Consider the following 56,583-nt stretch of genomic DNA (forward strand, 5'->3'; position numbering starts at 1 on the left):
CATAACTTCATTAGCGAAATATTTCGCGACAATTATGAAATCTCTAAGAATTTGGAGATTATTTACTCTCGTTTCAACAGCAAATTAAATGAGTTTAATATTATATTACTCATTAAACCTATCTGAAGAATACATATATGAACGTATATCTTCATAAAGATTGTAATTCTTTTGTACAAACTGTTAATTGTGAAAATATTTTAACGGGTAGGTAATACCTGAGAAATATTTAGATTTCACATTAATATGTTACACCGTACATTCTACAAATTCTGATTCAATAATCAGTAACTATACATCCACAAGATATATGTATCCGTTCACTAAAAAGAACAACCATCTTCATACAAATTCAATTATCTATTCTAATTTTGACATATCAGAATCCAAGTAAAGCTTTAGCAGGTGTTATCCTTCTAAAAAAATCACTACATTCATGAATTATATTCATTCGTATTCTATGATGAATTATCACATCAAACCACCGAAATTATCGTTCATTTCTTTTGAAATCAACAACGCCTATTCATCAACCATTAGATCCGTTGACGATTACAATCAGCGTTTAATCATCTAAAAACGAAATTTCTTGAAACCATCTTGGATTGATAACCAATGATTCAAATATGGCTGCATTAAATGCAGAGGAAACAGCAAAATTGTAGATGGTCTCAATGGCCAAAAGTTTTATAATAAAGAATGGTACGTTAGAAACGCTCAAAAGAAAATTTGGAACTGAAAAACGGATTGAGCTAACCATGGAGGAGACCAAGGACAAATACAGGGACCAAACCCTATATTCAAAGAATCCAGGTAATTCTGGATCCGATGAATTCTTTAGAGAATATCTTGCTCCGAAGTCATGTTAAAAGCTTGCGGAAAATTTTTCTTCATCAACTTTCGAACTTAGAAATTCCAAAATATCATCATAAATATCCTCTAAATTTCTGATGATATCATCATAACGATTCTTATCCGCAATTAATTATCTCTTTGCGATATCTTTATCACATCATAAAGGAAACTGTATTAGTTTCTATATTCTGTAAAATTCAAGTTTAAATTATGAATGATTTGAAGAAGTGTTGGGAATTGAAGCATGAGTTAGTATAATATAATGACGTCAGGCCAACGTGATTATATTACAGTAAGTCATGCTAAATTTTTAATGGAAGATGATGATTCATAGACTGTATAAATCACCATTCGCCATGTTACACGACTCTTACATTCTATTTAACCTCTAAACATATCAAGAAAATATTTTTCTTGATGATTCGGTCTTTTCCGAATATTCTGGTAATTTGACAAATCAAATCGTGCTATTACCTTTCCTTTCTACTTTATAAATTATGATCATTCGAAACTTCATACCTACGAGTTCTGGACCATTATTCGCTTGACTTGAAGTCGGAAAGAAGAAACAAAAGCATAAAGCTCCGACATATAAGGGAAAATATAAAGCCCGATAACAATACGGAAATTACAAACCGTGTATATCAATGCGTATAGCAACATAAAGACACGGGAAAATTAAAAACACTATAACCCCAAGGTAATTGTAGAAGTAAACAGATTCCTCTGGGGGTAAATGAAAAAGAAGAATGACAGAAACGATAGTCAGAAAAATATCCAGGATAAGAACTGGATGGAGCATTTTCACAATCTTTGGAAGTATGAATCGAGAAAGAAAGTATAGAAGTGGTGAAGATAATGAAACAGAAGAAGCTAATTTATAGCAAAATTCTAGACACAACAATCAAGGCAATTTTAATTTCCTTAATTACCGGAGAATCAAATCTTATACAGATTATAAAGATTTCCTTTAAATCCCCTGAATTTCGGAAATCACCTTTAATTATGTCAAAAGTTAAGGCAAACTGATATTTCATTATTTCAAACTTTTAAGATAACTTCATTTATACTCTTCCTATAATCGAATCGTTTTATCCATATTACCCAATATTGATAAAACAATATTTTCAACTCATATTCATCATTCTTGTTGTAAAGTGTAACGACCCGTCAAAATCGCTATTGACGCGGCACGTTAATCATTGATTCCACAGTGAGGTTTTGACCTCTATATGATACGTTTTGATAAAATATTGCATTCATTAAAATAAGTGACTTTCTAAACATAGAAAGTTATAAACATGTGGGCAAGTGCTTAGGTATAAGCAAAACCCCGAAATACATAAGTCTTTAATTTACGGGTTGACATCACAGTCCAATTATTTATTACACAACGCAGTTTTATTTTGAATGCAATAAACTTTGTACAAAGCATGAGAGACTCCATGCAGGCAACAAGCACATCACAGCGGAAGCATTCTAAGGACCTGAGAATAAAACATGCTAAAAAGTCAACACGAATGTTGGTGAGTTATAGGTTTAATTGCTCGAGTCATAAACATATATAAAGATAGACCACAAGATTTCATCAAAAGTTTATCAATAGATTCTACGTAACAGAGCACCCTGGTAACTAAACTTAACGCTATAGTGATAATTACCCCATTCGTTTTAATACGCGCAAACCAACGTGTCTTAAACTCAAATAACATACGTCCGTTTAAAAGGCTAGCGCTCTAGCTCGGACGGGGATGTCAAGCCCTATGGATCCATATACAATTATTCGCGCCCACCAGTCCATATCCTATGTACTGGCAGCTACTAGTTACCAAAGCTAAGGGATTTTCGGTTTAACTCAGTGTAGAATTTTGTATGTACTTGTGTCTTATTGCGTTTAAAATAAATTGCATGTATTCTCAGCCCAAAAATATTTAAAGTATTTAAAAAGGGAGACTATAACTCACAGTTCAATATTGCGATTCAATATTGTAGGCAAATTGCGTAGACGTAATGATGGTAGATGACTGTATGGTTGGCCTTGGATTCAAGAATAATACCCCGAATAATACCTAATATTTCCTTAGCTTAAAGCGGTTTGAAACCCGAATTAAAACACCCTCGTATATACCTTATTATTATTAAACTTAAATTTAAAATTATAATTATAATATAAATATAAATATTAAGTTAAATATGAAAAACATCGTCGAACAAACTGCGTATTTATATTACTTTTCGATTTACTGTAGCTCATGCGATCGCATGAGTTTTCAGTGTTTTTGCCATGCGATCGCATGGCCGCCTTTTCTGTTTCTGTTTGCTAGTTCGTCGACATCAAATAGTATTTACTGTAGCAAATAGTGTTTTACTGTAGCAAATAGTGTTTAATGTAGCAAATAGTGTTTACTGTAGCAAATAGTGTTTTACTGTAGCAAATCACTGTAGCAAAGTCGTTTTCACTGTAGCACTGTAGCAAAATACGGTTTCACTGTAGCAAATAGTGTTTTACTGTAGCAAATAGTGTTTTACTGTAGGAAAGTCGTTTTTACTTGTACATCTTATAATATATATATATATATATATATATATATATATATATATATATATATATATATATATATATATATATATATACATACATATATGTATATTTACATAATATTAAATCATAAAGAGAATTGGTTTAAATTAGTCGAAATTTTTCGGGTCATCACATAAAGAATGACAATCTCTATCAAATTTCACGACTATGATTTTTATGAACTCCTCTCTATTTTGTCTACCCTAGTGTGGTGGCATAAGCGCTCAAGGTTTAAATGAGCTCGATATTATTCATAACACATTTTATTTATCCAATTTACTGAAATGACTTGTATAACATCATCATTTTGAATGATCTCCGCATTAATAATAAAATGCACTTCGTAGAAGAACTTGTAGAAATTATGGTTTGTATGATTTTAATTCTTGAAACAGAACAATATTCTATCCGTTGGAATTCACGCAAGGCCCCGAGCATACCTGGGAACGTGAAAACCAAATAAAACGTAAATATCCTCGTCTATGTACGAACAACACCGATTAATGGCAACAACTAAATTTCGGGACGAAATTTCTTTTAACGGGTAAGTACTATAACAACCCTCATATTTCCATACCTGAATTGACTAATTTGACTATAGGGTTGTTATCCATACGTAATATATAATTAAATTTGACATTGATCAAATATTTATTTTTAGTCGACACTTTTTGTTAACTAAAGTTTACACTAATTATATAAAATAACTTTAGTTAATATTAATATTAATGCGTATTATATTTAAAACTATATGAAACATAATTATTAATTAAATGATAAGTTATTTTAATCATTATATATATATTTTTAGCTTATAAAAAAAAGAGATTTTTTTTATAAATTAAATAATGAGCCCATGAATTTTGACTAAATATTTTCAAAAACAAAAACTTATTAAAAACATTTTTAACATGTTTTTATTTTTTGTCAAAATTGACACCTTTATTTTATTTATATTTTTTATTTTCACCAACCATTTTTTTCCTATAAATACCCACTTCCATTTCATAAAAACTTGTATTAAATCTTTGGAAAAACTCTCTCACAAACTTGGGAAAGTACTTGAGGTATTTTCTATATTTTTTATCGAATTACTTTTATTTTTTTGTATATTCTTTAAAAATTCGAATTTAATATATATAAATTATTTTTACATGTTATAATTAGTATTATAAGTATTATGATGTATAAAAATTATTTTGATAATTTATGGAATATTATTTATAATTAAATACGAATTATGTAGTATTTAAACATAAAAACAATATAAAATTTGTAATAAAATATTAAACAGTAATAAAAATAATTATAATTTTTTTTTTGAGATTATTATACTTTTATAAAAAATTGAAAATTATAAAAACTAAATAAATGGGATGATTAGTATTTAAAAAGAATTTACTTTTGCATTATTCTAAACCGAGAGAAATAATAAAGAAAATACAAAATAAATACAAACGTGTATTAAATATTTTTATAAAATTTTTATATGATTAGTAGCATCACTAGATACTTTAAAAAAATATAAAAATTAATTTTAAATTATTTTTCCTATTTATTTAATTATAGGCCGATTACAATGGTTAAATAATTAGAAAACATTAAATAAATAATATTTTGATATAAAATTTGATTTAATAATTTTTATAACATTTTTACATAATATAGAACCTGTAAAAAATATAAAATTATTTATTTAGATCGATTTAATAATTATTACCTAATTAAATTTGATTAATATAAACAGAGTATATATATAAAGAAAAGTGAGAAATAAATACAAAAACTTGATAAAATTATTTTTATAAAATATCCTACTGAATTTTATAATTAACTAAGTTTATAAAAATTATAAAAATTATAAAAATAATATTTAATGAATTAATATTCGAATTAACATATATTAGTATGATTTTCGATTAACATAAGTATATTACATATACTAAATTAATATTATTATTATAACTTACGGTTAATAACTAAGTATACTATATAATAAAGTATAATGCTTATAATGTAAGTTAATAACAATACATTATTAATAAACACTTATTTTATAACTATACTAATTTAATAATAATAACTTATAGTATATAATATAATCAAATTGTTAATACATTAATAAATATAATATAACATATATAATAACATATAAACCTAAAGTGAAGGTTAATCAAAGATAATGTACAATTCATGTGAACTTCATCGCTACTCACGGTCGTAAGTGAATGATGTCTAGGTTGTCATTTATGGGTAAGCTTGTGGATCTCGAATGCCATGACTTAGATTCTGGTCAAGAGTCCTGGGCCCCCGGTTACATCTGGTCATTCCTGACTTATTTGATAGCAACGAAGTTTGAGTAAAGTTATACAACGTCTTGCTAAAGATTAACCCGAACTTTCTAAAATTGAAAAATTGCTATAAGTGGAAACTTTCCATAAATAGTAACCTTCCGAAAATGGAAATTCTTTAGTGAACCATTATTATCAATATAGTACTATATACTATTGTCTGTTAGGCAATGTCTGATCATACGTTCTATCTCTAGGTTGAGATCTCGGTCACGTCCTTCTGTTCAATTCTTTCGTGGAATACTCTTTTGTGCTACTAAGGTGAACTTCATAGCCCCACTTTTTACTATTTCATAACTGTTTTACAACTTTGGGGTGAGACACATGCTTGCTTTTAAACTGTTTTACGCTTAGACACAAGTACTCAACTGTTAACTATGCTGTCTTGCTTTGATTCATGCTAAATCCCTACAGTAATATCGTTAATTGCTACGTATAAATGCAAACTTAATTATTGTGAGTAGGCCTATTGAGAGTAACGTCTCTAACCATTCTACCGTTGGTCTTTGGTTACATAATAATGATTCCACGACACTGACAGTACAAGGTGTCATAGGGTAAACTTGTTTAGTAGCGATATTACAAAATGCAGCAACACTTTTAGATTGATATTTCTATATCAATCAACTTTAAACTAAATCTTGTGGTCTAAAACTTTGGATATTATTTATAAACCTGTGAATTTCACTCAACCTTTTTGGTTGACACTTTAAGCATGTTTTGTCTCAGGTGATGATTGAGCTAGCTGTTTGCAACTTTGTGATGATAGATTTGATGCTTGCATGGAGTCCACATCGCATATTATATTTTAGTTCATAAACATTTATTTTACGTTTTAATAATAATGTAAACATGTATTACTGCTTCCGCTGTTTTATTAACAAAGGTTTTATTTAAAAAGTCTCATATAGAGTCGTTCTCGTTTATACAACTATGTTATGATATGATTGGTCACAATTACCTCTGGTCCATTTTGGGGGGTGTGACACTTATGAACTGAAAAATAAGCTCCAGCTAGTTTACCAAACATTTATAAAAAATAATAAGCTCCAGCTATCAGCTTCAAAAATAAGCTCCAGCTCATAAGCTCCAGCTCCAGCTCCAGCTACTTTCGTCCAAACACACCCTTAAGAGAGAAGTTGGTTACAGACACCCTACCCTTTGAAAAGCTATATGGGGTGTGTTTGGCGCGTAGCTTATTGAAGCTTATGGGAGCTTGAGCTTATGATTTTAATAAGCTCCAAGTCATAAGCTTCGTTTGGTAGACAAAAAAAAGTAGAGTTTATGAAAATCATAAGCTCTGAAAAAATAAGCTACTTGTAGTAGCTTATGAAAAAAAGTAGAGCTTATGAACTGAAAAATAAGCTCCAGTTAATTTACCAAACATTTATAAAAAATAATAAGCTCCAACTATCACCTTCAAAAATAAGCTTCAGCTCCAGCTCCAGCTCCAGCTATAAGCTCCAGCTCCAGCTACTTTCGTCCAAACACACCCATGGAGTGTATATCATGATAGCTATACATACAAGTGTAGGAAGATTCCCTTTATTTCAATACAAAATACAAATATAAATTCATGTATATATAGATAACAAACAACTTAAAGGATCAACCTACAGTTAAAAGTGGGTTCAAAACCACCTTACTTTTTTTTCACTTTCTTGATTCATTTATTTTTTAAATGTTTAGTTAACCAAGTTCGGATAACTAATCGTGAACTATTTTTTAAACGTTCAATTAATCGACCATTTAACCGATAAAAACACCCCGCAACGAAGCGTGAATTTTTTTATCCTCGTATATATACTAATTTACGTAATAATGGAGAAACATGATTGGTGGAACCAAATCCCTCAAAATTGAAGTACAATTCAACTTCTAAGCAAGTATTAATATTATTTTACCATGGTCCAATATCTTTTATTATCATTACTATGAGTTTATTATAATAAATACTATAAAATTGTTGAACAACAAAATTTGCAGGGATCAAAAATAAAATAGTGGTTATGAAAGCTCGAATAATGGCTACGCAATTTCAAAATAGTGATTATGAAATCTCGAATAATGGCTACACAATTTCAAATAATGGTTATATAATTTCAAATAATGACTATCCAATTTCGATAATGGTTTTGAAATTTTGAATAATGGTTACACAATTTCAAATAATGGCTATGTAATTTATTTTACATTTTACTTAAAAATATTTTTTTATCCACGTATCGTTTTACTAAAATAATTAAACATTTCTGCCGCATCGCACGTACGTCTTTACTAGTTTCACTACTAAACACAGAATTGGTCTTCACTTATCAAGGTTAGATGGAAGATGTGATTGACAGTAACAGATAACCTATACCACAATATGACTAAAACGACATGTGATATCATTGTTTCTTATGATTTTGACTCCATTAAAAGACTGGCTTGAGGATGTAGTCCAACTTCTTTAAGTGTAGAAGAGAGTTTGTCTTGACCATAAAGAACACGAGGAAAATTGGTGACAAGAGTGTAACTTTCCATTTCTAAGCAACATCCTGAAGAATCGACAAAGTCATATAAAGATTAAATTGTTGAAGTACAATGGAACATTCTTCCCTTTCGCTCTCCATATTCCATGGTTCCCACTTTCTGTAAAATATTTCTGATAATTTTAACATACCCCAACTACTTTGGAATTGAAAATTTAACTTATTATGTATAGAATAGTATCAATGAATTATGTTGATTTTAAACCCAGACAATTTCACAAACTTAGCATGTGCAATTCAGGGGTTTCTAAAGCAACAGAAAACATAATACAAATACTAAATAGAGGTAACTACAACCATTTACTGATGTGAGTTTATTGATTTGTTGATATCAAAAGGGGTCAAACGGGATTTTTCAAACATTAGCCAAAGAGGAATGTTTCAAACAGGTTGGATGACACAAATCATTTTTAATGAACACTGGTCCACGGTCACAAATCCAACCCGTTTTGAGCTACATTGGTGCATAATAAGTCCCTAGTTATATCAATCGACGCGTGTTGGATCAAGTATAAACATCCGTAGGGATACAGAGTGGATCCGTACGGTTACATGTGCAACCGCACGGATCCGTCGTGCAACCGTACGGACAGGGCCCAACTGAGTATAAAAGGAACCCTAATGTCTTTCATTTAGGATTAATCACCTTAATCACTTCATGTTAGTTTCCAGCAGATTTCTCTCCATCCAAACTGATCCCAAAACCCACAAGTCGAATTAACGACTCTAGGCATCGATCTAATCCGATCAATTCGATCTGGTTTGACTAAATCGATACCCGAAAGTTCCAATTCGCTAGAAACCTCGATCCGAAGATCCTAATAGATCCAACAAGCTATAAGCTAACTTGCCCATCTCACCAACTCTACATTTCTGTTATGATGTTAACATGTACAAGTGTACAACACTATATTTATGCATGCCACTATTAAAACATTTTGAATATAAACAGATGTCATTTTATCACTAGAATATATACTAGCATTTTTTTTTAAATAATTAGGGTCAAACTGTGCGACAGTTTTGATTGTGTAAAAATCACTTGCTTTTTTTTCCTTTAGAAACACAAGTTAAATAAAATACTGAAGTTTTAAGACAATCTGGTTAATCATTGACTGGTTTATAACAAAACTAGACCCATGATATGCAATTATGCATATGTTCATATGTATTTTTTTCTTAAAGCAACAAATAATAATTGTAATTAGCGGTTACGAAGTACATGAGGATAATGTCTTAGGAGTAAGATATAACTTAGAGTTAAAACTACACCGAATTCTACCTACAACTCAGATTCAATTGCATCATCGATAATAGTGATTACAACTTATTTGAAGCATCAGCAAAATAAATGACATTAAGATCATTAATCATTAGCTAATATTAGTGAATGTTTGAAATACCTGAGTTACATCAGGCCCCTTGTCTGGTTCTGGGCCCAAAGACAAAGACTTTTCCTCTCGCAGTTTAATTTCTCTCTCACGGGCTTCTTCTTCTTCCTTTTGCTTCCTTTCAGCTTTATCAGCTTCTCTTTGTAGTCTTTCATCTTCTTCCTTCCTCTGGCGCTCCTTAACCTGACTCGCCACAAACAAGTTAGACAATTAAAGAATCGAAGCATATAGCATTAACTCACCATGAACAAACAGGCCTTTTAACCCAAATTAGTTTGAGCAAGCTAAAGCCATGTTTGATATTAACTTAATGAGCTTAATAGAATTGAAATTAATATTGATATAGAGAGTCATTATGGGGTGTTTGTCCCGTGTAGAGGTTTAAAGATTCCTCAGAGGACTTACAGGGAACACTTGCTTGTCATGGGCAACATTAGTAACAAATGGGAGCACGCTGACCGTTTACCGGCTGCTCGTCTGCTCGTCTAGGGGAAAGAGGTATGTATTAATATCTTACTTTCGATCATGCCATGTATTCCTCTAAAAAATTGTTTTGCTGCAGGGTTGTCTCTTACTGACATCCTAAAAGCTGGAAGCCTAGACGGCGTGACATTTGTAAGTAAGTTTTGTGCTGATTGTCATGACCAACGCAGATATCTATACTACGCATGAGCTTGGTCGAGATGTTTATACGATTATTACCGGACCAACATATTTTTAGCCGGACCCTCCGCACATTATCCATAAGGTTCTTTGAGGGAGGTCTAAAATATAATCCAAGAACTTTATGACAATGCTTTTGCAATATATTCAGATTAACAAGGACAGTACACGATGAATTATAGAATGTGACTTTTATTCGTGGCTTGTACTAATAAGAAAGATACACATACATGATTTTTGTCCATATTGTTGTTCGTCGGATGGGCGATCAGTCCATCTGGGAACATATGGTTCATAATATTTTTTTAAATTGACTGCATGCCAACGACGTGGCAAGGCTTCTCCGTCTAATGATGGTTGAGTACTAATGGTGATCGGTAGCTGATGGAAGACGAATTTTATTTGTTTTTTTGTGAAAACCGAGACCCATCACATATCAGTAGCTAATAGTTGTATAAATGACCAATTTAAATGGTTTTTGTTTCACAACTCAACAACCACAACTCTCATCTTCGATACTGATATCGGTGAAAAAGTCGTGTTTTTATCCTCGATAATATGCCACAAAATAATAAAGTTTCGAACTTTATCGAAGAAATAAGCATTTATTCGCTTTATTTTGTAGACTAAGTGATTACAAAGGCAATGCAAGAAGAAATCGAAGAAATCAGGCTTAAAAAAAAGAATCTAGAGCGAAAATGGTGAAACGATCTCGGAAGCAGAAAAGACAGAGCCACACGGCCATGCCACAAGGCCTGCCATGGGCCATACGGCCTGGCAGCCCGGCCTGCCAGTGTGCACGGCCTAGGCATACGGCCTTGGCACAAGGCCTGCCAGTGCCCCCCAGACGGCGGGTCTGAAGATGCATATTTAAGAAGCTTTGAGCCTCCATTTTCAACACACCCCAAACACTCAATTTTACACTTCAACAACATTTCAGTGAATAAGTTTAGCTTTTTAGTTAGTAGTTAGTCTAGCTTTTATTTCGGAAGACACTCCAGAGTCACTGTGATCTCGGGCAAATTTTTGTACGCTATGCTTTTCAGGTTTCTATCCGAAACGCTTTTTTTATTTGAACATGTATTGTTATCATTTATGTTTGAATATGCGTTCCGATATTACCATGCTAGCTTAAATTAATCTGTATGTTACCATGATAGAAGTTTAGGTTGGCGTAATTATTTTAATATAGTACAGTTACTGTTGTTATGCTGAATATGTAACCCCGATAAGTTTGTATGCTAGAATCTTAAGGATTGACCAACCTAAGTTGTGATCGAGACTTGTCCACCCATATGAACTAAGCTACTTCATAGGATCAAGACCCTCAGTTAAACTATATGTGAAGCACCTATGAACTCGGTATGTCGGTGTTCCCGATAGGCATCCAATGCGCTTTTAGGACACAAAACTTAGGAATTGAGACATGAATGACCTAGTATACTTGATAACTGTTCCGAGGAGACCACTTAGGACCTATTATGACTTAAATAGTGTCTCAACTGTATGATTCAATCTATTGCATGTTTCTTGTTTAATTGTTGCCTAGAATTGTTCATGCTATACGTTGTAAGTATCTTGTAGGTTCTTATCTGCTTTATTATCAGCTTAACACTGTAATGCAGTATAATGATTAGAATAGTTTGATCTTTGTAGTATGATGATAAGGTTGTTAGTTTTCCTAAACGTTTTGTCAACTTAACTCGACGGACTTCTTCCGTTTGTGATTGTGTTCAATCAACTTAACACGTTATTCAGTTTCCTAACTGATAACGAGAGTTAAGATTAGAACTTCACTCCTTAACAGAACCTAGTGCTTTATTAAGGATAACCTCCGAGTTTTAGACGCTCTAATTGTGCAATCCCAGTGACATACTTGTCTACAACTCTGAGAGTCTATAGACAAGTAGGCTTGTACGATTGGCTCATTCGATTACATCTACACTACCTAATTAGAGACTTAACTAAAACATAATTACCTTCCCTAAGTTAAGCCTATATCTTGGTTAACATTTCTCTGATCTGCATACTCCGGATATCCCTCCACCACCTTTACTTTTCCGCATTTAGGACCATTAACTTCAAAACCAACTACTATCTTCCTATCCAGTTGATCAAGCATAGAATCAAATGTATCGGGTCCGGTCTATACTTGACATCAATAAAGGGGGATTTGTGGTCAATTGAGTTTAACTCTCCGGTCCGGAGTACCATGATTAACCCCTTACGAATGAGGATCTCAGCAGGGGTGGTTAAATATAGACCCACCATCGACGGGTCACCTGGTTTGTAATGGGTGCTGGGTTGTAGGGTTTATGTTCATAGAACGTTACCTGTAGATCAAGGGTGTCTAATGAGGTGCTATGAGTCCGGTAGCGCGGGTAGGATTGCGCTAGGTAATAAGCGCTATTGCTAAGAATAGTATATGTGTGAATGTAGAGTGGATGTCCAGCCCCTTTTGCTGTGGATTGAATCCATTATTTATAGGGTAAGCCTTTTTGTCTTCTATCGCCACATAATAGAGCTAAAAGGATCGTGGCCTGCCAATAGTACATCCTTGTGTGAGCTGACCTGACAAAAGTAAAAAGTGTTGTCGGACCTGACTCTTGTCTGACAGGTGTCCTCTGCCAGCTACAGCACCGCCTGACACGCATATGTAACCTTGGCGCTAGTATAGGACCTGCGCCAGGTTCGTGACTTGAGCGTTTATTTCCTTCAGCGCGTAAAATGCATGGCTCATATGGTGATGCTGTTTGATGCACTACACGAGGAAATCGGGTATGCGTATCATTACCAGTTAATATAATCAAATACAATTATACCCTTGATTTTCAATTCGTTAAAAAACGCGACCCTATGTCAACTTACACTTTCTACCTTAAGAAGTTAATGTGCATATACACTTTTTTATTTTCATAACATTTTTGTGTCCAGTAATCAAGCTTCAGATTTGGAGCTTAATCTGTTGATACTTTTTTTGGACATCAGTTTGGGATCACCCACGTGGACTTAACCACCCACGTGTTCATCTCCCGTAGTTGCATAACCCACCCCCAACTACTGCTCTGGAGAAAACCCGGACCAATCCGAGGCATGGCCGGTAAAACCCCCTCCCCGCAGCCCCAACACTAAGCGAAAGGCAACCTGGGTGGATACTTCAGGTCAGAGATAACATTGAGTGCAATGTTGTAGCCCAACGGAGTCGAACTCCTGACCTCTCGCTAAGAGAAGCAGATCACTACAAGTTGAGCTACAACTCAATGTTTAATCAGTTGGTACTTGAACCCAGAAATCTCAAATAGGAACAGAATTTGGAAATTGATTTCGGTTGAAACTGAAATATCCATATGGCCAACGTTCTGCGACTGTTGGAAGGCAGGACGAGGAATTCAGTACGTTAATACAATAGGGACGAGGAATGCAAAAAAAATTGAGAAAAAAGACGAGGAGTGATTTTGAGGTATACCACGCGGACGAGGAGCGTAATTATGTCTTTTTCTTATAATGTGTAGGTATTGGCTAACTAACTGGCATACTACTATCCGCCAAAAACATGTGATAACAAGACCGGTTTAGAACCGGTCAAAATGACTATTTCACAATTGGACATGTGTGAGTGGTTCAATAACACGTCTAAATAGCTTAATAAACACGTATACTTTGACATTTTTTGTAGTATCCACTCAGAATTAAAAAGTGGTGAGATTACAGTAACAGGACAACTACTTTGAATCACTTTCCAAATATATATGTTAGGTGATTTTTTTTAGTATAAGTGGGATATCAATATGGCCTTCTATGAACTGTGTTTGAGAACAATAAGATTTAGAGTGCCTTTTTATCTTGTTTTGTCTGTATGGCCGGTCAAACCATATATAGGCCTTAGAATAAAAAATTGTGGTGCATTTTCTTTAATCAATTATTGTGGTGTTCTAATTTTGATTATACTCATTGTTTTTTTTTTCAATCCAAAGTGTTTAATCAAGTAGCTCGACACCTTCAACTTGTCTAAACATCAATATAGGTCAAGCATTGGGATGCCCGTGGTACTTGTTAACTTTATAGGGAGAAACATGGAAAAACATGTATTGTATCATTAACCATATAAAGCAAATCAAAACGATATAACTAGGATCCATGTACAGCACAAATCAAAACGATAATTATCAATCCGTGGTACTTGTTAACTTCCTATTTGTTGTTTCAATGCTACCTTCCTCTGGCCTTTTGTACCCTATTTCAACACTAAAAAAATAGAAATTCAAACATGTACAAACTAAGACGAAGAACGTATGAATTGAATTAGAAGATATGAATATAAAACCTTTCATCCATTCTTTTTCTTCATATCCTTCTATTGATCACCATATAAAAGATTTAACAATAAATCAACAATGTAATTTGAAATACTCCGATAAACGAGCTACGTACTTGATAGTTATGTAAATAAAAATATATCTAACCTTAAAAAAGACACAATGGCTAGACATCTTTTTTGCTTCTGCATAAGAAGATTCATTTGCCCGTAGAATTATACTACATGTTTTTTTGTTTACAACTCTCTGTTCTTCACTATATTGTATGTTGCCTTCTAGTAGCTTCTTAGCGTATTTGGACATCGTCTCTCAACTTCCAATCATAAAAATCCAATCCTGTCCCGAATCATTGTTGGCTCTTCTTTCTCATAAAGTATATCGTGAATAAAAGTCCGAATAGGGAAATAACGCGCACATTCGAATGTAAAGAAAAAAATCGCCTGATACGCACTTTTAGTATCATCCTTGATTGAGCGACAATGTCTCAGACTGTCCACGGCAGGCTTTGGACCGCTAGCCGAAAAATTAATTCCACCCATACTTGTGTATTGAATGTCGTAGTGAAGTTCCTTGAAATGCACTCCTTTGTAAATCTCCGTTAACAAAGTACGCCACTCTTGAGCTTTAAAATTACCATATTCGTTGGAGAATCCCAGTACGTAGAAATCGTGAATCTACACATACAATCATACCAATTGTTTTCCATTATTTTTATAACCAATTCCATTAATTTTTCACGATTTTCTTGTGGATAAAGTCTTTGATTTAAAATTTTTAACCAATACAACTCAATAAACTAGTAGAATCTTATTACAAGCTCCAAGTCATTGTGACTCATGCCTGAGTCTTACTTTTATATTTCATGGCCGGACCATTTTTTGTCCTTCTTGTAGTGATTTGCGCACAAAAGAGATTACATATTATATGTACTATATATTTAAATTTAAATAAAAAAATTCACAGAACTTTTATAATCGCATGAATATTCTAAATAATTGAAACACTAGACCAATCTAATAGATTCGCATAATAGAATCAACACTAGACTAACCTAGTGTTCAGAACATTTAGAATATTCACGAGATTATAAAAGTTATGTGAATTTCTTTTTTAATTAGGTTTAAATATATAGTACGTATAATATGTAATCGGTTTTATGCGCAGATCACTACAAGAAAGACAACAAATGGTCTAGTCACGAAATATAGAAATAAGACTCCACATGAGTCATAGTAATCAGATTCTACTGGTTTATTGAGTTGTATCGGTAAGAAATTTTAAATCAACGAGTTTATCCACAAGAAAAACGTGAAAAACTAATGGAATTGATTTTTGAAAATACTGGAAAACAATTGGTACGATCATATGTGCAAGTTCATGATTTGTACGTGTTGGGATTCTCCAACGAATATGGTAATTTTAAAGCTAAAGAGTGTGGTACTTTGTTAACGGAAATTTACAAAGGAGTGCATTTCAATGAACTTCACTACATCGTTCAATACACAAATATGGGTGAAATTAATTCTTCGGCTAGCGGTCTAAGGGCTGTCGTGGACAGTTTAAGACATTGTCGCTCAATCAAGGATGATACTAAATGTGCGTATCAGGCGATTCTTTTCTTTACATCCGAATGTGCGCATTTTTCCCTATTCAGACTTTCATTCACGATATAATTAATGAGAAAGAAGAGCCAACAATGATTCGGATCCGGATTAGATTTTTGTGATTGCAAGTTGGTAGACGATTTCCAAATACGCTAAGAAGCTACCACAAGGCAGCAGACTGTTAGGTTTTGGGACCCAAACAAGACAAGTGATTGATCACAATCATTAAACCCACGAACGACAAACGAATTAAAACTACAACATAAAGTAAACGACGCAAGGATTTAACGTGGTTATATCCCAACTCCAAACACGGAGAAGGGTTTACTCCACGGGCGCAAACCAGAGAATTTTTCTTATTAATTTGTGCACACTTTACAGGTTATAATAGGGTTGTATTTATAGACAAAACGATAAAAGGAAACTAAATCTTTCGACTTGGCCTGCAAGCTGACGAATGTTCCAGAATGTTCCTTCACTTGCTTCGTTTAAATCTTCAACACTCAACAAATCTCCCACTTTGAAGATCTTGAACGAACCCATACCAGATTACCTGTCTCGACTTCGTTAAACCTACCCATATATACCGCCAAGAAAGCTTCTTGGGACACGCACATTCTAACCAACAAGTTAGTAGCTTTCGGTAATGAGTATTTCAACTACACTCGTCAAAACGTAATCTTCACCTGTCAATTGTGTTAATCACCCACAACAACTCTACATCACCCGATTATGGAACTCCATTTGAACACCGCCGAATAAACACCCGGGACACGCCGCACTTCCACGCCAAGGGAAGGAAGACTTTCGACACTCAAATACCTGAGTAATAATCTGATTTTCGTTACTAGCTTGGGTCATCTCTCGATTTCTGCGCCACCATTGAAGTGTGCGAGACTTCAATCACAGGATTTTAAACAGGAGACAAAACCGTCTCAACTCATCACTCTAGACACGCCAACCCTGTCACTGACATGTCAATGATCACCCTCATATAGAATTTCCGTTTATCACTGATTTTCCTTCCCAGCAATCAGAAAAAATCTGACAAACACCCTCGTAGACTATTCATCAAGGCTCCAGTGAGAACGCAGTCACAACCTCGAAATATACACTTTCAACTTTCCGCTTTCACGCTGGTACACTGATCCTCATAGCTATGAATTTCACGAACCCATCTTCTCAATCTTAAGCACGCTCCCACTGAACGAGTAAAAAATAAACTGCGGCTACCCGAGAAGAATCTGTTTCGTACCACCCGATCAGTTGCAAATTTCTTTACCATTGGAGAAGAATCTGTTTCGTACCACCCTAATATCTAAAACCTCACATACGCTCGAAAAACACGATAATTGTTATATATTACTTCTTCGAGCGTTTTCCCGCCAAGTTAAAAACATTTATGACAAAGTGTCTTTATTAAATGTTCATATTTTCATCCACTCTATAATGTTCGTGAACAAAGTTTTTTCAAAAAACGAAAAAAAAAAATAGTTTTTGCTCCCCCCGCTTCACCCGATTGGTTACTTTCCCCTTGATCCTACCACTATATAGGGGAAGGATCAATGGGGAAGTAACCAATCGGGGGGAAGCGGGGGGAAGCAATTTTTTTTTTTTCATTTTTTTGGAATTTTTTTTTCCGGCATCAAGATCACACGAAAATATGAACATTTAGAAGAGACACTTCGTGATGAATGTTTATTTAGGCGGGAAAACGATCGACAAAAATAACATTCAAGATAATATTGTTCGTGAAGAATATGAACGTTTTTTTTTCATGTTTTGTGAAGTAAAATTTAGCCCGATTTAGAGTTTAGGGTTTAGGGTTTAGGGTTTGGTGTAAACCCAAAACACCAAACCCTAAACCCTAAACTCTAAACCGTTCGTGTTAAAAACTCAATCCAAATCCTAAATCTAAACCCTAAATCTAAACCCTAAACCCTAATATCTAAACCCTATAAACCCTAATATCTAAACCCTAATATCTAAACCCCAATAGCTAAAACCTCAACATACGCTCGAAAAACACGATAATTGTTGTATATTACTTCTTCGAGCGTTTTCCCGCCAAATAAAAATATTTATCACAAACTGTCTCTACTAAATGTTCATATTTTCATCCCATCTATAATATTCGTGAACAAAGTTTTTTCAAAAAACGAAAAAAAAAAAAGTTTTTGCTTCCCCCGATTGGTTACTTCCCTCTTGATCCTACCACTATATATATATATATATATATATATATATATATATATATATATTCTTAAACAGTTAACACACATATTTAATAGCATGGGAGAAAGACGAGAGAGTTTGAAATACCTGAGTTACATCGGGCCCTTCTCTGGTTCTGGGCCCAAAGACAAAGACTTTTGCTCCTGCTGTTTGATTAATGCAGCTTCTATTTCAGCAGCTTCTTCTTCTTCATTTTGCTTACTTTAAATGATTGGCCCAGCAGCCCTCTATTTTACATCAAATAGGACTGAAAGTAAAGCGCTCGAGCAATCAAAACTGATGTTCTTGCAAATGAAATTACAACAATAGAAGTAAAGAGGGGATCCCTTATCATTTAATAAGCTCATCAGGTTAGTGATGTTCATAACAGATTGTAAACAAGATGTGTTGAGCTAAAACAAAAAATACCACAAAAATAGAATGTATAACTAACTTCCTTAGTTTTAGGAAGAAAATTTGGAAAATAAGGATAGGAATCCACCACTTTAATATATGACTTAGAAAATGAAGATTTAGAGTAAATAAAGTTGAACTCCATAAATTCATATTCATCAAATCTGCCATTCTACATTACCAGCAGCCTCTTTTTATAGAGAAGTCAAGTTCTAGACCCTTCTACTCCATAGATTTTATAAAAAAATAAAAAAACTAGAAACTACAAGAGGTTGTAGGAAATGTTAAGAGGTTGTTACATGGTACAACCAATAGTACATCATATAGGAATCAAATCAGTTGGGACATGGGACCACTTTTGTTACATTCTTATCTCATCCTGATTTGTCCCCATCTTTCTTCATACTTAATTGGCTAGATTATATGTTCCATTTCCAACAAAAATAACTTAATTAGAACTACTACCAATTAACGGACTCTTTCCCAAATTAACTATGGGGACTCCACCATTCCCAACCCGAGCTATAGACAAGTATGATAAAAAAAAAAAAAAACCAAAACACAAGCAAAATACCTTTATAAGAGAAACTAGACGTATTCGAGCCCAATACTAATACACTCTTCATGAAATGAGAGACAAACAAAGACATCTAATGATAAAAGAGATCATTAGTTGAACCATGTGAAATAACGAACATCGAGTGGAATGGGCCCTGAATCAGAAAGCCTAACTTCCTTTGACTGAACTTGTGCTTTGTCAGAAGGTTTAATTAGGTGGCTACATATAAAATGTTGATTAAACAAAAACCCTGCAAACTACAAGTCTAAAATCATACAAAGGAATGAACATACTACCTTCCTGAACAATTAGTCACCACTAAACTCAATTGTTGTCCAAACAAATCTACATGCCAATCCGATGAAGATGTTACATATTATTATGTGTTACATATTACAAACAAGCCTTTTAACGCAAACTAGTTTGAGCAGGCTATAAATTAGGGGTGGCATGAAAACAGATTCATGGTTATCGATGGTAATTCCGAATTGGATTGAAAAGAGATACTGATTGTCCATGTATATTACAGTTTCCCTAAAAACTAATACGTCAATCATGCTTATCATAATTCTGATAATGATTAAAACTTTTTAAACGGTTTAGGAGGTTTTATGCATCAGAGAAAACTTCGGCAACGTATGAGTTATGCACTGTTCCGTATAGAATATGTTATTACCTAACATATATGCATTAAGCAGATAAACAAGGCACCAATTGTTTAAGTTACCTTAGTCAACTTACAAACGGAAATGCCAATTTACATAACCAAATGTAACAGCTAACAGGATATAAAGTGCATATATATAACGAACACTGGGTTGGGATATATGTAGTCACAAGTCTAGAGAGAGATAAATTGTTATATACCTGCTGAAGCAAAGCAATCCTCTGATTAGTAACTGCCATAACAACTGCACAAAAAGGAAACCTAGAAGTTTTCAAACTATTACTCATCTTAAACCTTCACTAGTCCAAATACTCCCACCTTAAGCAACAAAATTCTCATTCACAAACTCGGATAAAACCTCAGAACACAAACTCTCTTCACAAAACTCCGGTGTATCTTGATGATCTGGCGAATGCAGGTACACAAACAACTTAAACTCACTTCCAACACGAAATCCATAGCTTACGTCACTGCATTCGACACCGAAACTAATGACGCGGATGATGATCTTTCGGAGAGTGAAACCGATCATACTAAACGAATACGATAACACACCGCCAACGAGCCATAAACCGAGTCCTGCAGCACCGGTAACTAACCCTAGGCTAGCCGAAGCGATTGAAAATGGTAACGTGATGAGCTTCCATGCTAAACCTGGTGGACCGGCACCGTCGGTAGCTATTAAGCCTGATTGCGTTTCGAATTGTTCGACGGTTGTGCCGGTGACTGTTTCGGAGTGATCGGAATGTGAAGTTGAGGACCTGTAATTGCTTGAAATTGAGCTACTTTATCACCGTATGTATTTCGGTACATATCTGTATGTATGTTGGATACTTTAACTCAATTTAGCAAAGACTGACTGATTGATTGATAGAGAAATTGTGGACTTGGGGTTTGAGAAGTGAAGTTAAAGAAGGGGGATTTTACTACAGAAACTTCTGAACATACGCGTATACCAAATCTATATTAATCTTTTAACAAAATTATCAACTTGACACGTGCTACTTTGTTAGAGGTCCTCACTCCAATTTATCTACATTTTAATTTAACAAAGTGAAGTGAAGTGAAGTGAAGTGAAGTGAAGGGGGATTGTGAATTTTTTTCCCTTGAATAAATGACACTGGATTTAGAACCTAGGTTTTAATTTATTGGTCATCAAGAGGGAAGAAATGACGGCTTATCGGCAATCGAGAGAGAAAATATGTTCGTGAAGACTTTCGCGACTTTTGATAATACTATTACACGTTTGTTCGGGGAGAGCGGGTCGGGTGATTGATACGCTAATGTGTTATCTTACAAGATTGAGAATCGGTCTGGGAAGAATTTTTCGAAAGAGACTGTTAATGAAAAATTGAAAAGGGCGAGACCTCGAGGTTGATTGTTTCGGTCCTTCTTTCTTCGCTTGATTTCTTCCTTGGATTTTCATTTTATTCTCGGTGTTTGTTTGTTTAGTTTGTTTGTAGCTTTTCGGAATGCTCGAGATGCTTGTTTATAGCTTGTTTTTGTTTAGATGTTTGCTATCTAGATAGTGGCGGAACTTGAACTCAAATACAGATAGGGCGGGTGCAAAAACTTTAATAAATTTTTTCATTGACAGCTAGACAAACACTAATAAAAACCTCATTTTTTAGTAAAAAGAGATTTTTTTTACTGTAATTTTATTTTGAAATTCGGATGGGGTGGATGTTTGCATTGTCTATACAATGCTACGCCCTTGTATTTAGGTGCGAGCTTCCTCGTTTTTTTCCCCATGTCCTTTTGTATTTCCTTTTAGGACGTTTTCTTTTAAAAAAAGATCTCGTTTTTATATGAGTATTCGGTTTTTCAACAACAACAAAAAACATGTAAGGTTTTTCTATTCGGGTTATAGGGAGATATATGATATACTTTTACTCGAATTAAACGATAGATGATGATAACACGGAATTTTTTACTTTTACTCACATATATGCGATATGAATCATGCGATAACTAAGGATAGTAGGTATACACAATCTAATCGAGTATACCATAACATTTCACTTTTCTTGAACACGTCAAATTGCTATTACAAAAATAGAATTAGAATCTACAAAGATATAAGTTTTATTTTTCGGGTTAGAAGAGATGTATTACATATTTTTACTCAGGTGTATGCGATATAAAACTAGACGATAGATAGCTAGGGTAGTATGGGATTTTTTTATAGTTTTACTCAGTATAAGCGATATTGAATCAAATGATTAACTAAGAGTACTAGATAAACGCAATCTTCGTGATTCCCGTGTAATGGGTTGGGCCTCCTTGGCCCGTTTCGTGCTTATAATATTTCTGGCCTTTCGAAAAAAGAAAAAAAAAACACGCAATCTAATGGGATTATCACCAAAATACCCTTTTTTTTTAAGCTTGTTGACTGACAGCCCTAAAAGAAAAAAGTTTGACAATTTGCCCTTGCAAGGCGCAAGACACCTTGCGTCTTTGCGACCTTGCGTCTTTGCGATCTTGCGACCATGCGACCTTGCGTTACTGACAAACGCAACAAAGAGACTTGCGTCCTTGCGTATTGCGTCTTGCGTCTTGCGACTTGCACCTTTGCGCCTTGCGTCTTATCCAGATAAGATTTTCATGATTTCGTGGATAAGATTTTGTACGATTTTTGTACTATTACGGATAACTTTTTCAATTCATATAAGGTATTACCAGCTCTATTTTCACTTCATTTCCACAATTTCAACATAAATCATATAATTTCAAGCGTCATTAAGGTAACTTTCTTTATTTTAAATAATGAGTTTTAGTGATAATGAAACCTTTGTTATTCATATATGTTGTGGTGGTTCTTTTCAATTTATTAATAACTTACCTATGTATTTGCCTCTAGATTGTTTTAGAACACGATTAAAACTCCCAGTTGCTCCCCAAAAACTAATTACTCGAAGAATATTGTTAAAAAATGTTCTTAGAAAAATTAATTTGCCACCTAATGCTCCTGTTTCAATGAGATATGTTGTCGATAATCTTGTTTTTGATATTACTGATGATTATGAAGACTTTCGTGATTTTCTACAACATGCAATATCAAATGCTCCTATTAATATTTACATTGTCGACAAAGTTACAATGCATCAACTCCCAGAAAACTTACAGTCAGTGCAAATCCTACCAATACACAATGTCCATCAAAACCTACCAACACACGATGTCCAACAAAACCTACCAACAAACGAGGAGAGCACAAACCTTCAGACACCCAATTTGGAAGAAGCACGACCTGAAGTACCACCTCCAAACACAGAAGAGTTTGATTTCTTCAACTATGGAGTTGAGAACGTATGTAAAATTAAAAAAACAGATCACCCTTTTGAATCAGTTGTCGCGTCTAGTGCTTCGGAGGAAGAAAATGACAGAGAAGATCAAGATGAAGATGAAAATGAAGAAGAGGAAGAAAAAAAGGATGTATTCTGGAATATGCCACTTTTATTGAGTGAGCATGACCAAGAGACTGAATCTACGAGCCAAATAACAACCAGTTATAGAGTATCCGATTTGATTAAAGTTCGACAAACTTTTTTAAACAAGGATGATTTTGTAAACCATCTATACACAAAATGTCTTGAAGAAAACTTCCAAATTAAGCCTGTAAAGTCTGACAAATCTCGATTCACTGCTAAATGCATGTTGCCAAATTGTGAGTGGAAATGTAGTGCATACAAAATACGCCACACTGACAACTTCATCGTAAAGAAATTGCATGACGTACACACATGCTCACGTACCCAAATTATGGGAAATAATAAACATGCTTCCAAAAAGGTGTTAGGAAGTATTCTGATGGAATCGTTCAAAGCTGCAAATCGAGACTATAATCCAAAAGATATACGTGATGATGTTGGCAACCGTTTTCGGGTGAGCATTTCTTACAATCAAGCATGGAGAGCCAAGTGTCATGCAATAGAGATGCTTCGTGGCAGTATGGATGACTCGTTCCGAATGCTTCCCATTTATCTTCATAACATTAAGATTCATAACCCAGGAAGCATGACAAATGTGGTGACTGACAATGAAAATAGATTCGTGATGTGTTACATGTCCTTTGGCGCAGTTGTAAGTATCACTCATCCTACAATTGTTTTATCTTAAACTAATAGCAATCTCATTTGATTTGTTTGCGTGCAGATTCGATCATTTGTCCAAAATGTTCGCCCTATTATCATCGTTGATGGTGCACATTTGAAAGCTGGATACTTGGGTACAAATTTAGTCGTTGTTGCAATGGATGCCAATAACGGAATTTTGCCATTGGCTTATGGAATTGGTGAAGGCGAGACAAACGAGGTTTGGTCATGGTTTTTTGGCAATCTAAGAGATCATTTAGAAAGTTGTGGTATGAGTAATCGTATGTCAGAGATTACCTTTATTTCTGATCGTGCTCCTTCAATAGCACATGGTATTTCAAATGTGTTTCCTGAAGCCTTTCACTCTTTTTGCGCACGTCATCTATTCATGAACATAAAAACGATGTCCAACAAATTCAAATATTTTGAATGGCACTATTGGAAAATGGTTAAGGCTTATCGTTTGTCAGATTTTCAAGATCATGTTAGTGTATTTCAACGAAGATTAAAAGCGTCTCACAAGTATCTAAATGACGTTGGTTTCAACAAATGGTCCAGAAGTCATGCTGGTCATGTTAGGTATGCATACCTTACTAGCAACAGTGTAGAGTCTATTAACGCTCTATCCAAACATGCTCGCAAACTACCAGTTTGCATGTTATTGGAATTTTTTCGCGCTTCTATACAGGATTGGTTTTTCAAACATCACAACAAAGCAGTTAGTCTCACTTCAACGGTTACTCCATATGTTGAACGTAAATTAGGTAAGAGGACGAACAAATCAAGAAGATGGCAAGCATTTCCATCGACAAACAATCTAATAGAGGTGCGTGATGGAAGGAAAAACGGCCTCGTTAATCTAGAAGATAGAACATGTACATGTGGGCAATGGCAATTATCAGGCATACCTTGCGGACATGTATTGGCAGCAGCACGACTCTTCGGAGTGGAAGATGTTACATGTTATGTATCACATTGGTTCTTGTCTCAAACTTATATAAATACATATTCCGAACACATCCTTCCTTTGCCCCATCGATCCGAATGGTCCGATCCAGGGCCCAAGATCTTGAAAATCGTAAAGCCCCCAATTCAAAAGAAAAGAGCACCTGGACGCCCAAAAAGTACCGATCGGATTCCATCTCAAGGTGAAGAAACTGAAAAGAAAGTAAGAACATGTACTCGTTGCAAGCAAGCAGGTCATAACCGAACAACATGTAGCGCTTCTTATGACCTAACCGGTGAATCTACTTCTCAGAGGGTTAAAAAAACAGCCTCAAAATCAAAGTCAAAGTCGAAAGAGAAAGTCGAACCTTCGCAAGCTTATCAGTCTCAATTTTATCAAACGTACGATTTAGACCAGAATTAGGGGACCAGAATTAGTTGCTTGTTTATCAGTCTCAGTTTGTTGTTTATCAGTCTCAGTTAGTTGTTTAAATATGTGTCATAAATTGACCTACATAGAGACGCAAGAACGCAAGAAAAATCTTGCGTATGTCATCAAACACACGCAAATACGCAAACAATAACTTGCGTCTGTCTTTAAAAAAGACGCAACTTTTCAAACAATACCTTGCGTATGTCATGAAACATACGCAAGCACGCAAACATCAACTTGCGTATATCTTTTAAATACGCAAGAACGCAAACAAAACCTTGCGTTCCTTCAAACATACGCAAGAACGCAAACAAAACCTTGCGTAAGCCATTTAAAGAGACGCAAGGACGCAAACAACACCTTGCTTCTGTCAAAAAACCAGAAGCAAGGACGCAAAAAAGTCCTTGCGTCTGTCCCAGATTATTTACATACAAAAATTACATGTTTTACCTAAAAACTGTATAATAATTACATCTACAAGTTAACTAATTAACAACCTTTGGGTCCTCTGGGTCCTCTGGTGGTGGTTCCTGTGTATCAAAGCGTGCACGGAAGAATGTTCTTGCCATTCGAATTCTATAGTCCTTAGCAGCCTTTTTAGGGTCTCCAATGTTGTCAATCTGATCCCAACCAAAAACTATCCTCTCCATATGAAGGCAGACCCAAACACCACAATCACCATGACCACCACTCTGCATTGGCACATACGGTGCATCCTCGATCATCAACTCTACATCTTCTCTGTTCTCATAATAGTCAACAATTTGTGAGTCCTGCTTCTTGTTAAAGTAATCAATAGCCTTCAAATATAACGGCAAGTTGTCTGATAAGTTTTTGAAGACAGCCTCGAGTTGACCTTTTTTCAAACAACCCTTTAAACTATCATAGACTAATACTCTCTGTTCATCTAAGTTCAAAGTGAGTAATATAAAATGTTCAGGATCTGAAAAATGTACTGGAATCAAAATCTGCAACAAAAGAAACATAAAAAGTCAAGAAGGCAGGACGCAAGGTTGACCTTGCGAGACACGCAAGGACGCAAGGTAGACCTTGCGTCAGGAGCAAGGACGCAAGGTCTACCTTGCGGGTGGACGCATGGACGCAAATTTTACTTTGCGTCCATAATGAAGACGCAAGGTTAATCTTGCGAGGGTCGCAAGGACGCAAGAGAGTGTTTGCGAACGGACGCAAGGGCGCAAGATTTGTCTTGCGCCTATTACAGTTTACTCAAAATGTATAGTTTATATAAAAAAAAAAGGACTAACCTTATCACATTCAGCCCAGGATGGATAAAGGTCATCACTACCATCCCCAAGACCAATCAAATACATATAATCTGGGGGATTGAATTTAATGATCCCCTCTGCTTCAGGATTAGATGTATCCCCCTTCTCCTCCTCATTTTGAGTGTCATCATCATAAAAGGACTTGAATTTCTCCAGTTGATTGAGGAAACCCAATGGCATAATCGTCCATCGAGAACTACATGTATAATCTGCAATCGGAAACTGAGGACTCGAGGACATCTGGCTAGCTCGGGGCAGAAACCTCTGCCGAAATCTCAACAGGAAGGTAGCCCATCCATCAATATGCTATAATCAGATCAAGTTGATTATGAATGTTATAAAGCTAAAAACAAAACAAAACAAAACATGCATAAGTTTATAATTATTAACAAACTTACTATGTTTTCCAAATAACCAGAAAATGCAATTCCCAATAAACGTTTCCAAAACTCAGTATCAAGGAAGAGGAAGGTTTCATTTTGGAAAATGAACATGCAACGCGTATCTTGCTTATTGAGGATTAGTGATTTCAAATCTTTTGCTGGCCCCACATGCTTCCTTTGATCTCTCCATGCACTTGGTGGTGGTGGTTGCAAAGTTCCTTGATCGTTTATAAATTTATCAACCATTGACCAAATTTCCTCCTCACCAACCCAATCCTTTTCCTTCCTTTTTCTCTTCCTTTCCTTTTTCTGAAAAAAAAAACAATTAGTAATAAAGACGCAAAGACGCAAGAATTGTCTTGCGTCGGTGTAATGCAAACGCAAAGACGCAAGAATTGTCTTGCGTCGGTGTAATGCAAACGCAAATACGCAATACAGTTCTTGCGTCCATCAGTGAAGTATACGCAAAGACGCAAGGTAATCCTTGCGTCCAACAATGAAGAAGACGCAAAGACGCAAGGTGATCCTTGCGTCATTCACTAACATCATGCTGGTCTGCTTGTTTTTCTGCTTCATTAACCAATGGCAAATCAACTCCTTGCTCAATCTCCTCAGACACCAGAGCCACGTTCTCATCTTGTTTATCAACAGCTTTTTCAGCCCCTTTTTCAGTAGGCTTTTCAGTTTCCATTGGCAACACATTCTCAGCTTCTTTAGTCCCTTGATGAGAAACTTTCAGCCTTTTTACTCTAGAAGCTACTTCGTCAGACAACTGTATATAATATATGAGTCAGCAAACATACGCAAGGACGCAAGATATATCTTGCGTATACCAAGACGCAAAACGCAAGGTCTTATAAACATCAGGCGCAAGGACGCAAGGAAAACCTTGCGCCTGGTGAATGTTATAGATATACCTTCTCCAATGGTTTTCTGTAGCCCGGTGTTGTGAAAGGGGAATTTAAAAAATGAGTGGGCCTTCTTTCTCTTTTCCCACGTCTAACAACCCTCGGAGATGTATCATTGTCAGAGAAAGATCGAGGATCCACATATGCATCCTCGTTATCAGCATACTATAATGAACAAAACGCAAAAAAAAAAAAAAAAAAAAAGTAGCCATACGCAAGGTCGCAAGTAAGTCCTTGCGTCTGAGTTAGGGACGCAAGTACAACCTGCGCCTAAATTACAAAAAGACGCAAGGACGCAAGATGGTACTTGCGTCTGATATAACTTCAGGCGCAAGGACGCAAGTAAAACCTTGCGCCATCATAACAGGCAAGACGCAAGGTCGCAAAAAAAACTTGCGCCAATTTACCTGATGTTCCTGGTGTTCCTGTTCTTTCAAACGTTTTTCATGATCATCAAGCTTCTTTTTACAATCAGCCAACTCCTTTTCTTGATCATCCACCCTCTTAGTCAACATATTAACCATACGCAACAATTCCTGCAATTTGTTGCCTTTTTGTGTTGGATGAGGGTCCAAGGTCTGCTCTGACTCCTCCTGCAATAATTCCTTCAAACTGCCACCCAACTCCTCTTCAACTTGATTATCATCTTGTGTATTTTTCTCGTCTTCAACAACATCTCCTTGAAAGTAAGAGGAACTCTGGATCCACCATTGACAACCTCTCTCTGTCTCAGATGGGTGCAGGGAACGAAAAGGTCTTTTTCTCTTCGGACAATCATCCTGAAATGAAGTTATATTAGTAAAAACAAAAGGACGCAAGGACGCAAAAGTAATTTTGCGTCTAGACGCAAGAACGCAAAGATCATCTTGCGATTAGACGCAAGGACGCAAGAGTAAACTTGCGATACACGCAAGGACGCAAGCATGATTCTTGCGCCTGTAACAAGTATAACCCACGGTTCACACGCAAGGACGCAAGGATATCCTTGCGACACACGCAAGGACGCAAGGTGTATCTTGCGTCCTCATGCGACACATAAAACTGCTCTGTTAAAACAGAAACTGCTGTATATACACTATATAAAAAGCTCTTGGAGATATTAACTAACCATTATATGTAGAAGTTTTAGGTAGTCAGACACTGTAAAGGTTTCAGCAGATGAACGCTTCCAAAATAATGCTCTTGGTACTCCATCCTTATCAGTTTTGGTTGCAAAACTCTTAATGGTACGACGGTATGCCTCGAGGATCCAAATCTTAAATGCCCACATAAAACCAGCCAATGTGTAAGCCTTTCCACCCCCACTCTCTAATTGGCATTCTCGAACCTCAAAACCTTCGCTCACCGCTGAGTAAGTAGCATCCCAAATACGAGACCCCCATGGGTACACGTTCACCTTATTGAAATCTTCAACCAACCATAGAAACTGTTTACTAACCACATGTTGCCCCTGCTTCCCCATAAACGCTCTCTCTACGATCAAAATTATAGCTAGTCGAACAATATCATCGTCACTAACCTTGGGAACCTTTACATCACCTTGTTTTTTGATAAGGATGTTTTGTATATCACTAACCAAAATGTTGCTGGCATCGGGACGTTCTGGAAAACAACGTCGTCTAATGGGTGCGGTCTTAGATTCATAATTTCGAGGGATGTAATGTGCCATGTCCGTCTGGCTACCAAACATAAAGCCGGTGACTAAACAAAATTCACGCCGACCAAATCTAATCATAAAATTAGGAGAAAAATGAAACCATATATCTTGTTGCTCTTCAGGGTACTTACTAGCATCTAATTTTTCTGAACGCTCACATTTCCGTTGGAGCATGGCATGTACTAGGCCAGGATCATTACCCGTGTATGAAAGATCTAACCAGGGACCAAAGCATGTACTTCTAAATAATTTTTCTTGTCTCTCAGTCAACATTTTCTTGACCTGAGGAATCACGGTCAACATATTCTTCATGGTCAATTTACATTCCACATAGCCCTGTAAAAGTCAGAAGAACAACAGAAGAAAATCACATAGACGCAAGCAAGCAAGACAGAGATTGCGTACAAGGCCGCAAGGACGCAAGGTTAACCTTGCGTAACAGATGTGCAAGACGCAAGGATGCAAGGTTAACCTTGCGTAACTTATGATCAAGACGCAAGGACGCAAGGGTTACCTTGCGTGCACATGCAAAGGTAAAATTATAGCAAACGTAAGGTCGCAAATATCACCTTGCGTACATTGTGAGGCATACGCAAGGACGCAAGGATTGTCTTGCGTCTACATAGCAACAGAGTTACACAACTTGAATCTAGCAAAAATTCCTGGGTATCGTACGCAATCTCAATAATATACAATCAAAAACACAAAATACAAACAAATTTCGTTGACACATTTTTTCGAACAGTTGGCGTGCAAAGAGTGCAAAAACTTTGTTTTAGCACATAAATCTAAACACTATGAAGTAGATCGAATAATATAACATAGATCTAAGAAATCTAACCTGTTCTTGAGACATAGTGAACGATGATGGTGATTCGATGATGTTGGTGGCGTAGAAGCTCGCTTGTACTCGGGAAGATCGAAGATGGAAGGATGAAGAAGATCTAGTAACGATGAAGATGTGAGGAGGATGACGTGAGGATGATGATGAAGATTTTGCGAGTGATTTGCGAGTGTTTGGATCTTGCGAATGACGAGCGAAAGGGCACCAGAGAGGAGTTTGCGTATGTGTGTGGAAACAGTGAACGCAAACTGATCATTTAACTAGTTCTTTTACAGCTACACGCAAGGTCGCAACGTCGCAAAGACGCAAAGACGCAAGGTCGCAAGGTCGCAAGGACGCAAGCTGTCTTGCGCCTTGCGAGGGCAAATTGTCAAACTTTTTTTTTTAGGGCTGTCAGTCAACAAGCTTAAAAAAAAGGGCATTTTGGTGATAATCCCAATCTAATCGAGTATGCTGTACCTTAACATTTCACCTTTTTTAACCACTTCAAGTTGTTGCTATTACAGAAATAGAATATATGGGCCAAGGAATTAGGTCAAGCAGATCAGCAGAAATGTTCATTGACTCAATTCACAATATGATGTCTTTAATTAGAAATTTAACAACAACAAAACCAATACTACATGTGTGTTGTATGAGCGAGGTGAGATGTCAACAATCCTTCCTCTATCTTTGAATAAAGAGAAGTTGTTTCTCCACTGAGAGTGATACACTACAAGAAGTAGAAAAGTCCTCTCTCTCTCTCTCTCTCTCTCTCTCTCTCTCTCGGAAAATTGCTTCCGAATTAACCTCCGGTAGAAAATTTTTTAAAATAAAATAAAATATAAAAAATAAAACATGAGATGCCATGAAAATGGTAGGATCAAATTTTCATGGGTTTTAAATCCTGCACATTCAATTTAGGCTTTAAGTGACGGTCATGTCATCAATAAATCGATGCTTGTTGTTGACTAAATTTCGTTTTACTTATATTAGACTAACAGATAGATTAGACCGTGGTGTGCACATAACCACAAAACACCAAACGACAAAGTTGTGATATACTTGTTGTAAATCAGTGACTAAATGCTCCCCACATTATTAATAACAAACTAATTCTCTGATTAAAGAAAACGGAGTACAATCTAATGTCATAAGTGTCGAACAAGAATTCTTAAAAGATAGAACCATAAGAATATAAGATAAAAACTCTAGGACAAGTATATATATACACCATACAACCTGTTATTTTGACACAAACAAGCACACTGTGCACTAACATAATGGCTCACATGACCTCTTCGATTATAACCTTCCCCTTATTTGCCCCATATAAACCATCGCCGCATTCTTTTCGGCCATCACCAAATCCGCCAATGATGACCAAGCCTCTGGTGGGTGTTCATGCACCCAACACATCAAATTATAAATTTTTCTCTCACAAAACTTTAACTTCCCTTTCATTTCCATCTTTTTCACATTGTGGTCCTTTTCCATCTTCACTTCTTTTAACCCTGCTTTCATCATCCTGTACAGATCACAAAGCCCGCAAATCAAAGCATCACTTCACTTCTTTTTCTTCATATGCTTCTCTTGATCATCATCTAAAAGATTTAAGAATAAACGTACTTAACAATTATGTAAATAAAAATAATTCTTAACCTTCAAAAGGCACACAATGGCTAGACATCTTTTTGCTTCCGCATAAGAAGATTCATTTGCCTGTAGAATTATACTATATGTTTCTTTGTTTACAACTCTTTGTTCTTCTTCACTATATTGTCTGCTGCCTTCTGGTAGCTTCTTAGCGTATTGGGACATCGTCTCCCAACTTCCAATCACAAAAATCTAATCCTGAGCCCGAATCATTGTTGGCTCTTCTTTCTCATTAAGCATATCGTGAATGAAAGTCTTGAATAGGGAAAAAAACACCCACATTCGGATGTAAAGAAAAGAATCGCCTGATACGCACTTTTAGTATCATCCTTGATTGAGCGACAATGTCTAAGACTGTCCACGGCAACCCTTAGAACGCTAGCCGAAAAATTAATTCCACCCATAGTTGTGTATAGAACATCGTAGTGAAGTTCGCTGAAATGTACTCCTTTGTAAATCTCCGTCAGCAAAGAACCACACTCTTGAGCTTTAAAATTACCATATTCGTTAGAGAATCCCAGCACGTACAAATTGTGAATCTGCACATACAATTGTACCAATTGTTTTCCATTATTTTTTAAAAACCAATTCCATTAGTTTTTCATGTGGATAAAATCTTTGATTTAAAATTTCTAACCAATACAACTCAATAGAATCTTATTACAAGCTCCAAGTCATTGTGACTTATGTCGAGTCTTACTTCTATATTTCGTGGTCGGACCATTTTTTGTCTTCCTTGTATTGATCTGCGCACAAAACAAATTACATATTATATGTACTATATATTTAAATCGCATGAATATTCTAAATGTTCTGAACACTAGATTAGTCTAGTGTTGATTCTTGCAAATTTATTAGATTAGTCTAGTGTTCCGATTATTTTGAATATTCATGCGATTATAAAAAAAAAATTCACAAATCTTTTATAATCGCATGAATATTCAAAATAATCGGAACACTAGACTAATCTAATAAATTTGCAAGAATCAACACTAGACTAATCTAGTGTTCAGAACATTTAGAATATTCATGCGATTTAAATATATAGTACATATAATATGTAATATGTTTTGTGGGCAGATCACTACAAGAAAGACAAAAAATTGATCCGGCCACAAAATACAAAAGTAACTCGACATGAGTCACAATGACTTGGAGCTTTTAATAAGATTCTACTGATTTATTGAGTTGTATCGATTAGAAATTTTTAATCAAAGACTTTATCCACAAGAAAAACGTGAAAAACAAATGGAATTGGTTTTTGAAAAACTGGAAAACAATTAGTACGATTGTATGTGAAGATTCACGATTTGTACGTGTTGGGATTCTCCAACGAATATGCTAATTTTAAAGCTCAAGAGTGTGGTACTTTGTTAACGGAGATTTACAAATGAGTGCATATCAACGAATTTCATTACGACGCTCAATACACAAATAAGGGGGGAATTAATTTTTCGGCTAGCGGTCTAAGGGCTGCCGTAAAAAGTCTGAGACATTGCCGCTCAATCAAGAATGATACTAAAAGTGTGTATCAAGCTATTCTTTTCTTTACATCCGAATTTGCGCATTTTTTCCATATTAGTTTCGTTGGCGATATACTTAATGAGAAAAAAAAAGCCAACAATGATTCGGGATCATGATTGGGTTTTTGTGATTGGAAGTTGGGAGACGATGTCCAAATACGAGAACAGAGTTTTGTAAACAAAGAAACATATAGTATAATTCTACAGGCAAATAAATCTCTTATGCAGAAGCAAAAAGATGTCTAACCATTGTCTGCCTTTTTGAAGGTTACAATTATTTTTATTTACATAATAGTTAAGTACGTAGCTCGTTTATCGAAGTATTTCTAATTGCATTGTTGATTTGTTGTTAAATTTTTTAGATGGTGATCAAGAGAAGGATATGAAGAGAAAGAATGGATGGAAGGTTTTATAATTGATCGTACCAAATCCGAATAGCGAATAAGATACGAGTGCAAATATCAATCACGTTAACGGTGAGCGGTTTAAGTCTTTGAAAGCTCTCCGAATCAACAATGATTACCGGATCCAAAGTCAAGCTGCGAATCCAGTAAGGGTCAAACTCGGTCAAACACTTAGAGAGAAAAAATTCTTCTGTAGAAAGAGAAAGTTCTACTCTGACAAAGTGATTTCAACTGCCAATCAATGTAATCCAAGTGGCCTATTTATAGGTAAAAAAAGGTGAAAGGTTCTCTGACGCGTCATGTTCTGATTGGTGGGTCAACCCGTATTTTTCGGTATATAGATTTCATCTTTATTTGATGTCCGTTACTTCTGTTATCCGCAATCCGTTGATGTATTTATACTTTGTTAATTTTTATGCTTTTATTCACGTTTATGGTGTTCGGTTCTTTATTGAAGATGTGTTTTCTATACGCTAACCGGATAGCGTATCATTAATAATCATATCTTCTAATTCAATTCATACATCTTCGTCTTAGTTTTTACATGTTTAGTTTTTACATGTTTGGATTTCTAATTTGTTCCAACTCTTTTGTGTTGAAATAGGGTACAAAAGGCCAGATGAAGGTAGATTTAAACAACAAATAGAAAACTTTGAAGCTCGGAAAAGAGAAATAAGAGAAAAGACGTTCAACTAGCAGCCCACCGGGCCAGTCTCAATACGTTATGATAATTATCGTTTCGATTTGTGTTTTACATGGATCCTAGTTATATGGTTATATCGTTTTAATTTGTTTTATATGACTAATGGTTAATGATACAATACATGTTTTTCTAAGTTGCTCCATATAAAGTTAACAAGTACCACAGGCATCCCAATGATTGACCTATATTGATGTTTAGACAAGTTGAAGGTGCCGAGCAACTTGATTAAGAGAGAATTTTGGTGCATAAATCGGCGTCTTGAAGACCTGTAATTGCTTGAAATTGAGCTATTTTATCACTTGTTGTGCCACTCATATCTGTATGCATTTTAGATATTTTTAACTCAGTTCTATCAAAGATTGATTGATTGATAGAGAAATGGTGGAATTACGGTTTGAAAAGTGAAGTCAAAGAAAGGGGATTTTACTACAGAAACTTCTTAAACCTAATGACAGCAGAATCTATCTACCGTATTAATCATTTAACAAAGAGTTTTTTGCTTCTGTTGGTCCTTGTATTATACCTCATATAGCTAAAGCGTCCCTCGGGGTTTTTCTTCTTTAGAATCCTTTGTAAAAAGAATACACAAATATAGTTTAGAGTGATTTGTTGAGTTGAAACAATATATAAGAACATCCAATGAATAAACTTATTCTATTAGTAAAAATTATGTCTGTGCAAATATATTAAATGATGATTATAATATAAAGTACAGTAGCATATGAGAGCATCAGGCAATTTTTACTAACCTCTGATAATTAACCTCGACACCCTTCAGCAAAAAGATTTACACAACTTGAAAACAAGTGTAGCATATGTTTCATATCGTTCCTTAATTAATATAAGATTAATAATTAATAATTAATAATGAGGAAAATAAAATATGGATGGATGGATGGTACCTTTTGATTCCACATAATTATCTTTCTTAGAACCATCCTTGCCAACCCCATGTCGTTAGTTGCGATGCCAATAATATTTTCACTTTCATCGAACAAAACCTGCTCAAATATGAATTATGTAGCTCAGGAAATCGATTTCGAGCAAGTTTCATGAAATAATTCGTACCTACTTTCCGACTCGGATTTCTTCTTTGCCGGTAAAACTCTCCGACTATCCTTACCTGCTTCCCTATCAACGTCGGCGCCTTCAGATCTGGTGAAATTAGAGGTTGTATTTGTTGAATTTGAGTGGACAACATTTGGGGGAAAATGATGTTAATTTAGGGTTAGAAAGGGTGAAAGTAACGTGTGAAGGAAGAGAAATGGATGATTTATAGGCGAACGTTAATATTGACAAGTTGATGAGTGCTTTTCAATAATAATTTATTTATATTTATATTTATATTTATATTTATATTTTATATTGTTTATGATTTTAATTCGGAAGAACTCATTTGTAGTTATAGATGTGTTCATCGGTTTTTGATTTTTTAGTTTATTCGTTCGATTTTTCGGTTTTGAAACTTATAAAATCAAAATTGAAAATCAAACTGAAGCCAAATTTAAATATCAAAACCGAAACCAAAATTGAACAGAAAACCGAATTTGATTTCGGTTTGGTGTTGGTTAAAACCGAAAATACTAAAAATAAAAATCATAACCAGCATAATTACTTAAATATAAATTAGTAATAACAGTTTTGAATTAATTTAATTATATAGGGTATATAACATGTTTATTGTTCAATAAAAATAAAGTAATTCATCAAATATAATATAAATATAAATATTATTAATATAAATATGTTTTAATATTTTATTAATTTGAATTCGGTTTTTAATTTGGTTTTCGGTTAACCGAAATTGAAATTGTTAAAACCGAAAACCAAACCGAAAATCGAATTAAGAATTCGGTTTCGTTTTCGGTTTCGATCGATCCGAAAACCGTTTGAAAATTTGGTTGCGTTTTTTTTGTGGATTCGATTCGATATTCGGTTTATTCGCTTTGAGACCAAATGGTGCACACCCCTAGTTATAGATCTATGGATTTTAGATGTTGAAGATGAACATAAAGAAGAAAACATAAAATAAAAGAGTTGGAAAAGGAAGAGAATCAAAAAAGACGAAGAAAATAGCTAAAAAGACGATTTTACTCACACATGCATTGCACATGTCAAGATTTAACATACTTATTTAATAGAGGTTTGACTGAGGGATGTTGATTACAATTTTTTGAAAAACAAATAATTTTGAAGACAAAAAGAATTCGAGAAATGCTGTTAGCAATATGAGGTATAATACATGAACCAACAGAGCAAAGAAATCTTTAACAAAATTATCAATTTGACATGTGCTACTTTGTTACAGGTCCTCACTTCGATTGATTTACATTTTAATTTAACAAAGTGATGGGGATTGTGAATTCTTTTTCCCTTTCCCTAGGATAAATGACACTGGATTTAGAACCTTTAAACATATAAGGTTCTAATTTATGGGTCCTTAAGACAAAAGAAATTGCGGTTTATCGGCAATCGGGAGATGAAATAGTCCATGGAGGTTTTTGTGGTTTTCAATGATATGATGACACGTTTGGTCGGGGAGAGCACGTCTGGTGATGGATCCGCTAATGTTTTATCATACAAGATTGAGAATTGGTCCGGGAAGAATTGTTGAAATAGACTATTAATGAAAGCTTGAAAAGGGCGGGTCCTCGATGTTGTTTGTGTGGTCCTATTTTTTAGCTTGGTTTTCGTTCCTTGTATTTTCATGTTATTCTCGGTGTTAGTTTGTTTCTAGTTTTTTCGGAATGTTAGGTAGACTCGTTTATTTAGGCGGGAAAACGATCGACAAAAATAACATTCAAGATAATATTGTTCGTGAAGAATATGAACGTTTTTTTTTTTTCATGTTTTGTGAAGTAAAATTTAGCCCGATTTAGAGTTTAGGGTTTAGGGTTTAGGGTTTGGTGTAAACCCAAAACACCAAACCCTAAACCCTAAACCCTAAACCCTAAACTCTAAACCGTTCGTGTTAAAAACTCAATCCAAATCCTAAATCTAAACCCTAAATCTAAACCCTAAACCCTAAATTTCTAAACCCTAATATCTAAACCCTATAAACCCTAATATCTAAACCCTAATATCTAAACCCCAATGGCTAAAACCTCAACATACGCTCGAAAAACACGATAATTGTTATATATTACTTCTTCGAGCGTTTTCCCGCCAAAATAAAAATATTTATCACAAAGTGTCTCTACTAAATGTTCATATTTTCATCCCATCTAAAATATTCGTGAACAAAGTTTTTTCAAAAAACGAAAAAAAAAAGTTTTTGCTTCCGCCCGATTGGTTACTTCCCTCTTGATCCTACCACTATATATATATATATATATATATATATATATATATATATATATATATATATATATATATATATATATATACACATTCTTAAACAGTTAACACACATATTTAATAGCATGGGAGAAAGACAAGAGAGTTTGAAATACCTGAGTTACATCGGGCCCTTCTCTGGTTCTGGGCCCAAAGACAAAGACTTTTGCTCCTGCAGTTTGATTAATGCAGCTTCTATTTCAGCAGCTGCTTCTTCTTCATTTTGCTTACTTTAAATGATTGGCCCAGCAGCCCTCTATTTTACATCAAATAGGACTGAAAGTAAAGCGCTCGAGCAATCAAAACTGATGTTCTTGCAAATGAAATTACAACAATAGAAGTAAAGAGGGGATCCCTTATCATTTAATAAGCTCATCAGGTTAGTGATGTTCATAACAGATTGTAAACAAGATGTGTTGAGCTAAAACAAAAAATACCACAAAAATAGAATGTATAACTAACTTCCTTAGTTTTAGGAAGAAAATTTGGAAAATAAGGATAGGAATCCACCACTTTAATATATGACTTAGAAAATGAAGATTTAGAGTAAATAAAGTTGAACTCCATAAATTCATATTCATCAAATCTGCCATTCTACATTGCCAGCAGCCTCTTTTTATAGAGAAGTCAAGTTCTAGACCCTTCTACTCCATAGATTTTATAAAAAAATAAAAAAACTAGAAACTACAAGAGGTTGTAGGAAATGTTAAGAGGAGGTTACATGGTACAACCAATAGTACATCATATAGGAATCAAATCAGTTGGGACATGGGACCACTTTTGTTACATTCTTATCTCATCCTGATTTGTCCCCATCTTTCTTCATACTTAATTGGCTAGATTATATGTTCCATTTCCAACAAAAATAACTTAATTAGAACTACTACCAATTAACGGACTCTTTCCCAAATTAACTATGGGGACTCCACCATTTCCAACCCGAGCTATAGACAAGTATGATAAAAAAAAAAAAAAAACCAAAACACAAGCAAAATACCTTTATAAGAGAAACTAGACGTATTCGAGCCCAATACTAATACACTCTTCATGAAATGAGAGACAAACAAAGACATCTAATGATAAAAGAGATCATTAGTTGAACCATGTGAAATAACGAACATCGAGTGCCAATCCGATGAAGATGTTACATATTATTATGTGTAACTTGTGCTTTGACTGAACTTGTGCTTTGTCAGAAGGTTTAATTAGGTGGCTACATATAAAATGTTGATTAAACAAAAACCCTGCAAACTACAAGTCTAAAATCATACAAAGGAATGAACATACTACCTTCCTGAACAATTAGTCACCACTAAACTCAATTGTTGTCCAAACAAATCTACATGCCAATCCGATGAAGATGTTACATATTATTATGTGTTACATATTACAAACAAGCCTTTTAACGCAAACTAGTTTGAGCAGGCTATAAATTAGGGGTGGCATGAAAACAGATTCATGGTTATCGATGGTAATTCCGAATTGGATTGAAAAGAGATACTGACTGTCCATGTATATTACAGTTTCCCTAAAAACTAATACGTCAATCATGCTTATCATAATTCTGATAATGATTAAAACTTTTTAAACGGTTTAGGAGGTTTTATGCATCAGAGAAAGCTTCGGCAACGTATGAGTTATGCACTGTTCCGTCTAGAATATGTTATTACCTAACATATATGCATTAAGCAGATAAACAAGGCACCAATTGTTTAAGTTACCTTAGTCAACTTACAAACGGAAATGCCAATTTACATAACCAAATGTAACAGCTAACAGGATATAAAGTGCATATATATAACGAACACTGGGTTGGGATATATGTAGTCACAAGTCTAGAGAGAGATAAATTGTTATATACCTGCTGAAGCAAAGCAATCCTCTGATTAGTAACTGCCATAACAACTGCACAAAAAGGAAACCTAGAAGCTTTCAAACTATTACTCATCTTAAACCTTCACTAGTCCAAATACTCCCACCTTAAGCAACAAAATTCTCATTCACAAACTCGGATAAAACCTCAGAACACAAACTCTCTTCACAAAACCCCGGTGTATCTTGATGATCTGGCGAATGCAGGTACACAAACAACTTAAACTCACTTCCAATACGAAATCCATAGCTTACGTCACTGCATTCGACACCGAAACTAATGACGCGGATGATGATCTGTCGGAGAGTGAAACCGATCATACTAAACGAATACGATAACACACCGCCAACGAGCCATAAACCGAGTCCTGCAGCACCGGCAACTAACCCTAGGCTAGCCGAAGCGATTGAAAATGGTAACGTGATGAGCTTCCATGCTAAACCTGGTGGACCGGCACCGTCGGTAGCTATTAAGCCTGATTGCGTTTCGAATTGTTCGACGGTTGTGCCGGTGACTGTTTCGGAGTGATCGGAATGTGAAGTTGAGGACCTGTAATTGCTTGAAATTGAGCTACTTTATCACCGTATGTATTTCGGTACATATCTGTATGTATGTTGGATACTTTAACTCAATTTAGCAAAGACTGACTGATTGATTGATAGAGAAATGGTGGACTTGGGGTTTGAGAAGTGCAGTAAAAGAAGGGGGATTTTACTACAGAAACTTCTGAACATACGCGTATACCAATACCAATACCAATACCAAATCTATATTATATTAATCTTTTAACAAAATTATCAATTTGACACATGCTACTTTGTTAGAGGTCCTCACTCCAATTTATCTACATTTTAATTAATTTAATTCAACAAAGTGAAGGGGGATTGTGAATTTTTTTTCCCTTGAACAAATGACACTGGATTTAGAACCTAGGCTTTGATTTATTGGTCATCAAGAGGGAAGAAATGGTGGCTTATCGGCAATCGAGAGAGAAAATATGTTCGTGAAAACTTTCGCGACTTTTGATAATACTATGACACGTTTATCCGGGAGAGCGGGTCGGGTGATTGATACGCTAATGTGTTATCTTACAAGATTGAGAATCGGTCCGGGAAGAATTTTTTGAAAGAGACTGTTAATGAAAAATTGAAAAGGACGAGTCTTCGAGGTTGATTGTTTTGGTCCTTCTTTCTTCGCTTGATTTCGTTCCTTGGATTTTCATGTTATTCTCGGTGTTTGTTTGTTTAGTTTTTTTGTAGCTTTTCGGGATGCTAGAGATGCTCGTTTATAGCTTGTTTTTGTTTAGATGTTTGATATCTAGACAGTGGCGGAACTTGAACCCAAATACAGATGGGGCGGGTGCAAAAACTTTAATAAATTTTTTCATTGACAGCTAGACAAACATTAATAAAAACCTTACATTTTTAGTAAAAAGAGATTTTTTTTTTTAGTGTAATTTTATTTTGAAATTCGGATGGGGTGGATGTTTGCATTGTCTACACAATGCTACGCCTTGTATTTAGGTGCGGGCTTCCTCGTTTTTTCCCCATATCCTCTTGTATTTCCTTTTAGGACGTTTTCCTTTGAAAAAAGATCTCTCTATATGAGTATCCGGTTTTTCAACAACAACAAAAAACATGTAAGGTTTTTTTATTCAGGTTATAGGGAGATATATTATATACTTTCACTCGAATTAAACGATAGATGATGATAGCACGGAATTTTTTACTTTTACTCACATATATGCGATATGAATCATACGATAACTAAGGATAGTAAGTATACACAATCTAATCGAGTATACCATAACATTTCACTTTTCGTGAACACGTCAAGTTGCTATTACAAAAATAGAATTAGAATCTACATCGGTATCCCCATTCTCAACTCTACTTCCTTTTCTTAAAAAAAAAAGAAAAAAAAACCCAAAAAATAAAAATAATAATATTAAAGCACACATAAATCTGATCAAGATGATATTTTTCGGATGAATCTTTTATAGATTCACATGGGTTTGTGATTATTTTCGTAGTTTGACCTTCTTCAGATGATTATGAATATGACCTCTTATTTTGCATGTAACTTGTTCGACGAATTGCCTGAACCACTGGTAAGCTGCTAGTATTTACTTTAATCAATCAAATCTTTCAAATGTTTCCCTTCCCAAGCTCTCCTCTCACTCCAACCGGTCAGGCACAGACTCGCTGGATTCCCACTTTTAAACCTAAATTCCGAAATCAACAAGGCACCCATTTTTTAACTCCGTCAACAATGCTCCCAATCCCTACCTCCCCTTTCACCCCCAATCCCCCACCGCCACCAAAGAACACCGACGGTCACCACCACAAACCGCCACCTCCACCCTTCACCTCCAACAACGACAGCCATCTCCCACCACCGCCACCTATACCCGCCGTCAACAATCACAATAACCCTCCAACAACCTCCCCTTTCACCCCCAATCCCCCACCGCCACCAAAGAACACCGACGGTCACCACCACAAACCGCCACCTCCACCCTTCACCTCCAACAACGACAGCCATCTCCCACCACCGCCACCAATACCCGCGGTCAACAATCACAATAACCCTCCAACAACTACTGCAGCTGAAGAAGGTGTATGGGTCGAGGTCACCCGAAAAAGACGATCTACATCCATCTCAAAACACAAGAGCAACTCTAACCATCCCTTCTTGCACGATCCCAACATCATACCTAATACCTCCATCTCCCAGGCGAAGGATCTGATCAAAAAATATGGATCTGGCCATCAAACCTATCAATCGCCGATTAAGATTAATACCCCAAAATCACATCAACACAACTCAAACCTACCATCGAACCTCACCTCTTTTATGTTTCACAATTTTCCAGAACACCTAAACATCGCTGGACTTTGGAATATCTTCAGACCATTCGGTATCGTTAAGGAAGTTTTTGTTCCCTTCAAAAAGCTTAAAAGTGGCCAACGATTTGGGTTTGTTCGATTCGAAGATGTCAATGACAAAGAATTCATGGCAAGAAAACTAAACACCATTATTATCGATGGAAATCACTTCAAAGTTTTTATTGCCAAAGAGAGAAACTCAAAGCAGCAAACTCAAAACCCACTGCCGACTAAACCTAGACCCTTCAAAAAGATCTTCATGAACAACTCTTACGTGGATGAGAGGCTCTTCAAAGAAGTAATTATCGACAACCCAACTATCCATCAACAAGGGCAGGAAATAAAATCAAAAACAAAAAGAGTAACTCAAGCAAAGGATTGCGAAACCAACGTCAAATATCTTGAAAACGCCATCGGTGGTGTGGTCAAGAAGATTGAAACACTTGAATGCATTGAAGAAGTCTGCATTGCAGCGGGTTTACACGACTGTAACATTAAGTATTTAGGTGGAGTCTCTGTGTTACTAATCTTAAACAACAAGGCAGTGGTTACCAATATTTTGGAGAATGAAAATCATCCCATTCGTGATTGGTTGGATTCCCTTAAACCTTGGAATATCCAGGATAGCCCCCCGGGTCGACTCACCTGGGTCACGATCACAGGCGTCCCAACGATATGCTGGAATGAAAACACTTTCAAATCAATTGCTTTATGGTGGGGAGAACCCCTCGACACACAAAACTGCAACCTTTTAGAAGCTAAGAATCTTGTTAAAGGTAAAGTCCTCATCAAAATTTGGGATCCAATGATTGTTAGTGGGTATGTCAGACTTTTGGTAGGCACTCAACTCGTCTATGTCCATGTTATCGAAGATACTAACGACATTGTGGAAATTGTCTCGGATTCGGATTCATACACGTCGGATGATACTTCCAACTCTAGTGAAAGTGATGGTTACACGTCTAGTAACGATGATGGGATAAAATCGGTGAATGATTCCTTTCCGCCCCTAAATCCAGATTCCGATAACGTCAACATTGAAGGTCATGGTTCTTTTTCTGATTGCAACAGTCATACTCCGGCACCGGTCGAAACAAAGCACAATAAAGGTGGAACAAACGGTTTGTCTTCCGAATCAAAACGCCTCGAAACTAACAAGATTTTTTCACAGAGCAATAAATCCCCTCATGTTCCCGATACCTTCATTAATGTCGAGAATAACGGTAACCAAAATACCCCTGACCCTTCAACTATTTTTAACACGGTGACGAGCCCAATCAATACCTCCAGGCCCATTACTCCCCCTAAACCCAATTCACCTCATCAACCCTCTAGCCCAATTCCTGAGCCCATTATTACACCAAAGTCTACCCAACCCATTATTAATATCCCGGATCAACCCGCAGCTAATCCCAGTAATGATATTCACAATCCCATTTCAACTGCCGAACCTATCCCCGATCCAAACTCAGTTAACCCAACAATCCCTAATCCCAACCCCGAGCATAACTTAAACACTGACACTGTTTTGGAAACCAACGCTGCATCAAACCAATCACCAATTATTGACCTTGATCTCCAAAAGCTCTCAGATGCTTTCAACTCTATCAAGAAACTCCCTACCAACAATCGAAAGAAATTGAAAGATAAAAACACATCATCGAAACACATCAATGAAGCTTCTTCCAATGGTCTCTCTCGTTCCAGGAAAGGTAACTCTTCGGGATCCATCGGCAGCCTCAACCATAAAGAGCTCGGAAAAGAGATCGGCATTCGTTGGAAAGCGGATCAACATTGTTGATCTACCTCCAACCCTCGGTAAGTCATTGTTTTCATAATGAATATCTTATCTCTTAACATTCGTGGTATTGGACAGGATGATCGAAAGGATTGGATTCAAAAACTCTGTAGACAAGAAAAACCACAGGTGCTAGCACTCCAGGAAACCAAGTGTGGTGAGATCGAAGACAAAGTAATAGAGAATTTTTGGGGTTCTGAAAACTTCAAGTACATACAAAAACATGCAGTAGGTTTCTCGGGTGGGATGTTGTTAGTCTGGAACACTGATGTTTTTAATGTCAATCAAGCGATCGAAGGCGAATTCTTTTTAACTATCAAAGGACATTGGAAAGGTATCGATGAAGAAATAGCTTTTGTCAATGTCTACGGACCACATAACACCGCCAAGAAGAAACTAATGTGGGAAAGTTTAGAAAATCTTCTCAACTTTAAAGACATGCCTTGGTTACTTTGCGGGGATTTTAACGAGGTTAGAGGTTTAGACGAAAGATTAAATTGCGACTTCAACAAACCCTGGTCGGATATGTTCAACGATTTCATCAATAAGTGCTGTTTAATTGAAATACCTCTTGGCGGCCAAAAGTTCACGAGAATCAGCGGAGACGGTTTAAAATTCAGTAAGTTAGATCGTTTCCTTGTCTCCAGCAAGTTTCATAATATCTGGCCAACTCTTTTCGCAAACACCTTGGATAGATTCACCTCCGACCATTGCCCAATAATTCTCCGAGACCGAATCATCGACTTTGGCCCAAAGCCAATTAGAGTATTCAACGCTTGGCTCGATGATAAGGGTTCGGTGGAAGTCATTTCAAATGCATGGAATTTACATGTCGGTGGTAACCGTGGTGATTGCATACTTCGAAATAAGCTAAAAAACGTGAAAAAAGCACTCAACGATTGGAGCAAAACAAACTTTGGTAAACTCGATATCGAGATCCAAGAACTAGCAGATTCGGTTAGCGAGTGGGAAAAGAATGCTCAGATCAGAATTTTATCTCAAACCGAGAGGGATACGTGGTTGAACGAACGTAAAGCATGGATTGAAAAAGAGAAAATCAAATGTAAAATGCTTAAACAAAAAGCCCGCATCAAATGGTCCCTTGAGGGAGACGAAAACTCAAAGTTCTTCCACAATTACGTCAAAAGGAGAAACACGAAAAATAATATTTTCGGCATTTCAATTAATGGTTGTTGGTCGGAGGAACCAAACGCAATTAAAGATGAAATCTTCAACCATTACTCGAACATCTTCAAAGCTAATAATGATTCTTCATGCTCATTCAACCTTCAATCAAAGATCTTAAACGACAATGATAATGAGATGCTCGAAAACCCCTTTAGTGAATCCGAGATTTGGGAGGCAATTCGTTGTTGTAGTAGCTCTAAAGCACCCGGTCCGGACGGTTTCAATTTGAAATTCTACAAAAAATATTGGTGGTTAGTGAAGAATGATGTAGTTAACGCTTTCAACTGGTTTTGGTCAAATATGGAATTCTCCAAGGGGTGTAATGCTTCCTTTACCACACTCATCCCCAAAAAACATAACCCGCTAACCCCCAGTGACTTTCGCCCCATTAGCCTTATCGGGTCTTACTATAAAATTGTGGCAAAAGTTCTTTCAAAGAGACTCGAAAAGGTTATCCATAAACTCGTAGGTTCCGAACAAAGTGGATTCTTGAAAGGAAGATTTATTCTCGATGGGGTTCTCATCGCAAACGAAACTATCGATGAACTCAAACGACAAAAAAGAAAAGGTTTCATTTTCAAGGTAGATTTCGAAAAGGCTTTTGATTGCCTAAAATGGGACTTCTTGATGGAAACCATGGAGAATATCGGGTTCGGTAATAGATGGAAAAAATGGATCTTCGCATGCCTTAGCTCCGCCTCAATATCCATTCTCGTTAACGGATCCCCAACCCGTGAATTCACCCCGGAACGAGGTGTTAGGCAAGGTGACCCACTCTCCCCCTTTTTATTCATAATTGCGGCGGAAGGTTTAAACCTCCTTGTAAAGCGTGCCATGTTGTCGGGGCATTTCAAAGGGATAGAAGTCGGTAAAAAAAAAGTCATAATTTCGCACTTACAATACGCCGACGATACCATCTTTTTTGGTGAGTGGTCCCGTCACAACATATTGAACACCATGAAAATTCTCAAGTGCTTTGAAGATCTCTCGGGTCTAAAAGTTAACTTCCATAAAAGCAATCTATTCGGTGTTGGTGTTTCGAATGGGGACTTGGAAAGTATAGCTCTAAGAATCGGATGTAAAGCGGGTGATTTTCCTTTTACCTACTTAGGTTTACCCATAGGAGTTAAGATGAACAAACCCACTCATTGGCTTCCGGTGGTGGACAAATTCAAAAAACGACTCGCGGAGTGGAAATCAAAAACTTTATCTTTCGGAGGTCGGCTCACATTGGTAAAATCCGTTCTCTCTAGTCTTCCACTTTATTACTTTTCACTCTTCAAAGCCCCGTCCTCTATCTTAAAACAACTTGAATCGCTTCGTTGTAATTTTTTCTGGGGCGGGTCCGGGTCGGGTAAGAAAATATGTTGGGTTAAATGGGATGACACTTTACTACCTTACGACTCGGGAGGTTTAGACATTGGATCGCTTTCCGCCAAAAACCTAGCCTTGCTAGGAAAATGGTGGTGGCGGTTCAAATCGGAACCTTGCTCACTTTGGACTAAAGTGATTTCTAGTATTTACGGTAGGGACGGTGGGCTTGTCACTAACGACTTTTGCAGGTTTAAGAAACTCGGTGCCACTTGGTTTAACATCATCAATATCACTAAGGATTTCGAGAAAGCTGGATGGGATTTTTCGCATATTTTTTGCAGGTTTCTAAAAGATGGAAAACGCACAGCTTTTTGGCACGACCGTTGGCTTGGGAGCTTCATTCTGAAAGAAAAATACCCCCGATTATTTGCACTTGATACTGATAAAAGTTGCACCGTCTTCGATCGGGTGGACTTAGCTGGGTCATCCTTTTCATTCAATGGCAGTTGGCTCCATTCTCCAAGGGGCAGAAGCGCTAGCGATATGGAGGAGCTATCAAGTTTGATCGAGAACTTTACTCCACTTCAGAATACTAATAACGTTACCGAAGACTCGTGGCTTTGCACCCTAACAGATTCGGATAACTCTTTCACCAAACAAGTTTCGGCAAACTTAGACATGCTTCGTCTCCAACCTTCAACTGTAAAACCACCTACAAAACGCAACAGATCTGTCCCATTAAAAGTTGAACTTTTCGTTTGGCGAGCAAAACTTCATCGACTTCCAGTTAAACTCGAACTTGACAAACGTGGTTTAGACCTCGGTTCGGTTCTTTGCAATATCTGCCAAGACTCGTCCGAGACAACCGAACATATTCTTGCCACATGCCCCCAGGTTAAAGCTATATGGTTGGATTTTTACAAATGGTGGAATTTTTCTCCCCCGGCAGAACTAAACGTCGCGGATTTATGTTCAAGTAGCTGCAGCTCCAGTCTCTCATCGATAGGTTCAAAAATATGGGAAGCCACCAAGTGGGTCTGCGGTTATTCTATTTGGAGATATCGCAACCTAAAAATCTTTCAAAACCAAATCTGGGACATACATTCAATTCTAGCGGATATCCAACTTTCATCCTTTAAATGGATTTCGGGTCGAATAAAGAAAGCTCAAATTCAATGGTCACAATGGCTCATTAACCCGAGCTCGTATTGCGTTGTTACATCAAGAGTGGGCATTGGCTAATACCCCACAGCATCCCCTATGCTTCTCGTGGCTAACCTTCTATAAGGCAAGATCTTCAGGGGTTAAACGGGCCTTGGAGTTTATGCTTTGTCGCTGCTCGATCAGCACTGTGTACTACTTCGTGTCCCTACTCGATTCGTTGAGTCCCCTCTCCTGGGGGTTTTACTTATAGTCGGTTTTTTATTCCATTTGTCTAGTAGTTATAATCGTTGGATGTTTGTTACTTTTCGGGGATGTATAATGTACATATATTTATATATTAATAAAATTATTTTGCCTTTCAAAAAAAAAAAAAAAAAAGAATTAGAATCTACAAAGATATAAGTTTTATTTTTCGGGTTAGGGGAGGAGATGTTACTTCTACTCAGGTGTATGCGATATCAAACTAGACGATAGATAGCTAGGGTAGTATGGGATTTTTATAGTTTTACTCAGTATAAGCGATATTGAATCAAATGATTAACTAAGAGACTAGATAAACGCAATCTAATCGAGTATGATGTACCTTAACATTTTACCTTTTTTAACCACTTCAAGTTGTTGCTATTACAGAAATAGAATATATGGGCCAAGGAATTAGGTCAAGCAGATCAGCAGAAATGTTCATTGACTCAATTCACAATATGATGTCTTTAATTAGAAATTTAACAACAAAACTAATACTACATGCGTGGTGTATGAGCGGGGTGAGATGTCAACAATCCTTCGTTGTTTCTCCACTAAAAGTGATACACTCCAAAAAGTAGAAAAGTCCTCTCTCTCTCTTCGACGGAAGATTGTTTCCGAATTGACCTCCGACCAAGAAGTAGAAAATTTTTTAAAATAAAATAAAATAAAATATAAAAAATAAAACATGAGACGCCATGAAAATGGTAGGATCAAATTTCCATGGGTTTTAAATCCTGCACATTCAATTTAGGCTTTAAGTGACGGTCATGTCACCAATAAATCGACGCTTGTTCTTGACTAAATTTCGTTTTACTTATATTAGACTAACAGATAGATTAGACCGTGGTGTGCACATAACCACAAAACACCAAATGACAAAGTTGTGATATACTTGATAAATCAGTGACTAAATGCTCCCCACATTATTAATAACAAACTAATTCTCTGATTAAAGAAAACGGAGTACAATCTAATGTCACAAGTGTCGAACAACAATTCTTAAAAGCTAGAACCATAAGAATATAAGATACAAACTCTAGGACAAGTATATATTCACCATACCACCTGTAATTTTGACACAAATAAGCGCACTGCGCACTAACATAATGGCTCACATGACCTCTTTGATTGTAAGCTTCCCCTTATTTTCCACCTACTTTTCGTCTCTACAAGCATCCTTTCTATTGCCCGTATAAACCTTCGTCGCATTCTTTTCGGCCATCACCAAATCCGCCAATGATGACCAAGCCTCTGGTGGTTGTTCATGCACCCAACACATCAAAAAATAAATTTCTCTCACAAAACTTTAACTTCCTTTCATTTCCATCTTTTTCATGTTGTGCACCTTTTCCATCTTCACTTCTTTTAACCCCGCTTTCATCATCCTGTACAGATCACAAAGCCCGCAAATCAAAGCATCCTTTCCAAGAGATAATAATCTTACAACATCATCAACAACTCCCAGACCAAATTGTGACCCGCCCATGTGTCGAAGAGCCGGCGAGCAAGTTTGTTTCAAACAGTAAGACAGAGCTTCTGAAACGGTCTCGGGTTGACCACTTTGACCCAAAACACTTGATATGCTTAAAACCACCATGGCTGAACCCATTGGGTCTGATTCCCAATCTCCATTGTATAATCTAAGAGTGAAATAGTAGCTATATAAGATGTCAACTAGATGAACTGCTAAAAGTGGCGACGGGTGCAGTTTCAGGTCATGGTGGTACGTTACATGTTTGGGTTAATGGGTCGGGTTGTTGTTGTGTTATGGGTTGAACAAGGTTCCTTTTGGGTTGAGAGTTACTGTTTTTGCAGCAGGCTTTAACCACCATGGGTCCCATGGTTCAATTAATTTGCTTAGCTCTCCAGAAGCCACGGCTCGTTGAAAATGTTTCTTTTTGTTGGTGGTTAAATCTTCAAGGCTGACTTGAACTCCTATAGAGGTAAATAAGTTAAACGGATTACTCAGATACAAAGGAAAGTATGTTAGTTTGGTAGTGAAAGAAAAATGATCATCAAATGTACCTGACATGATCTTATGAATGGTTTCCTCTGATAAGGCAGCCTGGAAAACAAACATTTCAGTAAGAAAATTTCCATCAAGTAAGAATCTAACCGAAACAATTAAATTAATGACTAACCGTCATTGTCATCATCCTCATCCAAGTTATCAGACTCTTCTTCCTCTGAATGAAAGCGTTTAAGTATATTGAGCATTTTCTGCTTAGTTTCGTCACTAGGTTCACTAGGTTCAATATGCTTCATCTCTCCCATTACATTATCTCTCATAAACGACATCCGTACACCTTAAACTATGCGACTGCAACCATCATCATCATCAAGAATCATAAATTTTACAAACATAAATATAAAGCATTGAAATTTTAACAAAACACGTATTATATAGCATGTATTCGTATATTACCTTGTAACATGGAAGGGAACAATATCGTGTGTTACATCGTGGACATGTATATTGCGGAAACTGTTTCTGGTATCTACACATTTAAAAGGATCATTTAAAACATTGTTGTTTAAATAATATCGTGTGTTGCATCTGACGTCATAATTATTGAAGCTGTCATTATTGATTTGTTAAACTTCCTGCAGAACCGTATCGATGAAGAAGGTTTGTCACTGAAATACCCTAAAACCCTGAAGAATACGATTTTAGGGCCTTTTCAAAATTAAGAATTGATTAAATATATACTTCTATTTAGTTTTTTTTTTTTAAGATGTTTTTGTTATGTGGTCTAAAGGTTTGTATGTTGGATAATGAAGACTGTTTGTTATTACGTCTAAAATATAACTTAAACATGTTTGCGCCATTTAGAAGCATTTTTCTAAGTCCGCGAGGTTGTAGATAGAATAAAACATTATTTTATCTTATGTCTTCAGCAAAACAAACAGTCTGTGAGCGCGTAGCCATAAGACATAATAATACCTACAAGACCTACAGACTGAAAAAAAAAACGACACCTTAGTATACTAATGCGGCATCCAAAGGCGGAACTACATGTAGACCAAAGAGGGTCATGGCCACCCTAAATTTTTGGACAAGTACTAGTATTTTTTGTTGTTATAGTGTAAAAAATGAACTGAACTCAAAAAAATGCAGCAGCTATTTTGAAAAATTCAACCATGGTGCTTTCTCTTTGCCTAAATTAATGTATTGTCCACTACTACTTTCTTCTTGCCCTTATTCCCTCTTTTTGACTTATTGCATTTGTCTTCTTATTAACTTGCTTTTCAATTTCAGTCGATGTATTTTGAGATTGAATTAGTTGTTTTGTTTATTGCAGCAGCAGCAGCAGCAGCAACAACAACAACAATAATAATAATAATAATTGTAGTTTATAACTAAAAGTATAGTTGGTGGCAAGGTAAGTCTAAGGCAAATTAGTAGAGTAACTTTTTATATTCATTTCTTAAATGTAAGTTGATATAAACAAGTTACAATAGTGCTCGGCTCCATTGGAACTTGGATATATATACTTGGTATAAATTTTGTATATCGTAAAGAAATATTCACTATTTTGGCCCTCCCACTCACAAACTTCAAGTTCCGCCCCTGGCGGCATCCCCTTTGTGGTTTGATTTTTTACACTTTTAGTCCTTTACATTCTACCAACTGTAATACTCCATATAATTCTATTTTATCTAATAAATTATTGATTCATTAATTTGAGTCAGAGAACTCACACCAAGTTTGATGTAATCTATTGTGTATACATTAGAGAGTCGATCAAATAGGCATTATGGGGTAACATCGACTTTTATGATTGTGGCGTGAATGAGCATACACTTCACCCCTTGGCATTCATTGGTGATCAAACTTTTGAAATGATGCCTTGGCAAAGACAGTATTTGTGCACTGAACTTCTATTGCATTTATCAAAGAATCAATTTTTTTCACTTTACTAATGACCACTAACTTCACATACATAGATGAAGTATAATATAAGAAAACTCATACTCCGTATAAAAAAGACAAAATTTCATTCATCGTTCCTGAACTTTACATCAAATTTGACTCATCGTTCTTTTTCTTTTTTTTGTGCATCCCTCGTCCCTAATGTATCACAATTCTACATCCCTCGCCCTTATTAGGACGAGGGATGTAGAATTGACAGAAAGAAAAAGGACGAGGAGTAAAAAAAGAGGACGAGGGATGTAGAATTGTGATACATTAGGGACGAGTGGTGCACAAAAAAAAAAAGGACGAGGAGTCAAATTTGATGTAAAGTTCAGGGAAGAGGAATGAAATTTTGTCTATAAAAAAAACTTAAAATCATCTTCAATTCAATTCATTGAAAATTTTATGATTTTTCAATAGATTGCATATGTAAAGTTACATATGTATATGTACGTGTGTGTATGTTCACAATAAATCAATCCAGAAACCTAAAGATCCTTAAAGGTTCCTTTAAGACCACACATAATACGAAGTTTTAACCTCGTATCACGCGTATATGTATGGCAAGACAAACACCCCACAAACGCCTATAATGAAGCATTTGAGTGAAGATGGTACGATGGTGACGTGTCGACTCGGGATTGAGTGGTCAACCTAGCCTTTTGAGGAGCATTTACCAAGTTTGAAAAAAAATTATTTAATTTAGTTACCTTATTTATCTACATATACTAACCAAATTAATCATAAAACACACACACCATCTTCTTATTTTATCCTCTTTTCATGTTCATCCCCTTGGCTAACCCAAACCCTAACCCTAATCCTAACGATAATGATAACGATTTATCGGGTTTAGCAAATTCGTTTACTAATCTTCTCAATTACGACATCCCAAATGCATATGGTTCATCTTCTTCCAACCCGAATACATATGGTGCGGTGCGCAAGGGATCCGAATTCTTCAAGTAGATACCGATTGTTTAAAGACAGTGAAGGACAAAAAGCGATTAAAAAGCTACAAAGTTGGGTTCGTAAGAAGTTTAAGGATATAATCCAAATTTCCTATTCTGACGATGATGGTGAAAACGATGGCAACGACGACAGTGAAGATTATGGGTCTACCTATGTTTGATTTATTGTTATGCACTTTTTAGTTTTATGTAATTTTAATTTTATGCACTTTTTTATTTTTCTGTTTTATTTAAATTTATGTACTCTTTTATTTATATGTTTTATGTACTTTTTATTATATTTTATTTATTAACTCTTATATATATATATATATATATATATATATATATATATATATATATATATATATATATATATATATATATATAATACTATGCTTATTCTATTAAATGACTCTATTAATTGAGTTAACAGTAAGCGTTGATTTATTGGCGACTTGACTGTTGTTTAGAGCCAAAATTGAATTTCATACAGTTTTTAAAACCCCATGAAAATTTGATTATACTATTTTCATGACGTCTCATTTTATTTTATTTTTATTTTTTCCTCCTTATAGACAATATGTTATTTTCAAAAGCAATTTCTCTATCCATTGAACATTGAGAGTGATGACGTTTTTCTACTCCTGAGGTGTTTCACTCTAGCTAAAAAAATGACATCTATACTCTAGGATAGGGGAAAGATTGTCTACATCTTACCCCTCTCATACACCACTTTTGTAGGATTGAGTTTTGTTGTTACTGCTATTGTTGTTATTCTATTAAATAAAAACAATTAAAAAACAAAACAAAAAATCAAAATTAAATGTCACGTCATACTTTTCTAACATCTTACTCATTACAACTCCCTCCTTTTCCTGTCATGACTATGTCAACATTAATACCCAAAAAGTATCCCTCTTCAACTCCACGTCAAAGTCACCATTATTCGTGATATAGGGAAGAAATCAATAACACATTTCAGATATTTATTTGGAGGACTTTCATCTTTATTCAAAATCTTGGTATCAACCAAAGTGTTTTGGATCTATATTAATAAAAATAATCTCCATTTGTATGTCATATCATCTAGAAAATTAATTAGTTTATCACAAAAATTCGACAATTGTTTTAAATTTGCAAACATGTCCAATAATATGCAAATAGTCTGAATTATCTTATGCTAACAAACATGTACACATTCATGTATCGTAATATACACCTTTAAAAATTGGTAGAACAAAATAGCATTTAAAATATACTTAAGAGTCACAACACTAAGCAATTACTTAATTATTTTTCACCAATATTGCATCTTAAACAATAACATCTATAAAATGTTGAAAAAAATAGTGTTGAAAAGTATGTTTTTGTTATAAAATATCAAGATTGTGTTATAAAATATCTAGATTGGATGTTAATTTTATTATTATTATATTTCTTGCATAGTAATATTTTATACTATAAATAGACATGTATGGTAACCATTTAAGGTGCACCATTTCTCTTGAAATATCAATATCAATATTTCTTCTCTCCTTCTTCTCTCTTTTTCTCTCTTTGTTCTTATAACCATTAAAGGTAGTTATAAGCGTACTGAATTATAACACGTTATCAGCACGAAAAGCTTAGTGTAATTAAAAGATATCTCAAACGATCACGAATCACTAATCAAGGTATGAAATTATTAATAATTTTCAGACTCGAATATATCAAATTTTGGACTACTAACATTTATATTTATGTTATTTAAGTTATATATGGTCGGTTATACCACCTGAATTATATTTCTGTAATCTAACTTTTACTAACTTCACTAACATTTATATTTATGTTATTTAAGTTATATATGGTCGGTTATACCACCTGAATTATATTTTCTGTAATCTAACTCTTATTAACTTCACTAACATTTATATTTATGTTAATAAGACCTCATGATTGTACGCAACACGTCATTTGACAACACGGTACTTTATGTACGCAACACGTCATTTGACAACACGGTACCATGGGTCGAGATTAATTCCGATCAATACGAATACGACGGGGTCTTTATATGTTATCTAACATTTATGATTACTTATGCAATTAATCATTATTTATTTCATGCATACTAATGTTTATTCTTAAATTTATAATTTTAAAAGTTAAAATAAAAAAATAGTTTGTATTTTTATTAAAAGTAAATCTTAAAAGTTAAAATAAGAAAAAGTAGTTTGTACTTTTATTAAAAGTAAATCTTAAAAGTTAAAATACAAAAAGTAGTTTGTATTTTTATTAAAAGTAAATCTTAAAAGTTAAAATAAGAAAAAGTAGTTTGTATTTTTATTAAAAGTATATCTTAAAAGTTAAAGTAAGAAAAAAAAGGGGATGGTAAAATGGAATAGTTTTTTGTCAAAAATGAAGTATTGAAAATGAAGTGGTCTCCTTCTATAACTAAAAAAAAATATATATACTTTTATCAAATGAATTTTTTTGTGGCCGACAATTTCAAACACGAGTCCGTGTTTAGTTTATCAAGAATATCTCTTGCTTTGGTGAAAGGTCACGATCACGATATCAGGTGTTGTGAAAGAATTAAAAAATTGGTCAAGTGGCCTTTTAAAAACTAGAAAAAAATTTAAACAAAAAGTTTTTTTTATATATTTATAATTTACGGGTAACGTAAAAAAAAGGAAGTTTTTTTTTAAAAAAAAAACAAAGAAAGTGTTTAAATGAGTTTTACAGAAAGGGGGAAAGCAAAGTAAAAAAAAAAAACTTTTTTCCAAACAAAGGTAAATAAAAGTAGGACTTAATACAAGAAAAAAGTAAACATCTCCTAGACGTGATAAAATCTATCAATGATAAGTATTAAACTTGATGAGCTAAATGTGACAAAAATGTTTCAACATGTCTTATGTTAATTTTCTAAAATAAGTTATTATTATTCCGAGTTTAACACAT

General features: G+C 35.3%; 1 protein-coding gene and 1 pseudogene across 1 annotated transcript; one reads left to right on the plus strand and one right to left on the minus strand.

Annotated features, from left to right (window-relative positions):
- The first annotated feature begins 23,248 nt into the window (after positions 1-23,248).
- Positions 23,249-25,772, plus strand: LOC139886323 (uncharacterized). Its single transcript, XM_071870092.1, has 3 exons — positions 23,249-24,232; positions 24,305-24,443; positions 25,663-25,772. Exons 1-3 carry the CDS (start codon positions 23,249-23,251, stop codon positions 25,770-25,772), a joined length of 1,233 nt encoding a protein of 410 aa, XP_071726193.1.
- A 24,152-nt stretch (positions 25,773-49,924) lies between these two features.
- LOC139886343 (uncharacterized) lies at positions 49,925-51,277 on the minus strand (annotated as a pseudogene).
- Between the last annotated feature and the right edge of the window lie 5,306 nt (positions 51,278-56,583).

The sequence above is a fragment of the Rutidosis leptorrhynchoides genome, chromosome 1 (genome assembly GCF_046630445.1).
Source record: "Rutidosis leptorrhynchoides isolate AG116_Rl617_1_P2 chromosome 1, CSIRO_AGI_Rlap_v1, whole genome shotgun sequence".
NCBI classification, from domain to species: Eukaryota; Viridiplantae; Streptophyta; class Magnoliopsida; order Asterales; family Asteraceae; genus Rutidosis; species Rutidosis leptorrhynchoides.

What these genes read in the sequence shown, in the direction of transcription:
- LOC139886323 (XM_071870092.1), top strand. Translation starts at nt 23,249, where the DNA reads ATGCATCAACTCCCAGAAAACTTACAGTCAGTGCAAATCCTACCAATA. An exon ending in ACATGTCCTTTGGCGCAGTT is followed by an intron (nt 24,233 to 24,304) that starts GTAAGTATCACT and finishes GTTTGCGTGCAG; the next exon opens with ATTCGATCATTTGTCCAAAA. An exon ending in GCCATTGGCTTATGGAATTG is followed by an intron (nt 24,444 to 25,662) that starts GTGAAGGCGAGA and finishes GTTGTTTATCAG; the next exon opens with TCTCAGTTAGTTGTTTAAAT.